Source organism: Cetorhinus maximus, chromosome 13, assembly GCF_964194155.1.
Source record: "Cetorhinus maximus chromosome 13, sCetMax3.hap1.1, whole genome shotgun sequence".
NCBI lineage: Eukaryota > Metazoa > Chordata > Chondrichthyes > Lamniformes > Cetorhinidae > Cetorhinus > Cetorhinus maximus.
The window spans coordinates 95,591,086-95,663,174 of NC_135891.1; the positions used below are offsets into that span (position 1 = coordinate 95,591,086).

The 72,089-nt window shown below is 41.1% G+C and overlaps 2 protein-coding genes and 1 long non-coding RNA gene across 3 annotated transcripts; 2 read left to right on the forward strand and 1 right to left on the reverse strand.

The window, feature by feature from the left end:
* Positions 1-6,357: 6,357 nt before the first annotated feature.
* Positions 6,358-12,122, forward strand: LOC144688848 (uncharacterized). The gene is made up of 2 exons (XM_078555842.1): positions 6,358-6,442; positions 9,115-12,122. Exon 2 carries the CDS (start codon positions 9,248-9,250, stop codon positions 10,295-10,297), a length of 1,050 nt encoding a protein of 349 aa, XP_078411968.1. The 5' UTR covers positions 6,358-6,442; positions 9,115-9,247; the 3' UTR covers positions 10,298-12,122.
* On the reverse strand, positions 6,496-9,669 carry LOC144688849 (uncharacterized). The gene is made up of 2 exons (XR_013578493.1): positions 9,549-9,669; positions 6,496-6,772 (listed from the first exon to the last, which is right to left on the reverse strand). It is a non-coding gene; the product is annotated as an uncharacterized LOC144688849 (long non-coding RNA).
* A 38,085-nt stretch (positions 12,123-50,207) lies between the features above and the next one.
* On the forward strand, positions 50,208-58,810 carry LOC144689230 (nuclear factor interleukin-3-regulated protein-like). The gene is made up of 2 exons (XM_078556334.1): positions 50,208-50,351; positions 56,587-58,810. The coding sequence occupies exon 2, from the start codon at positions 56,910-56,912 to the stop codon at positions 57,969-57,971; it is 1,062 nt and encodes a 353-aa protein (XP_078412460.1). The 5' UTR covers positions 50,208-50,351; positions 56,587-56,909; the 3' UTR covers positions 57,972-58,810.
* The last annotated feature ends 13,279 nt before the right edge of the window (positions 58,811-72,089 follow it).

Below are 72,089 nucleotides of genomic sequence, written 5' to 3' on the forward strand. Positions count from 1 at the left end.
AAGGCTAGGCTGACAAGACTGTAATTTCCTGCCTTATCCTTTGCTCCTTTCTTGAATAGTGGTATAACATTAGAACCACTCCGGTCGTCCAGCATTACTCCTGTATTCAATGAGTATTGAAAAATTGTGAACAATGCCTCTGTTATTTTTACCTTTGCTTCTTTCCACAACCTAGGATACATTCTATCTGGATCAGGTAACTTACCAACTTTCAATAATGCTAATCTTTTTAGCATGTCTTCTCTATCTATTCCTATCCTGTTCATAACTTCCCTCTCCTTTTTTAGTGTAATTTTGCTACCATATTTTGCTTTTTGTGGAAGAGAATTCCACACTTCTGTGGTACTTTGTGTGAAGAAGTGCTTCCAAACTTCTCTCCTCAATGACATGACTTGGATTTTATGTCCCCAAGCTTCCTTCATTGGCAGAAAAGGTTTTCTGTATCTTCTCTGTCAAATTCTTTCAAAATCCTAAACATCTCAATCAGATCACCACTTAACCTTCTACATTTGAAGGAATACAAATTTATGTAATCTCTGCTCATAATCTAACCCCAGGAGACATGGCAACATTCTGGTGATTCTGCACAGCATTCCTTCCAAGGCCAATCTATCCTTTCTATGGTGCATTAACTTGGACTGTTGGACAATGCTCCCAATGTGGCCTAACTAGGGTTTTGTTTTGTATAGCTGTCGCAAAACTTCCACCCTTTTATATTCAAGCCCTCTAGTAATAAAGGCTAACATTCACTTGATTTTTTGATTATGTTTTGCACCTAACTACTATATTTTAGTGATCTGTGTACACAGGCCCTTAAACCTCTTTGAGCTTCCGCTGTTCCTATTTTTCACCATTTAAATAATACTCAGGCCTATTCTTTTTTGGTCTAAAATGCATGACCTCACATTTACCTGTGTTGAAATCCATCTGCCACTGATTCACCCACACAAACTATCAATGTTTCTTTGTAATTTTATGCTCCTGTTTACACAATTTACTATAACACCAATTTTTGTGTTATTGACAAATCCTTGTAGGACATCACTCATCACTTACTTCCAATTAGAGTGCATATCCATTATCCCTATTCTTTGTCTCCTAACCAGGTCAATAATTTGCCTTCAATTCCATGAGTATTAATTTTAGCTTACAGTCTGTTATGTGTCACCTTAATGAATGCTTTCTGGAAGTCCGTAGTAAATACATCCATAGACATTCCCCTGTATACTACTTTGTTACTTCCTCAAAAATTCAATTAGCTTTATTCGACATGATCTATCCTTCACAAATTCATATTGGCTCCCTCCGATCCTCAATATCCTTAGGTGCAGAGATTTCTATTGGTGGCACTTCTGAGTCTCACATGGAGCTGAAGACTATGGAAACACAGCCTCATACCTCTCCTTATGATGGAGAAAAGACCATCAATGAAGCAGCTGAAGATCATTAGCTGTGAACACTACTCTGTGGAACTCCTGTGGTGACTTCATGGAGTTGTGCAGATTGGCGTTCAATAGCCACAACAACTATTTTGTGTGACATAGATAATTCCATCAACATTGACCTCCATTGATTTCAGTTTTGCTAGGTTTCCTTGTTGCTAGGGATCCTTGTTGCCATGATCAGTGGAGTGTTGCCTTGCTGGTAAGGGCAGATACTGTCACCTCTACTTTGGCGTTTAGTTCTTTCATCAGTGTTTGGATTGAGACTGTGCTGAAGTCTGGAGCCAAGTGTTACTGGGAAAAATAAAAATGAGAGCCAACAATCAGGTTATTGATGAGTGTTTGTCATTTGATGACATTATTGATGACTCTGATCACTTTACTGAAGACTGGGTGGTAATTCTCCTTTTTTTCGTAAATAGGGTGGGTAGGTGGCTAGATCTGTCACGCTGCTTTTCAGAATTTTGTCAGGGACTATAGCCTTCATTCACCTCTTTATCAATGCCCTAGGGAGCAAATTAAATTGGCTGGACACTGGTATCTACAATAGTGGGGATCTTGGGAGGTGGCCAATTAGGATCATCAACTTAGCACTATTAGCTGAAGATGGCTGTAAACACTTCAACCATGGAGGTAGCTTTGTGTTGTAACTTCACAATTTTAATATCCTATTCTAAGATATGCCTGGAGTGGCTCCTGGCACATTCTTTTATACTATCCTTTGAGCAGAGTCAGTCTCCCAGTTTGAAGGTGATAAAGCAGTCAGGGAAGGACCAAGTCATGAGGTGTTTGGAAAGTGGTAGCAACACCTCTGCTGATGGCTCACAGCTCCTCATGGAGGATGAATTTTGTGCTGCTTAATCTGTCTTTACTTTGTCCAATTTGTGCAGTGGTAATGCACGTTGCATAATACGTGTCTACACTGTGGAAACAAGGTTTTTGCAAGAATCTGTGAACTATGGAGACCATCACAGATAGCTGTGTCTGTGATCGAGAGATTGTTGAGAGCGTAGTCAAGCAAGTTAAGCGCTCATGTTATTTCCCTCACCATCTGATGCATGGTTGCCACCTTCCTTTTATTCAGTTGCTTTCTTCCTATTTTTCAGGGCAGGAATGGCTGTCCCCATGTTTCCATTCTTGTGCCTGCCATCAATTCATTAGCATAGATAAATAGGAAAGAATTTTATTTGCTGAATGTACAATTAATTTGTGATGTCATTTGAAATGCATAATAGTTTGGATGTCTGGCTTCTTGGTTTTATGTCATTCTTGAGTTGGTTTTATATGTACACAGTTCATGGAAGGTAGAATATCTAATGAGGTACATGGCAGTACAAATATTACCCCTAGATCAGGATTGGGAAACAATAGTTCAGATGCCTGGGCCAGACTGAGAGGAGGATCTTGCAGTAGGTCCAAGAAACAATGAGCAAACTTATTGCTTTGTGCTTGGTTTTGCATAATATTAGAGTCCAAAGAGTCAATCCCATAAACTGAAGATGAAAAGCAGTTCCTCATGCTTGAAGAGTAATGGGGTGAAGCACAGATTGAGACAGGCAAGTGGCCAGTTAAACGCAACCTTCTGTTCATGATATTGTGAATTGTTACTCTTTCTGAATAGGATACTATTTTAGTTTGACTATACATAATACATACTGGAAGTGACCTTTCTTTATTTTCTTATTCAGGCAATTGCAAAACAAATGACACAGCTCATACATTTGAATAAATACCAAAATGTTAATGAATTATTTATTCCACCAATGTGAATGTACTTTAAGATCAGCTTACCTTTGTACACCTGGTGAAATGTGAATCTCTATGGAGAACTGTCTGTTCCTATGTACCTGCTAATGCTCTTCTAGTGAAAGAAAGGCAAGTGCTGGGGTATTGAAAAACCACATATACAACAGCAGAGAAGGCAGGAAGCTTTGCACACCTATGGCTGATAACACCTGAAGGGCAATTATCAGTGGTAGTAGCTGTGGGCTTAATGTTTTATGATGCAGTCCTGTCAGTTTGACAAGTTGTGAGGTGGGTTCAGACTTGTATACCTGTGCATCACCCATTAAGTCTTCCTTAACCAATGGCATTTGTGGGAAGCCACAACTTCCCACTATTTGAAGCAGGCACTGAGTTTGGGCAATCACTGAGATCTGCTGGCAAGCTTTTTTCAATTGCTGCTTGAATCTGACATTGCAAAATAGACACTACATCAGTGATAACTGCCCTGAGAAATGATTTTACTGTTTTAATGGCCTACATGATAAAGGAGGCCACAGGATATGCTGTTACCACTTAGCTAATGGGAAAATGATGTGTTGTCAACCACTCCCTTTTTCCTATCTTTCAATGTCAGAACCCAACAGCTTGGGCACTGGTTCAATAATGACATACGCCTCTTGAGATTTCAAATCGGTGGTTCAGAAGATATATATATATACATACACACACATATATTGTATGTGTGGTGAGAGCATGGTTATTATGAGTATCAGTTTAGATCATTTAATAGCATTTTGCCTCTAGGTCAGGTGGTAATGATACAAAACAAATTTAGGATTTCAGCACATCATCTAAGGTGACAATTCAATGTGTTACTGAAGGAGTGCTACATTGGTAGAAGTGCTGTTCTTTGAACGAGACATTGCACATAGAATTAAATAGAAATTACAATGCAGAAACAGGCCATTTGCCCCATCCAGTCTATGTTGGTGCTTATCCTCCAAATGGTCATTATTATCCTCTAAATTATCCTCTAAATAATCCTAATCCCATTTTTCCATACATACATCAGTCTGGAGTTCAACAATTTTAGATCATGAACTCTCTCCTCCATCCTCACCCTCTTTCCGATCCCCCTTTTTTCCAATAATTTATATAGATTTTTCTTTTCCCACCTATTTCCATTATTTTAAAATGTATTTCCATCCATTGTTTTATCTCTACCTTTTAGTCTATTTCGATCCCTTCCCCCCAACCCACCCCCACTAGGGCTATCTGTACCTTGCTCGTCCTGCTTTCTACCCTTAATGTCACCTATTAGCACATTCCTTAGATAATATCATCACCTTCAACACCCCTTTGCCCTTTTGTCTATGACATCTTTTGGCTATCTCCACCTATCACTGGCCCTCCAACCAGCTCTACCTGTCCCACTCCCCCCTTAAACCAGCTTATATTTCACCTCTTTTCTATTTTTCCTTAGTTCTGTTGAAGAGTCACACAGACTCGAAACATTAACTGTGTTCCTCTCCGCAGATGCTGTCAGACCTGCTAAGTTTTTCCAGATATTTTTATTTTTGTTTTGGATTTCCAGCATCCACAGTTTTTTGCTTTTAACTTAACAACTTTGCCTGATTTATCTTGCCAGTTGTAAAATATCTTATCATGTCCATTTGAAAATCAAACAACCTCTCAACTTATCTACAAAATGCAAATTCTATTCACGTTTTATCTGCTGAGACTTCATCTTAGCTCATCCATCTCCACTTCAAAATGCCTGTTTTATACTTAACCCCTATGATGATTCAAAGTTTGCAGTCTGACTCTCTATAGTTTAATTAAATTAGTCACACACACACACAAACATACCCACACAAGCCTGCTTCAGTATCCCACAGTAATACTAGGAAAAATGTATTTCCTTTACATGATAGAAATACAAGTCATTGTTTCCTTAGTGCATCTTATCCCTCTGACACAAGATGTCTTCCTATTATTTTTCTTTCAAACCAGCATTGTATTTTTGTCCCCAACTGGACTAATTTGTGGCTGGAAATTTACTGATATTCAGACAATTCTGAACCCAAACTATATGCATAATTGGACTTCCCTGAAGAACTTTTGTAGTATTTTATCACATTTATTAAGATGTTCCAAATAAATTACTTTGAAATAGAGTTATTTAGGCAAATTCAGCAGTGTTTTACCTGCTGCAAGGTGTGGCACATAGAAACAACATGGAATTAATATTTGGTGGTGTTAATTGAGGAGGAATGTTGCCAGGCCAAATACTTTCTCTTGTCAATGGATTTTTAACATCCACAAAGGCCTTAGAACAACATGTTGGTCTATAAGATTGTATCTCCAATTGTACAATGCTGAAGTGTCAACTGTTCAAGCCCTGGCCTGATGTTTGAAGCACAGCTTTGTAGCTCAGAAGTAAAAGTGCAAACAATTGAACTGAACTCAGAAATTCTTCTCCACCGATGCTGCCAGACCTGCTGAGTTTTTCCAGGTAATTCTGTTTTTGTTTTGGATTTCCAGCATCCGCAGTAGCTTTTAGCTTTTTGTTTTTATCTCAGAATAACTGCCCTGTTTGAATTGGTCACCAGGCGTAAACAAGGAAATTGTAACAACTTAAAGGCAAAGAACTCCATGCTTAGAAATATTTTAAATAATAGCATACGAGGGACGAAAAGTAATCAAAGCTTCAACAAATTAGAATATTCTAAAATTATAGTCTATATGCAATGACTTGAACCAAAACGAAACATAAAGGATTGCTTTACGTATATCATACTTTTTTTAAAAACCGGAAAACGTATTGTTTCATCCAGCAGATGCATTGAAGAAGTTATAAAGTTTTGCTTGATAGATCATTGATATTTGGGACAGGGCTGTAGTACTGAGCGCTTTTGCATTCGGCATTTTATAAAAAAAAGAATCAGATATATATTTGATTAAACTGTAAAAAAGTGTGCCGGTTTAATTGAGGGAATGTACCGATAAAACAGGAAACTATCTGCCGCAAGAGTCGTAAGATAAGTAAGTCGATAGGTGCATAGGTGAGATGAACTCTAATGGCGTGGAGCAAAAATAGACTAGGGTGGAGATCCATAATCCTCGCTGAGCATATTAAATTCTCAGACCTTTCTATCTCCTGGTTATTTCCGGATTTTTTTTTTCTTCATCAAAAGCAGACAACGCCCTCGCCTCAAGCCGACAGTCGTTTACTGAATTATTCTTTACCACTTCCCCACTTCATTGCCGTGCAGGTAAGGATACATTTAATCAAAGAAAGTCAAGAGCGCATATTTTTTTCATGTGCTTATTGTGTTTCGCTCCCTTTTATTTTCAGAGTGTTCAATACAAGAGAGTAGAAACCATTTAGATAGTCTATTTGAGTTCATGTTGCTTGTGGATAATCCTTACAACTGATCATTGATCCGGTTTTCTTCTAAAAACATTTCGCTCTAAAACATAGCAAACGTCTCATGGAACAAGACGTATACGAGAAGACAACTCGTCACTTTTCTATTCTGAGTTAAAGGGTAGCATTTTTTCGCATATTTTGTAATATGCTACAAATGTGTTGATATAAGAACCTGCAATGTATTTCCAAATTAATTAATTTTGGGAATGCCCTGTAATATACTACAAAACATAATAAACCGAATATCCCATATTTAGCTTACTATACCCAAATGAATGAGCTTAGCCATTTTCCTGTAATGTACTACAATACCAAACAGAATTGTAGCCTGTAATGCATTAACCAAAGGAATTACTTTATCCAATATATTTTAATGCATTAATCAGACAAATTATTTTACCCAATATTATGTAATACATTAACCAAAGGAATTACTTTACTCAATATCCTATAATACAGTAACCGGAGGAATTACTTTAACCAATATCCTTTAATGCAGTAACCAGAGGAATTACTTTACCCAATATCCTGTAATGCAGTAACCAGAGGAATTACTTTAACCAATATCCTGTAATGCAGTAACCAGAGGAATTACTTTAACCAATATCCTGTAATGCAGTAATCAGAGGAATTACTTTAACCAATATCCTTTAATGCAGTAACCAGAGGAATTACTTTAACCAATATCCTGTAATGCAGTAACCAGAGGAATTACTTTACCCAATATCCTGTAATGCAGTAACCAGAGGAATTACTTTAACCAATATCCTGTAATGCAGTAACCAGATGAATTACTTTAATCAATATTCTTTAATGCAGTAACCAGAGGAATTACTTTACCCAATATCCTGTAATGCAGTAACCAGAGGAATTACTTTACCCAATATCCTGTAATGCAGTAACCAGAGGAATTACTTTAACCAATATCCTGTAATGTAGTAACCAGAGGAATTACTTTACCCAATATCCTATAATGCAGTAACCAGAGGAATTACTTTAACCAATATCCTTTAATGCAGTAACCAGAGGAATTACTTTACCCAATATCCTGTAATGCAGTAACCAGAGGAATTACTTTACCCAATATCCTGTAATGCAGTAACCAGAGGAATTACTTTAACCAATATCCTGTAATGTAGTAACCAGAGGAATTACTTTACCCAATATCCTATAATGCAGTAACCAGAGGAATTACTTTAACCAATATCCTTTAATGCAGTAACCAGAGGAATTACTTTACCCAATATCCTGTAATGCAGTAACCAGAGGAATTACTTTAACCAATATCCTGTAATGCAGTAACCAGAGGAATTACTTTAACCAATATCCTGTAATGCAGTAACCAGAGGAATTACTTTACCCAATATCCTATAATGCAGTAACCAGAGGAATTACTTTACCCAATATCCTGTAATGCAGTAACCAGAGGAATTACTTTACCCAATATCCTGTAATGCAGTAACCAGAGGAATTACTTTAACCAATATCCTGTAATGCAGTAACCAGAGGAATTACTTTAACCAATATCCTGTAATGTAGTAACCAGAGGAATTACTTTACCCAATATCCTATAATGCAGTAACCAGAGGAATTACTTTACCCAATATCCTGTAATGCAGTAACCAGAGGAATTACTTTAGCCAATATCCTGTAATGCAGTAACCAGAGGAATTACTTTAACCAATATCCTTTAATGCAGTAACCAGAGGAATTACTTTACCCAATATCCTGTAATGCAGTAACCAGAGGAATTACTTTACCCAATATCCTGTAATGCAGTAACCAGAGGAATTACTTTAACCAATATCCTGCAATGCAGTAACCAGAGGAATTACTTTAACCAATATCCTGTAATGCAGTAACCAGAGGAATTACTTTAACCAATATCCTGTAATGCGTTAACCAAAGGCACTGCAGTATCAAATGGTATCGATGCAAGCAATATCCTGCTACCTAAATAAATTGACTTACACAATGGAATGCACTTGTAATGCACAACTCACATGAATTACTCCATTTCAAATTCTACAAGAAGTATTTTCACCAGAATAACGAAAATGAATTGCCAAGTAGGTTTTTCAGTGTTTTAATATTTTCAACGTCTCGGCATTCGGAGATGGTAACAAACAGCCCACCATCAATAGCTATTGTACACTGTTGCTGTTGTAAATTAATGTCCTATGGAAATATGTGTGTTAAAAACGGACGTTTCTTAAACAGGCTTGACTCAAACAAATCAGAAACACAAGTATTTAATTGTTCATTTAAACGACTACAGAACTTTGGAAACCGTTTGAGACGGTTTATTTTATAAAGGCTATGCTTTGTTCTGAGTTATTATGGTTTTGATAGTCTTGGAAACTAATCGTGTCATATCTTAAATATAAGCGACCGCTAATTTAACATGACAACTTCCTTATTGTTTTCTTTTACCATGTCTTTGTTACACTGCAACCAATCGGTTTGTAATTGATGTAATTTGGCCGATTTACATCAATATATTTTTTCTTGTAGATATCAAAGAACTGCGAAGACTAGAGGATTTCACAACGAGAAAAAGTGTCCCCCTCTTTATTTTGTACATCAGAAAGCAAACCCTCAAAAGTTAAAAATCAATGTTCGTTAAAACGGGATTTTCCTCAACACGATGAGGAAAATGCCTTATTTAAAAGCCAGTGTCGGTCCTGGTGCCTCCTCCCACTCTGGGCCAGAAATCAGTCCTGCTGAAGTGAGGTCTCTGTGTGTTGATAATACGAGAGCTCCAGGTACTCCTAATGGTGATTCAGCACAAAATAAGAGGAGCATTCGATTGCAGAAGCGAAATCTGTCTCCAACTCTCCGGCGAAAAAGGGAATTCGTGCCAGAAGAAAGTAAGGATGCCAATTACTGGAATAAGCGGGAGAAAAATAACGAGGCGGCTAAAAAGTCGCGAGAGAGACGGCGCTTACTTGACATGGAGCTGGAGACTAGAGTTATAGCCCTGATGGGGGAAAATGAACGTCTAAAGGCAGAACTTCTGACACTCAAGTACCAGTTAGGACTCACTGGCGTTCCTCGGCAGTCACAAACATTGTGTAGGGGTGTTCTAGCTAATTTGCTGCCTGATTTAAGGTCGTTAAAAAGTGCACCGGCTTTGGATTCATCCAGTCACGTAGCGCCACCATTTGGGCTGGGTTACAGAGAGCGCGTAGAGTCAGCTTTCGCGGCTTCCCAGCTGTCTCCTGGGCCTTATAGGGAAGATGCTCTGTGTTTAGCTGGTGTCTTCCGACAGCCCTCATTCAGAGATGGAACAATATACTCTAAAGAAAAATTGCACTGTGTGAAGTGTAATGTCGAAAGCTTTGGTTCATCACACCTATCCAAACCACAAGCTCACCAGTTGCTGGTGAGAGGTTTAGAGTCGGGTTCAGCAATCGCCTTCAAGGACTTTCAAATGTCAGGAACACAAAGAAACTTTCCTCACAAACTGAGGTTTAAAACGAATGAGGACTGCCTGCAGCAGAAGCAAAATTGTTTGAGTGTATCCTCCAGTAAAGGTCGATTTGTTGAAATTTACGTTGATCCCCATAAGACCCACTTTGCAGCTTTTAGTGACGAAGCTCATTCTAATTCCAACGTCGATCGGCGGCTGCAGAGAAGACTACTGTTTCCATGGGGGCTTTCAAATGATGCACAGCCCCCAGGCGAAACTGGGTAGCTTACAAATAAACAAAAGCAACGCCTGATGTGCACCCCATCTGTGATCGCGGCAGTAACTATAGTGGGAAAGAAATTGTCGAACGCAAACCTAAGACTTTATCCGTCGAAACTGACCAACTTAAAGGGTTGCTTATACCAGGCTGTGTTTAGATAGCTGTGCTCTTTGAAAGGGCATGCAGAAGTTCCCACTGAAAATTTGCAGTGGAGCCAATGTTAACTGTTCAGTTCCTGATGTTAACAGTTAACTGTTCCTGATGTGCCAAGTTCTGGTTGTCATCTCATGATTTGGTGGCGCAACTATAAGAAATAGCTTACCTCATTACTATAGTGCAAATGCAAAAAAAAACTAAAATAACTGGATCAGGTCATTTTATCAATAAAACAATAAATATAGTGCATGATTTATAAAGAAACAGAGTGGAAAGCTATTGAAAAGTTACAATGTGTTATATACGCAGTAATTGGTGAAAAAAACAGAAGTGTAGCTGGCTGCACGTGTCATTATGCACTGCACACACACCGCAATTTGTATGTACCGGTGCCAATTTTCTATAAAATCTTTTAGTTGCTACCTGTCATTATTCATTTCTGGAAACAGATCGCTTTAGTTAAAATAAACATGGCCGACCTTGATACTTACATCGTCACCACTTGTTAAAAATATTGATATTAAAAACTATTTAAAAAGGCACGCATCAAATGCTTTGATGGGAAATTAGCACCCTGATGTCAAGTCACAAGTTTGCAAATAAAGGGTTAATATTTGCTGTCGCCTTTAAAATTGAAACAACTTTGTTTTGTTTTGATTTGTAGCGCCGCTTGAACTGATTGTATCTTGACAAAAGCGTTAATGTAATGGGATATTATCGGTTTCATTACTAAAATGCATTACTGGTGTCCAAGTGCGTAGATATCTGCGCAAATGTTTTTTATTTTTGTGTTTGTATAAATTCAATCTGTTTGCATGTCATCCGTACTTAATAATTGACTGTCAAAATATTTATTTGAGTAATTGCAAAAGCATTTAATAAGGAATACGGTGTTACAGTTTAAAAGTTGTTCTTGGTGAAAAACTTGGGGAGAAAATGGAAACAAGTTATTTTATGTTACCGTTAATTTGAGAAATCTGCGGTTCACAGCACAACTGGCCAAGAATGTATAGGTATAGATATAGAATCCACTACTAATATATTTCACCTTTTTGATTGGAGTGGTGTATTCTTAATTTGTATGTTGACGAAGTTGCATTTGATACATGAAGTAGCCCCCCTCCCCTTAACTAATCTATATGCAGATTATACTTCCCAAACTTTAAGAATTGGATATGTAGATATTGACTTAAGAGTATGCCAGTAGGGGAAATTGTTCTTACAGGAAACTTACAGGGGATCAAAGGTCATTCCTGTAAACTAAGGGTTAGTAATTTTACAGTCAAGGCTCTGGCTAGTATTCATTACATTGTATTGCTTCTCTGAGATACTTCAATCATAAAATGTTATATAAAACCTTATTACATGGTCATCGTCCAGATTTTTTTATTCATTTGTGCAATATGGCTGTGAGGTTTATTATAGGCAAAATAAATATGTTACAGAGACTGACCACTACTATTCATGGGGCAGAGGGAGGGTTGAGCCTCATGGTACAGCTTAGTCACAGCAGTTTCTACTTTCAAAAATGAAAGGCATCATTTATTTGTTGATGAACAGTGCTGAATCCATGAATGCAGATCCAATCTAAGGTTTAGTCTATATTATTTTGTGAAGATTTTTTTTGTTTCTTAAACATGTCTATTGCATAAATTAGCAAACTCACTAATGGTGCATTGAAAGGTATATATTCTACTTCTGCAGCTAGGCTGTGACACCAGTGTACATTAGGAAATTGCACAACCCCAGTCCCTGATTTTCCATCCATATGATTGGGAAATCACCGACTTGGAATAAGCAATGTCTCAGATAAAAGCAAAATACTGCGGATGCTGGAAATCTGAAACAAAAACAGAAAATGCTGGAAAATCTCAGCAGGTCTAACAGCATCTGTGGAGAGAAAAACAGAGTTAACGTTTCGAGTCCGTATGACTCAAACTCAAGACTTTATCCGTTGAAATTGACCAACTTAAACAGCTGTTTATACCAGGATCTGTTTAGATAGCTGTGCTTCTTGAAAGGACATGCAGAAGTTCCCACTGAAGAAGAGTCATACGGACTCAAAACGTTAACTCTGTTTTTCTCTCCATAGATTTTCCAGCATCCTCGTTTTTTGTTAGGCAATGTCTCAGTGTGTGTTTGAAGCATGTATTGGTAACATAAAAACAGAAAAATACATTTGAAAGTTTTACAGCAGGAAAATAAAGGTGAAGACTACTAATTAAAAGAAAAATTAGGGGAAAGGATGGCATAGTGGTAATGTCACTAGATTAGTAATCCAAAGGCACTGGTTAATCCTCTGGGGACATGGGTTCAAATCCTACCAAGGCAGGTAGTGGAATTTAAATTCAGTTCATAAAATCTGGAACTGAAAGCCAGTTTTAGTAATGGCAACCATGAAACTATTGTCATAAAAAACCCATCTGGTTCACTAATGTCCTTTAGGGAAGGAAATCTGCCACGTGATGGCTAGCTGGCCTACGTGTGACTCTTCACGGCACCTTCGCAATGGCCCAGCAAGCCACTCCATTCTATGGCAATTAGGGATGAGTAACACATGCTGCCCTTTTCAGCAATGCCCACATCCCATGAAAGAATTAAAAAAAAGTGGTTAGAAAATACTAAGGGGTGTGAAAGGGACCATGGAGAGGAAATTAGCTGATAACTGAGAATGTAAATTAAAAAGAATTGTGAAACAATGCAAAGTGTCATAACCACAACAAGCAAATAAAAATATACAAATCCTCAGTTTTGCTCACTCAGACACAAGGAAGACAATCAAGCTTCAAAAACATCGCTGGGTATAGCCATATGGTTGACCTTGAGCTTTAGGGGCTGAGTTTTGAGGACAGATTGTAGAAACTTCGGCTTTTAGCAATGAAAAGTGCAACTGAGGGATAAATGAACAGTATTAAAAAAAATCTTGGAACTCTACTTCATAGTAAAGCGCAGTAGAAGAGGGGATACATGTTCAAATTAGCAATAGCCAATTTAGGACATAGGAGAGTGTCAGGAAATTCTTCGCATGAAATGATCAACTGTTCCATAAAACACTTCCAAGTCATGTACAGGAGAGGTTAGGTACAGAGTAAAGCTCCATCCTCAATGTACCCATCAAGCAATTTTGAGGCAAATTTAGGGTGACATGTGTTTGTGCCAACAATATAGTTACAGTATAAATGAAGTTTGAATCCAGCATCAGAATTGACATGAAAATAAAAAAGGCCCTCCTTAGAGGAGAAAGTCTTACCATCAGTCAATTCAGGCCTTGATAGCAGGTTTAGTAATGGCATAGAGCGTGAATGTTATGTGCATGTAATCAATGCTATGTTTGACTTCGAATACTGGCTTTAGCCAGAGTTTTGTGGAGAAATTGTGCTGCAAGTAGCCTCAAGTGATAATGTGGAACTCACTACTACAGGGAGTCATTGAGGCGATTGGTATATATGTATTTAAGGGGAATCTAGATAAGCATATAAGGGGGGAAGGGATTTTAGTATTATCCTGGTAGAGTTCAATGAGGAAGGATGGGAGGATGCTTGAATGGAGCATAAACTGGTTGGGTCGAATGGCCAGTTTCTGTGGTTTTCATTTCCATTAATCTACCTAATGGAAATGAAACCTGGAGTGCTTTGTAAAAAGTAGAAAGCCGTGATGTATGGAACTATTAGACTTTTTACATTGATGAGCTAATACAGGCTTAATGTACTCCATATGTGTATGTATTTGTGATCTTATCAGGTATAAAAGACTTCAGTGCAAGCATCAGTTATCCATATATTTGGCATTTGTTGTTCGTGCATAAATAAAATAAGTTAATCAAATCAGAATCAATATTGAATAATGTAAAAATGCTCACTTTTGCACAATTTTAATTTTACTTTTTTTTCATAATTGTTTTGTTTTTGATAATTAAGAAAATGAATTAAACCAACTGCAAAGATAAAACAGATGAGGGAACAAGCATTCATTCTATATTGCTGGCAACAAAGCTAGTCCTCAGAGCACCTAATTGGCCATTGTTTTTATTGATTGCTGCTGTGTGATGACTGGACATGCCAAATAGAATCTAATGTTAGTCCCACCCAGTTTGGTGGTGTAGTGGTGATGTCACTGGACTAGTAATCCAGAGGTAATGTTTGGGGAACATGGGTTCAAATCAATGTTAGCCTAGTCAGCAATGCCCACATCCCATGAAAGAATACATTTTTTAAAAACTCATTTTGTACCCCTTATTCTTTATTCCAATGTATAATACTCTGCAGTTATCCATGTGGCATTTTATCTACTATTGTTCAGCACACTTACAAATTCTATTTCAGTCCATCTCTTAATTTCTTAGTTAACTCATCAGACTGTCAATATCAATGAGGCTGATGTGCAGGTGGAAATGAAAGATTCCCTTATATTATTCAAGATGGATCCTTGATTTAATATTGCACCTGAAAGATGGCATCTTTGGCAATGCAGCGTTCTGATGCTACTGCACTAATTGTCATCTAATTTATGTGTCTGAGTTCTGAAGCAAGGTTTGAGCCCACAAGGCAGGACTTTCGTTTTGGCACCAGGATCTGGATTTCGAGACAATTTCCAGGTATGCATCACGCCAGCGCCTGAGGCCCAATGCAATTTTTGATCAGCTGGCCAATTTGGCCATGCTGTGTGTTTGCCATTCAATTAAGGATGGCAGGCAGGTTTCCAAGGCTGGAAAGCCAATAGGAGGGCCTTCAGCCCTGAAAGATCAGACACCCCAGTCAGGTGGGTAAGAGAGAGTGGATGCCTCAACTGGAGGCTCCCCTCTGAAGTCTTTTTAATAAAAGTGGAATTTATACTGGCCACAGCTGCCAGACTGTTACTTTGATGGGGGAACCCCTCCACAATGCAGCTTACAGCTGCAACTATGGCCACCTCATAGAAGGTGGGGTTTCCAACAACAATTTTCCAACCCACCTGCCTCTTTATCTTACCTCCAATGCAAATCTAAAATTCTAACCCCATCGCTCTGACTCAGAAGTGAGATTAATACCAGCTGAGCTATGACAACATTGCAATTTTGAAACAGTCAGGGCTCCAGCCCCAATACTTGGGAGCCCTATTCAGTCCATCTATCCAGTCTGACATTACTTGCCTGTTTATTCTCTGTTGGCCTATTCCTTATTCACCTTCAGGTTTGAGAAAGGATATCCAAAATAAGTTTATGCTGTAGCATTTGATGCAGAACTTTATCAATGACTTTCTGGAAGCCTAGATGTATGATATCATAGGCCTTCCCATTATAAATTTGGCACGACACCTTTTGAAATAAGTTAAGATTAGTCCCAGAACATCTTGAGGATCACTAGATTATCTTCATACAGGCACTTCACTAGTTTGTTATTGATTGATTCCATTATTTTGTCAGCTTGCATGGAAGAATGCAGGTTTATAGTTTGCTTTGCTTCATGAAGCCAGGTCATGAAAGATAGAATTGGAGCCTAAGCTTTACATTCTTTCATAAGTTTTCATTAACAGAAATATACCAGACAAACATGCATCCCCTAACTCCAAGCAACAGTTTCAATCTGTTCTTTTCTTGGAGCACAAGTGAATTCCCTAGTTAACCCCATGCCTGCTGACAATTAAACACACAATTAATATACAACTAACGGATTTCCTTCTCTCTTTTTAAATTAAAATTAGACCATTATATATACAAGCTATGGCCTCTGCTTCCATTTATATCTCTGTCAGGACTCCTAACTGTGAGATCTCCCTCTTTCACTATCAGGGCTTCTTTCTCTGGCCGTGATTGTTTTCTGACATGAGCCACTTCTGGACTATCAGTACTTGCAATACACTTTCTTACTCTCCACTCTTTCACACCATTCTGCCAGTCCATGGACCTTATTGGGTGGGGCGGGGGGGAGCGGATGGTGGTGTAATTGTAATGTCACTGTCACTGGACTAGTAATCCAGAGGCCCAGGCTAATGCTGTGGAGACAAATGTTCAAATCCCACCATAGCAGTTGAGGAAGTTAAATTCAAATAATAAAATTTGGAATTGAAACTTAGTCTCAGTAATGATGACTATGAAGCTATCATCAATTATTGCAAAAAAAACCCATCTAGTTCACTATTTCCTTTAGAGAAGGAAATCTGCCATCCTTATCTGGTCTTGCCTACATGTGACTCAAGACTCTCACAATGTGGTTGACTCTTAGCTGTCCTCTGAAATGGCCTAGTAAGCCACTCAGTTCAGAGGCAATGATGGATAGAGAACAAATGCTGGCCTTGCCAGTGATGCATAAATCCTGAATAAGAAATTTTAAAAATTCAACCGTCATTTAAACTTTCTAGTAGCTTTTCTTGCTTGTCTCACAATTGTCATGCCCCTCCATTCACTGGACCCTTCTGAAACATATGTCCCTTCTGGAAAATATGCCACGCAGGTACCCACTCTGGGCAATTGACCTGTGTACATGATAGCTCTGTTAAGAGTGTCATGGTCACTCACATTACCACTACCTAGCCTTTAATCTACCATATTCTGTTCCTCAGGACCTTCATCATAAAACACATGAACATTTGAGGTACATGGTGCCCCAGTTACTTCTACTGGCTGCTCAGAGTCTGTGATTTTGCAATTTCATTTTATTCATTCATAAGATGTGGGCATCACTGGCTAGGCCAGCATTTATTGCCCATCCTTAATTGCCCTTGAGAAGGTGGTGGTGAACTACCTTCTTGACCTGCTGCAGTCCATGTGGTGTAGGTACCCCCACTGTGCTGTTAGGGAGGGAGTTCCTGGATTTTGACCCATATATTTCCAAGTCAGGATGGTGAGTGACTTGGAGGGGAACTTCCAGGTGGTGGTGATGTTCCTATGCATCTGCTGCCCTTGTCCTTTTAGATGGTAGCGGTCGTGGATTTAGAAGGTGCTATCTAAGGAGCCTTGGTGAGTTCCTACAGTGCATCTTGTTGATGGCACACAGTGTTGCCACTCTGCTTCAGTGGCAATTAGTTCCAATTAATCCTTAAGAATAAACTGTAACAGTTTGATTGCCATGTTTGATAAGTGCTTTCTTACCACCATGATCTATTACCTTACCAAAGCCTTTCTGTGCTGTAATGCATCTCCTGAATTGAACTTTGTCACTGATAGTCTTATGGATGCCTCTGTGCTCTACGAATTTTCTGTCTTGATGAAAGCTTGCCTCCCTGCATTCAAAGCATTCAAATGTGTAGAAAATTTGAACAAATTGTTGTATCTTCTAGAACAGGAGGACTTTCACAAAGAGCAGAAGACAATTTAGGATTTTGTCTGTATCTAATTGATGATGATCTCCAACAATCAAAACTTCTTTGTATGAACCATCCATGTCATGGGTGATCAGCTAAACATTTTTGCGGCATTTCCTCGATTACAGCATTATTCCTTTCACAAATACCTTTGCCACAGGACTCTCAGCTGCAATATTTATGATCATGGTTTCACACATGTCTCTGAACTCGTCACTGGCAAATTTCCCTTCATTAGAAGGGAAGTCCCACCAGTCTGAGTCACGTCCCGCCCCTTTCCCCTGCCCAGTAAAAATTGGATCTCATGGAATTGGTGGTGGGGCTTCTGCATCCAGGTTCCGCCCAGTATTTTCATAGGTCCAGGCACCATGTAAAGTCGGCCCTAGGAATTGGCGGCATACTTTGTTGCTTTTTACAGATTTCACAATTCTCACTGATCTCTTCTTTTAGCCTCAGATACTCTTCATCGACTACACCTGTATTTCTTAGCAGAATTTTTAGCCATTGACAAGTCAGATGATCAAGTTGTCTATGTAACTAAGACAATTCACATTTTTTCTCCTTATTCTTATAACTTATTGCCATTAAAATTTGTCTAACATTGTTGAAAAATATTAGGTTTAGTTAAGGGGATGCTACAATGTTATGACAGGGTAAACTGCAGATCAACATTAAAACAACAAAAATAATTGCCTTACTATGTTCCATGTCAAGCTTCATTTGTCCTTTTTTTCATAGATGGTTTACTTGACAGCCTAGGTAATTCACTAGAAATGACATCTGTATTTATAAAATGGTTTACTCTAGCTATTTTGTATGAAATTACAACTCTCTTTAATGACCTCAGGTTTTGTTATTGCAAAAACTAAAACAAATAACATTTCTATATTTCTTAATCTTGTGTTGATCCTCACTACTTAGTGAATCATGATAACATTTCAATCAATCTTTCCTACTTAGATTGAAATACAAGAATGGTCTAATAATGCACAATTAAAGGAGTCTCCAATTAACACATTGGGCAGAATTTAATGGTCGTGGTGGTGGGCCCATCTAAGGGCCTTTTAAGAGCCTCAATTGGCCTCCATGCAGGAAGGCCTTTCTCAACTCTTCCCAGCCTAAACTTAATTGGGGGGAGTTGAGAAGGCAATGGGCGCTCCACCCTGAGCCTTCCCACCCGATTATACGCACTCCTGCCTCCCAGCTCACTCCCGAGGAAGCATTAAATTCTGTCCATTCATCACAGGACTTGTGACCAGTATAATTTGTACGCATTCAACATTACCTCATCCTCTTCCTCAGAATTTTGTCATATGTCATTTTGAGGACCTTCCCTCTTCGCTTTGGGCAGTTTACCATATCAACGATACTTTGGGTATGAAGCAGCTGTTAACCATTCCATGGGCAGTCCTGGGATCATTCACCCATTATTGTTTTCCTAAGGTGCTTTCATCCTTATTCTGCCTGTCTTTCATCCTTCCATTGTATCGATGCATTCAGTAAATGGACTATATTAAAACCTGGCAATTATTGAGTCCGCTTTTCTTTGTGTCACTGCTCAATGACTGCTCAATCCAACAGAGTCTCCTTCTCCAATAACAGAACATTAGTTTGAACCAGTTGCCTACCCATATGAGACACCTTAGCATAATCCCATCATTTAAACACCAGTACCAATTCAGGGATCTCCAAATTGAAATTTTTCAACTTTATATACAATCTGTTAAAGTCCATGATATTTTCTCCCATGGGATAACCATCTGTTACTGAAATGTATCCTATTCTGACCATGCCTCTGAAGCAATTAACAGATCATCTTTCTTCTAGATTTCTTGTAGATTTCATCCTGGAGGTCTAATGGATTGTGATGAAGGTACGGACTTTCAAACTAATGGGCATCCATCTCATAAAATACTCCTGATTTTATGTCTTGTAGGAAGCATAAATGGGAAATTTATACGTTGTTTTCTCTTTGGTAGGGACATGACCTGTGTCCACAAATCCACTTAATTCTTCCACTGGACATATAGTTTGAATTCTGAGAATAACGGAGCATATCCTGACAATTTGAACTACTTTCATTCCATTTGCCATAATCATCACTAGGATTTTAGTTTCACGTATGAAAAATAATTTTCTAATTTTTTTCAACTTTAACCTTCAGGCAACCATCCTCTGTTATCATGTTTCACTCCATGAAGCCATGTGATGAAGGACAGAACTGACGACTAATTTTTATATGCTTTTATAAGCTTTTATTTAGTGATACACGTTATAAACATGCACTTCCTAACTACAACCCCCACAGTCTCAGTCAATCCCTGTTCATCACAGCACAAGTGAAAACCCACACCCACATACAATTAAACAATTATTATACAACTAACATAGCTTTGCATTTTTTTTAAAGGTAGGCACTGTGCTGGTTTGATACCCAGCTTTAAGTAGGAACATTAGGAAATGGAACAGTCTAGTAAGTACTCAGGTCTAATTTTTTATTCAGTTAGATCAGCGGTTCTTAAATTAGGTTCTTCAGCCCTCTGGGGATCCACAGAGATTCCAAAATGTTCGGGGTGGGGGACCTGGCATTGCAGATGAGTAATGGCAGCATTGTCAAAAGTAAGTAAGTGAGGGATGGTTGGAGGCAGCTTTCTCCTTACTTGCTCTTACTTCCCAGTACTATACTCCTGCTTCCCCATGTTCCAGTTCTGCAATTCTCCTACACCCTTCTGCTCCTCTAGTAGTCTAAGCACTGCTCTCCCTGTGCTCTTGCTCTCCCTGTGCTCTGCTCCCCCATGCTCCTGTTCTCTCCCCAACTCCTACATTGTTCTTGCTCTCCCACTGTTCCCCTGGTATTTTCTCTGTACTCCCTACTCTCTCCAGAATCTTGCTCCCTGAGCTCCTTCCTGCTCTCATTTTTCATCTCCCCATGCTCCTGTTTGCCCCCTGCTCCCACAATGCTTTCTAGGTGCTCTGCTTTTCCTGGGTTTCTGCTCTCTCCGGACTCCTGTCCTCTCCATGCTTCTGCAAAGGATATATAGATTCTGGAATGAGAAGCATATGCACCTGTCTCACTGATATTTGTAAATAAATACCTGTTTTCTTGGAAGCATTATTAAAATATGCTATACATTCATTACTTTCATATATGTGTATTATGTAGTGTTATAACTTAGAGGAGGCGCCCAGGATCACTAATCCGATTGAAAAGAGACCATCAACCAGAAAAGGTTTGAGAAACATTTTATTGATTCAGATAATGGCTGACCTATACATCTGTTGAATTTTCCTGACTTTTCTCTATATCCCTGAACTTTTACCTAACAAAAATATCTCTCAGTTTTGAAAAGTATAGTTGTCCAATTGAAAAAGAATTCCAAATTTCTACTACCCTTCCTGAAATGCTTCCTGATTTTGTTCTTTGAATGGCTTAACCCAATTTTTAAAATTATGTCCTCTTGTTCTTGATTTCCCTGATCACGTCTTTTGACATTTTAAACACCTTGATTAGATCGTTCCTCAATCTTCTATACTCAAGGGAATACAAGCTTCTGCAACCTATTCTCATAATTAAACCACCTAAGCCAGCTATAATTCTCGTGAATCTGTGCTACAATCCCCCCAAGGCCAATAGACATTTTCTGAGGTGCACTGCTTAAAAACTGTATGTAGCGTTCTAGATGACCCTTTGTATTCTAGACCCTTTGAAATTAAGGCTACCGTTCCATTAGCCTTCTGGATTGTATTTTGCACCATTATACAAATTTTTAATGATTGTGTACCTGGACTCACAAGTAAGGTGATAAATGTTTATGCATTCAAAAAGACTCAAATATTGCATATATTTATACATTAGGCTTACTTGGATTTATAAACATGTAAATGTATGTCTTAAACTGAAAAAGATTCTATTGCCTAAACCTTTTATTTCAAACACCTCAAAGACTGAAATATTTATGGTGCAATTTGTGTAGGACAGACATATTTAGGTTTATAATATAGAGTTCTGCAAATATCTGCATGAAACTTCACACAGCTTTGAAGAAAATCAGCCCTTATCAATAGAACCATCTAAGTATCAACAGGATATGTGCGATGTGACTTGATCATTTTGCTGAACCACAGGCTTGCTGTACATTACAGAATGCAACCTGTGTGTAACTAACACCTTTCTTAACATGTCTTAAAGTGAGATCAGTTCTTTTTTCACTTTAAGGGGACACACAGCATATTCAACCAAAGAACATTTTAGATGAAGATCATTTAAGCATTTCTCACCATTTAGCAATTCCTTTATTGCTAACATTTATTCTGGGCACAAATTGAATATTAAAATCGAGTAATTTGTGTTCTTACAATTCCATTGCTCCTGCTAAAGTCCATTCCTTTTGTGGCTCAGTCTATCAAATATTTATTGGATGGTCTCAAGGTGAAAAAAAGGACTTGGATTTATATAGCACCTTTGTAATCTTAAAGCACTTTACAGCCAATGAAGTGGGTCACTGTTGTAATGTGGGAAACGCAGCAGTCAACTTAAGCACAATCAACCCCCATAAAGACCAATGCGATAATGACTAGATAAATTGTGTTTTGTCTACTTATACTTTATTAAATACTAATTAAAAATAGCTTCTGCAAAATTAATACAGCTTTGCACCTCCTACGAATATTGCATATAAATGTACAATAAAATATGATATTATGTATGACGAGGTTGTTAGCGAACAAACTACCACATAACACATGGAACATTATTTTTACATGTCTGCTGCACTTCATGCAATTACATGTTGGAGGCGAAGAAGCAGAAGGGACAGTTTGGAAGTTTGGAAGAACTAAGGGCCAGACAAACCAGACCCAGTTTTAACCCATCCAGCTGATGTATCATAACAGAATTGAACTACCAGGTCTTAGAGCAGATAGGTGATATTGACTCAGCAGGTCATTTGTTTCTGCCATTCATTAAGCCAAGAACTAAAGAACATTTCACATCACACTATCAGTGGCAAAGAAAGTTTACCATGGCCCTAAACAGCAGCGCAGCGTTCCATGTGAAAAAAAACCTGAGATCATGCCATGTATTAAAGGAGGTTTCAAGAGTGCGTACATTAGCTTGTATCTCTCTCAACTGCTCTACTGTGTTTGATTTGTTATGCTATTTGTCCACCATCAAGTATTGGCCCAGCAGAAATTTACTCCAAATAAATTTCAGAAGGCCAGGATCATTTTCTTTGTACCCCACTGCAAACTCTATTCCCTAGCCACTGAGGACATCCATCTCCCTGATCAATGTCTGAGCCTGAACTGGACCAATCGTAATCTTGTCATCTTATTTAATGCATAGCTGAGATTCTGATCCCAAATCCTCCCCATTATCAAGTCCAACTGTTTCAAGTTCCACAAAATTTCCTATCTCTACCCGTGCCTTAGGCTTATCTTATCTGCTGCTGATATTCTTATCCTTGCCTTTGTTATCTCGAGATGCAAGTATTTTAATACTTTCCTGGCTGACCTTCCACTTGACCTCATCCAAAACTCTGCTGTCTATATTTTTCAAAAAAACATGTCTTATTTATTCATTACCCAAGTGCTTCCTGGCCTACATTGGCTTCAGGAAGAGTCTGGCCATGCCTCAATTTGAAAACTCTTATCTTTGTCTTCAAATTCCTTCATGGCCTACACCGCATTCCTTCTGGAACCTTCTCCAGCCCAACAACCCTCCAAGATGCTTGCACTCCTCCAATTCTGGCCTCTTATGCATCCCTTCTTTCATCGCTCCTCCACTAGTGGCCATAGCTACCTAGGCCCCATCAATGTCTGATCCCCTAATAAATGAAACATAAGCAGATCAGGAAAGACCAAAATAGCCATAATATAAGCTGTATAGAAATTGATTTCAAACTAGTTTTGAACAAATGAGGTTGGTGCTTCAACATAAAAAAGATATCCCACATGATCAGCAGAGCTGCATTGCACTGGGATCGCTGGCTGCCCTTCAGATTCACTTCTGAACCTGACCCATTTCTTTGGGTTGGGATTCACTCTGTAAGGGATGGGTTCCTGCCATCATGAGGGAACCTGTTGATGCAAGAGTTGATAATCCTGGTGTTTCTGCAGAGAAGAAGCTGCTGCAGCACCAGGAGAGGTGGTAAAGGAGCTCAAAAGGAGAAGTGACCCAAAGATGAAATCAAGACTCCCACTGAAAGATTTACCCAGCTGTGATTTTCAGGAAGCCAGTGCTGAGCCTAACTTGAAGTCCTTGAGGACTCAGATCCATTGACACCACTTTCTAAAGTCTATCACCAACTTTGTTGTGGCAGATCTAGGAAGAAGCAGTAAATGGGCAGATGGCAGAAAAATTTACCAGAATTCTGTATTCCCCCACTGCTATTTGCATGCTGGAGGCAAACCAGAATTTGCCAGTGGTGGACTGGACAGTGGCAGGGAAGGGAAATACTGGTTCAGGCCAGAGTAAGCTCCATCAATTACTTTCTCCATCATTCTTCACCACAATCTCATCTAAACTTAGGAAGGATCAAATAATTTTTTTTCCTATGGATTTCTACTTTGTAAAACACCATTGCAAATACTTTTGCAATTTGCACTATTAATCCTATTAGTGCTTACTTTATACAACTGATTGGTTGGCCACCAACTCTGAGCTTTCATGTGATATTTGATGATGGTAAAGAAAGGGTAATGGAATCCTGTTTCTGCTCATTACCCAGGTGTCTGAGAAGGGATCAACAGAATAACCTTTGATGCTACTTTTACATGTTTTCAATCACTCATATGCTCGGAGGAACTTAAGGAAATGCATATAGAAACCTTTTTGACTCACTGGATGCTCCCCACCTACCACATTGGGATCCCCCTGCAGAAATTTGCAACTTTTGCAGGCAGCTTGAATACAATGTGGGTGGGAAGTGTTCAGTGAGTCAATATAGTGGAGTCTTTTGAGGGTTAGGCTTGGGATGAAGGCAAGAACTTCTTTGCATGGATTTTGCATTGGCGGGCTTCTCCAGGGTATAGGTACTGGAAAATCCAGGAGGATGGTTGCTCTAATGGGCTTAGTTGTGTATATCAGTTGACTACTCCTAAAATGCTGCCTTTCATTGTTTACCACAAGTCCTGCTACCTCTTCTTAAAAAGTTTTCAGTAGCTTCTCGACCTGTCGACCAAATACACTCCTGTCAATAAAGTTCCAGTTGTAATTCCTACAGGAGTGATGTAACCATACTATTCTGTGAAGCAAAATACCTAAAGTCATGGATCACATCTCTGAGTCCAAGTTGTGATCTGTTGTCTTCTGCTCTAGCATGTTTGCCTGCATTTAGTCCAAGGTGTGAGCTGTTGCTTGCAGCTGTAGCATGATTGCCTGCATCTAGATTTTAATGAAGGGCAGCAAATAACTACAAAAGATACTGGTTTAGCAACTGCCTGTAATTGCATGGCCATGATGAGAAAACATTTGCTAACATGCCATCCAAACTGTACTTAGATTCTTGTACATTTCATTGATTCAGTTAGTCAATAACTATGCAGGCAGTTGCACTCTGTTTCCAATTATTTCATAATGGGATAGGTGGTACTTAAAACAAATAAATGGGTAACAATTTTTAACTACTTATTAATGAAACTACTCCATTTGAAGCTTTTTAAATATGAGTATAGCTGTAAATGATTTGGAGGTGGGAGAACAAGTAATGCTATCTAAGCTTGTAAAAGGCACCAAATGTAGTGGTGTTCAAACAATAAAGTACTCAAACAACAAAGAAAAAGTAAATCTAATACAAGGATCGGTTGGCAAGGTGGGCTAATGAGTGACAAATTGCATTCAATTCGGAGTAATGCCAAATAAAGAGATTAGAAAGGGGAAAAAAAACAGCTGGAGTGTTGCACAAATACGGATCTCTCCTATAGGGTAGAGTACAGGAGAGGAAAGAGCAAGAAGCAGAAATGTTGAGGAGTTTGATTGCCTTCACTGCCTATGGCAGTGTTATACATATGTTCCAGATTGGCTGCAAGTGGCCTTCAAGCAAGTAGCAAAGTTTTAGAATGATTTCATGCAGACACTGGGCCTGTATTCCTCTCATCATTGTATAATATGTGCCAAAGCCTACAAATATATTTAGTAACATATATAATATTTGGTACAGTCAGGGATCCATTGATCTTCCTAGTCTACGCCTTTCATTTCACAAACTTGAAATGCTGTATTTGTACATCCAAACTGTTCCTTCACTTGATGCTACTTCCTTCACTACTTCCATAGGATTCTGTAACTAGCACAAAATATCTCTGGCTTCCTGAGGTCCCATGTAAGTTGGTATTTTACATAACCTCCTCATTGATCTCTCATTCTGCTGAGTGCTTACACTTACAATACATTTTCTGGTACTTAGGGAGCAATAATGGAAGTTGCAAAAAAAAATTCCAGAACGCAAAAATAAAAATTGTCCTAAGAAATGTTATAAATAATGAAAAAGTCTATAATAAGAACCTCAGCCCCATCATTCTGATGGATTGGTCGAGCATCAACTAAATGTATCTATCATTGCGCAGGGATAGAGGGTTAGAGTTTGGGACTTAAGAGAGAATATGCAATTTTAACACACCCATTTATGTTCTGCCCTAAATTATCCTGTGAATGAGATAGGTCTAAAATGCGCCCACTAAAATGCAGCTATGCAAATGATAGCCTTACATTAGAATAACATTAGGGCCAGACTTTTCCTCTAAATTGCTGTCTATTTTAGGGCGGACTTTGAGTGATAAATATACTAGTGGTTTCTTAGAAGCTACTAAATCAAATCTGCTCAAAATATCTGAACCCGAATTAACATCTCAAAGAAAGCATCAGCCCACTTTAAGGCTTGCCAGAAGCCAGATTTATTTCACATAAACATGGTGAAGGGGCTGTAGGTCACTTCCCTGACACATTTCTCCCAGTTCCTACACAAACCCATATTTCACATGAACATCTTTTTGAAGGTTCAGTCAAGAATTTGTTGCAAGCTTCTTGTAACTCTGCTCAAAGTGCTCCTTTGCAGCGGGGACATGGATTTCCCAATGAGAGTACCAATTGTTTTATGCTATGAAGATGAGAGCATTGAAAAGGCTAATTTGGATGGTCTTTGTTAGGGGGAATACAGTAAGAATTTATTGAAAGGGAAGTACTAAGAATCTCCAGGCAGACAGTGCTATCAAGTACATTAACAGTTAAGGATTACCAGATGAACGTTGCACACCCTTAGGGCCTGCAATTACCAGAAAGACCGTGGGAACTAAACTGGAGACGGAGGATGAAAACAATATAGACTAAATTTGCTCTTCAATAGATAAGGAAAGGACAGATGGTCCCAGCTTAAATAGGGGGAGAAGGCTCTGCCTGGATGAAGGAGGATGTATGTCCCTGGAACTAGATATATCTGTTTAATGTAAACCTATATGCTGACAAGATTGGAATCTGAACAATGTTCTTGTAAGTGATCAGTGATGTATAAATAAGCTGTAAGTGATCAGTGATGTATAAATAAGCTGTATATTTGTAATTTGGCAGAGTGCTACCTCAAGCTGCTTTGAGATGGTTCTCTCTTTGCAATTGCTCAAATAAACAATTGTAACTTGTACCTGAGACTCCTGTGGTTCATTTGTCAAAGATACCACAACAGTTTTAGGTTCAGGTTTCTCTCTTCAATGAACACTCAGACCGACTCAACATGTTCTATGGCAAGGTAGGTCTTACTGATGCCATTCTGACTTCCAGTATCTCAGCAAACTATGCTTCAATAGGCCAACAATGCAATGCAACAAACAGTCTGGCAGACATCAAAACAGTAATCAGGATTTTGACACAACAGCTTTACTATTGACATTTTAGAATAGCAAGGATACTTTGTCGCTTCAAAGGTTTCCTAGACAATATGTTGGCTTTGAGATGAATGAATAACTTCCAACATGAGAGCAACATTTAAAAATAACTTCTATTAGACTAAGAAGCACAATAAAGAAGAAAGAGGAAACTCTGGTGATAAACAAAATATTTTATGAATGCCCAATTTTGCACATTGTTTTAGATTCAATCTCCATTTCCCTGCATTGGTCAATTAAAATGATCTTGCACATTAAGTCTGTGTTCTTGGCTGGTTGGTGATACGAAGATAGTCAGTGGAAGGTTTCAGCTAGACACTGACTGAAGCAATAGATTTTGTGGTGTAAGGCAGTTGGCTCAAACTTAAAAGAATTAAATATGATTGAAATCAACATTTTACTGGAGAATGATTAAAATGTTAATTGCGGTGAATAAAAATCATAGTTGTAATGTGAATGACATTAACAACATAACTAATTGTAATCCACCAAAGTGTGATTCATGAGTATGATAAAACAAAAATCATTCAAAGGAAAGTTTACCACACAAAAGCTTCACTAATGTCTCTAATCACTTGTCTCCACAGACTAGTAATGTGCCTTATCAAGTACATGAACCATGTAATGCAGCAGCATATATGCAGAAAAACTAAGCAATGGTGGCTCATGGAGTGATCTGGGAAGAACATGGGAAGCAAAAACCATTGTGATTTTTAACTGAGAACTAGATATTGGGATCAGTTGACTAAAATTGTCTTTGCCACACGTGGGTAAAGTTCTCAAATGGGAGTACTGGATCCTGTGAATTGTATTGAAGTCTTACTTAATTTTCATATCTCAAATGTACCTGTAACCCATATTATTTTTTATTTGCAAGCCACGACTTTGAAATGCTAGAAAATACACCAGATTGTCAAGAATTCAATTTGTCGGAGGAGGTTGCATCAGGAGGAGATCATATATTCTTAGACCGTCCCAGAAAATAAATCCAATCGCCTCAAGGTTCATATCTTTTCTAAATGTTTCAAAAATGAATAACTTCCAACATGAGAGCAGCATTTAAAAATAACCTCTATTAGACTAAGAAGCACAATAAAGAAGAAAGAGGAAACTCTGGTGATAAACAAAATATTTTATGAATGCCCAATTTTGCACATTGTTTTAGATTCAATCTCCATTTCCCTGCATTGGTCAATTAAAATGATCTTGCACATTAAGTCTGTGTTCTTGGCTGGTTGGTGATGTGAAGATAGTCAGTGGAAGGTTTCAGCTAGACATTGACTGAAGCAACAGATTTTGTGGTGTAAGGCAGTTGGCTCAAACTTAAAAGAATTAAATATGATTGAAATCAACATTTTACTGGAGAATGATTAAAATGTTAATTGCGGTGAATAAAAATCATAGTTGTAATGTGAATGACATTAACGAATTGTAATCCACCAAAGTGAGATTCATGAGTATGATAAAACAAAAATCATTCAAAGGAAAGTTTACCACACAAAAGCTTCACTAATGTCTCTAATCACTTGTCTCCACAGACTAGTAATGTGCCTTAACAAGTACATGAACCATGTAATGCAGCAGCATATATGCAGAAAAACTAAGCAATGGTGGCTCATGGAGTGATCTGGGAAGAACATGGGAAGCAAAAACCATTGTGATTTTTAACTGAGAACTAGATATTGGGATCAGTTGACTAAAATTGTCTTTGACACACGTGGGTAAAATTCTCAAATGGGAGTACTGGATCCAGTGAATTGTATTGAAGTCTTACTTAATTTTCATATTTCAAATGTACCTGTAACCCATATTATTTTTTATTTGCAAGCCACAACTTTGAAATGCTAGAAAATACACCAGATTGTCAAGAATTCAATTTGTCGGAGGAGGTTGCATCAGGAGATCATCATGTATTCTTAGACCGTCCTAGAAAATAAATCCAATCGCCTCAAGGTTCATATCTTTTCTAAATGTTTCAAAAATGAATAACTTCCAACGTGAGAGCAGCATTTAAAAATAACCTCTATTGGACTAAGAAGCACAATAAAGAAGAAAGAGGAAACTCTGGTGATAAACAAAATATTTTATGAATGCCCAATTTTGCACCGCTGCCAAAATGTATTTTCTTGCACTTTACTTTTGTCCTTCTGCAAAATAGCATAGTGTTGGAATATTGGGAAAACTGCAACTTGATTTACAAATAGCCAATATACACTGCAGTTCCAGCACAACTACTTCTTTTCACATCTCATTAATCAATAATCAAGGCTAATTTAGAAATGCCAGTTTTTTCCAAGTGTTGCTATAGTGGTGATCAGGTTGGACAAGTACACCGTGCCATTGCTGGTTGGCTGCATGGTTTTCACTAGTTGATGCTAGCAGTTACCTTGTGCATTTTTTACAGCTTGGTGCTTGTCAAGTTCTCTGGGTTGACTTGTTTCAGCTGGGTGAAGGTGCATTGGTTTTGGTTGGTTTACCAAACTGATGGGTCCTGCGTTCTCTCAGTTCTCTCCCAAAAGTGATGGTCGGCGTTAGATATTGGGCTATCTTACTTTCCTTTCCACTATTGCTGGCAGAAATTTGAGCCTTTCCATGGAGTTTCTGAACTAGAATCATAAAATCATAGAATTATACAGCACAGTAAGGGCCATTCGGCCAGTCTTGCCTCTGCTGGCACTTTGAAATGACTGAGAAAATGAATAGCTGCTGAAGGCTATACCAAGCTTTTCATCAACTTAACATGTCCTTCTTCAAATGCAGCCAGAAAACTATGGTAAAAACAAAAAACTGCGGATGCTGGAAATCCAAAACAAAAACAGAAATACCTGGAAAAACCCAGCAGGTCTGGCAGCATCGGCGGAGAGGAAAAGAGTTGACGTTTCGAGTCCTCATGACCCTTCTGTTGAAGGGTCATGAGGACTCGAAACGTCAACTCTTTTCTTCTCCGCCGATGCTGCCAGAAAACTATGGTGTTCATTTAAATTGAGAACTGCAACAGTGATGTGACATGGGTAAATTCACATATTACTGTAGCCCTGAATCTTTGTCTCACCATCCACCCCCGTCAAGCATATGCCTTCCAGCCCCTTCCTTTGCCTCTGTCTGATCTTGCCTGAGCAGCCTTGGCATGAAATCAGAGCAGCCGCAAACACAGCACAGTGAAAGGTAGGCAAACACTGCACTACCATTCAAGCATTGATCTGATGATCCAAGGTAGAAAGGCAAAGCTGCTGAATGCTGCTTGCAGCAATGATATATTTTTAAAATCATGCAGGATTACAGTTTAGTCTGTTATATATGAGTACGTGCTTTTATTTATATTTATAATAAATAATGTTTATATGTATATACATTAAAACATATATACAGGCCTGAACTATATATATTTTCTCCGCTGGTTGAGATCCACATAATGGGTGGAATTTTCCACATCATGGCAGGTGGGACTGGAAAATTTGGAGTGTAGCCAAAAGTCAGTTTCCCGCTGGTGTGAAAATGGATTGCAATTTTCCGCTCCTGAGCTTCATGGCGGCTCGGGTTGCTCACCACGCCATGTCAGGAATTGCATTTTCATGCCTTTTTATCTCATGAATGCTCATTAAAAAGCCCTAGTCCAAATCAAATGGCCTCGCCGGCAGCTAATTGGACCATCATGAATCACGACCAAATATAACAGACATGCACCTGCTGAACTTCACTCACGATTTCGCGCAGCGTTTGCCTATCTTTCACTGCGCTGCATTCACGGTTGCACTGATTCCATGCCAAGGCTGCTCAGGTAAGACCAGACAGAGGCAAGGGATGGGGCTGAAAGGCACACGCTTGACTGGGGTGGATGGTGAAACTAAACAGAGGCAAGGGAAGGGGTGGACAGAGACACATGACTCGGTGGTGGGGGTAAGGAAGAGGGGGCATAAGTCTGAGGTAGTCCTACAGCTGTGCACAGACATAGTTGGGGCCAGAAAGCAGACAGTCCTGGGGCTGTGCACATTGTGTAGTTGGGGCCAGAAAGCAGAGACAGTCCTGGGGCTGTGCGCACCATGCTACAAGGCTGGGCTTGGCTTGCCTGTCCTAGTCCCAGTCCAGGGAGGGGGAGGACCTTCCGTCCTGTGTCGGTTGTACACAGCCTGGTGTGCAAGGAGTGGTCAGTCCCTCACACGTCTCGGTCCTGCGATTGGTGGCTTGGTATTGGGCCTCAGATGGCACAGTCACAGTCAGGGGGGACATCTGCAGCCTGTAAATAGGGAACTGGTAACTAAGATGGGGACACTCAATGGTCTTATAGTGGAGGGGGTCTCATTAGGTCACTGTGTGTAGGGCATCAAGATCGGGGGGGGGTCAGGTTGACAGGGGGCATTGGGACATCAACTGAAAATAGTTTGGGGGGTGACAGGGATATCCACAAGAATCATAATGGGCTCCAGGGTTGGAGGGGGAGTTAGGAGAGTGAGGTTGGGAAACTTGCCATGGTGCCCTTCCAGGATGCTAGGAGGGACTTGGATGGTCATGGAGGGACAGGGGTGTTGGAAGTGGTCTCATAGTAGAAGCGGTGCAGCACCATTTCGCCAGCCGACGGAATGAAGCAATCGAAAAATAGCGCCGGAAAAAAAATAGTCAGGGGAGGGGTTTGAGGGCTTGTGGGAGGAGTCAACAATTGCACTTTTGGGCCAGCTGAAGGGGCACCCTAATAATTTCCACTTCAGGACATGGAGAGCAAGGCTCAGCTGAGGCATGTTAGTAAGACTCAAATGCCAATTGAAGGATTTGGGCACCTTAACTCATGGAGCGCATTCTTGCAAGAACCCATAGCGGCTTGCCGCCAAATGTTGATTGGGCTTGAATGACCAGACATTTCAGGAGTCACCAAGTGCTAGCTAGGTCCATGGCTCTGCATTACACAGGTGGAGAATGGGAACTACTATAGGGGTAATGTCTATCTGTACACGTGGTCACGACGTCACATTACAGGCTGCCATGAGTGCCTAAAATCCCCGATTACTTGAAATGTAACCCACACTCAAGCCTGACAGACATTACATGGAGGCTACTGAAAGATACACCAAGTTACATACAAACATACGAACATACATACAGACTTCAGTGCAGCAGCATCAGGAGAAGAAATCAAACTGCAAAATCTATGCCCATGAGGCCACATGATATGATCTTCTGATGCAAGCCTAAGATATGCATTGCCCAGCCACCTTGTTGACAGAGCAACAGGCTTCGTTCATGTCGTTGCTGTGCACAGAAAGGCGACTCACTGTACTGAGATTGGACGAGACACCATAGACCTGAGGCACACGATGGGAGGTAAGTGAGGATAGGGGGACACCTGTTACATTTGTATGACCTCAGAGCATTGCAGCAGATAGAAGAGCCGTTCACGAGATGAGAATTTCCGATAAACAAAATATATTTACAGAAGTGCAAAGTATACACAATGTGTGAACACATTTGTGCTCTCAACATTTCTTAATTTTTCTTACCTTACTGCTATGTCCAGGTGCTTCCCTGACATCCATACCAGAGGTGGAGGCAGCCTGCTGACTGCTTTGCCCTGTTGTCTGTGATGACCTTGGTAGGCATCTTCTGGAGGGCCCCGACCTGCTTTGAGCCTCCTGCTGTGGGGCAGGTGCACCCTCCACAGCCTGATCAGCTAGACTTTCTGGGGTGTCCGGCTGATGCTCCTCCTCCCTGTAGGTGCTCAAGGGCCCTTCCATGACTCCTTGGGAATGGGTTCCTGAAGGGAGGTTCAGGTGCCTTGTCCCCCTCTCGCCTAGCCGCTGATGGAACCCACACGTGGCTATAGTGATAGCGTGCAGGTCTGCGCACATATCCTGCACAAAGTGCTGGACCAAGGTCTCCATGGCAACTGCCACCTTTCCAATGGTAACCTTGGTGTCCTGGCATGTCAGTGCCACGACATCAGGCTGAACATGGGTGGGCTCCTCCATCCTCTGTTCTAACCTGGTGACAGCCTCTGACAACTCTACCTGCTGTGCTCCTGTCTGTCTATGGAGCTCCAACATCTCTCTGAGGGATGATTGAGAAGAAGGAGGTTTTTGACAGGCTATCTTTATTTAAAAACTGATAACGTACCAGGACTGGATGGGATGCATCCAAGGGTACTGAGGGAAGTGAGAGTGGAAGTTGCAGAGGCGCTAGTGATAACCTTCCAGTCTTCCTTAGACACAGGGGAGGTGCCAGATGACTGGAGAATTGTAAATGTGACACCTTTGTTCAAAAAGGGGTGCAAGGATAAAGCCAGCAACTACAGACCAGTCAGTTTGTCTTATGTGGTAGGGAAATTTCTGGAAACCATACTTCGGGAAAAAATCAATAGTTACTTAGACAAGTGTAGGATAATTAAGGAAAACCAGCATGAATTCACTAAGGGAAAATCAAATTTAACTAACTTACTGGAGTTTTTTTGGGAGGTAACAGCAAAGGTTGATAAGGGCAATGCTGTTGATGTAATGTTTATGGATTTTCAAAAGGCATTTGATACAGTGCCACACAACAGACTTATGAGCAAAATTTTAGCTAATGGAATGAAAGGGAAAGTAGATACTTGGATAAGAAATTGGCTGAGTGACAGGAAACAAAGAGTAGTGGTTAATAGATGTTTTTCAGATTGGAGGAAGGTTTGTAGTGGCGTCCCCCAAGGGTCAATGTTGGGACCTTTGCTCTTTCTGACATATATTAATGACCTAGACTGTGGTGTTCAGGGCATGATTCAATAATTTGCAGATGGTATGAAGATTGGAAATATCAATTGTGAAGATAGTCTTGAACTTCAAAAGAACATAGACATGTTAGTGGATTGGGCAGACAAGTGGCAGATGAAGTTCAATATAGAGATGTGTGAGGTGATTCATTTTAGCAGGAAGAATATGGAGAGACAATATAAAATAAAGGGAGAAACTCTAAAGGAGGTGCAGGAACAGAGGGACCTTGATGTATATGTAATAAGTCATTGAACATGGCAGGGCATGTTGAGAGAGCAGTTAATAAAGCATATAGTATCTTAGGCTTTATTAATAGGGGCATTGAGTACAAGAATAAGGAGGTCATGTTGAACTTGTATAAGACACTAGTTTGGTCTCATCTGGAGTACTGCATCCAGTTTTGGGTGCCATATTTGAGGAGGGATGTGAAGGCATTGGAGATCAGTACAGAGAAGATTCACAAGAATGATTCCCGGAATGAAGAACTGTAGCTATGAGGATAGTTTGGAGAGGTTGGGACTGTTTTCCTTGGAGAAAAGAAGGCTGAGAGGAGACTTGATAGAGGTATTCAAGATCCTGAGGGGTATGGATAGGGTAAATAGTGAGAAACTGTTCCCATTCAAGTGGGCATCAGGAACTAGAGGGCATTCAAATTAATTGGCAAACAGAGTAAATGTGATGTGAGGAAAAATTTTTCACCCAGAGGGTGGTTAGAGTCTGGAATGAACTTCCTGAGAGGGTGGTGAGGCAGGTTCAATCGAGGTATTCAAAAGGGAATTGGGTTGCTATCTGAAAAGAATGGATAAGGCAGGGGAGGGGGACTAGGTAGAATGCTCTTTCAGAGTGCCAGTGGTGTCTCAATGGGCCGAATGGCCTCCATATGCGCTGTAAAGCTTCTGTGATTCTTCTGTGATTCCAGAGGCATGTCAGCGTACTCACACTCAGCAGGACCCTGGCCCCCAGCAGTGCTCTGAGTGTCGGTGACCTTGGCTGTCACTGCCTTCGCCTGCTGTGGACCTGAATCTGTGCTATGCTCACCAGGTGCTGACCCCGAGCCTGTTCTAAAACTTGGTCCCACCGAGGTGTGCAGCTCTGCTCTAGTGGAGGGTGGAGGTGAATGCAGTAACAGCTCTACGTCAAGTGGGCCCTCAGGATCCTCATCCAAGGTGGGCTGGGGGCTGGGGGCTGGGGCTGATAGGTTGGCTGGCAGTGTGTCTCCTCCTTTTCTTGCTAGTGGCTGTAATGGAGAGAAGAGATAATTTGTGGTTGGCTGGATAGTCACTGACATTAAATAGCACTCTCAGTTTCAGCAGGTGGGTGAAGACTAGCGGACAGGGCCTCACTGGCTTATTGTGATACACTGATCTTGCCTTTGGCACAGGAATGGTCCTGATCCTCACCAGCCAGCTCTGCTGCCTGCTCTCCAAAGTGGTTGAGTGTCCTGAGCTCTGACATCTCCCCCTACGTCTGGATCTCTCCCTGTTATTGTGGGTGACCTTTTCCTGCATAAAGACAGATAGACAGACTGTGAGCAGGACGGATGCCAGAGCAGATGATAAGCATGCCTGCCTTCTATGTGTGCTGGGTTGACCTATGTATGGGCTGAAGACACAACTTGTGCAGTATGTGACAAGAGATGAAGGTGTGAAAATGTGTGCGAGAGAATCAACAATGGTGTCCCTTGTGCTGATAGTGTGTGAGATCCCTGTGGACTGTAACCCTGCTTATGAGAGTGTGAGTTGAGATTGAGGACTTACCCTGGTGGAGTGGATGAGATCATTCATCCTCTTCCTGTACTGGATAGCGCCCTCTTCTGAGAAACGCAAGTCCTGACCACCCTGGCGATCTGCTCACAAGCCTTGGTGGTGAGGTTGGTGGACCTCTGGCTCCCATCACAGAGGTAAAGGATCTCTCACCAGTCCTCGACTGCCTGGAGAAGTGTCACCAGTGCCTTGTTGCTGTACGTAGGTGCACAGCTCTTGTCTCTTCTTGGGACCATTCCAGCGCTTGCCACAATAGGTCCTGGGCTGTAGAGAGTGAATATGTGTACGGGTGTCATTCAAATATGACGCCCAGAAATATGAGCCGATGAGGTAATGGCAGGGTGGATGAATCCCAGCCTGCCCGCCACGAGACACAACGTACTGCTCATCCATCTCCCACACTGGCACTGACCACCTGAGGTCATTGCCTGTGTGAGCGCTCAAAGGTCCGAGCGCAACCCAAGGAACCCCTGATTCTGTCCCTGGAGCTGCCTCTCCTTAGAGTCACTATTCTTTCAATGGAGGTGGCAGTGCACTCAACCATGAGGGTCAACGCAGCGCTTATGCTCCATATGGGCTCCCCTGCAATGGAGGCCAGGGCACAGAGACTCTCATGGATCTCCACCGGATCCTCCCACATACCCATCTGGAAATACAGCATCTGCTGCCTAATGGATGACTTCAAAGGCTTATCATCTGCCTTCAACTCAGTATGGTCCTGGTCTCCAGCAGTCCTCCAACTGCCACTGCCCTTGGCACTCTCTGCCTCCGCTGGCTCCTCAAGCAAGTATGAAGTGCCCTCACCGCTGAGCTCCAACATTCTAGCCAAAGATCTAACGCCCACTGAGGTGCTGGTATCTCCACTGGTGCCTGATTCAGGGAATGGGTGTGACGCAGGTGCAGCTGAAGACCGGCAATCCTCTGACGTCAGGTGTGGCTCTTCAGGGTCCTGCAAACGAGTGCCTGCTGTTGAATCTAAGGGAGAACAATGACATGTCATCACTTTAAGTCATCACGCTGGCACTGTGCATGCCAGGCACCCTGGTGAGACAATGGAGATCTGCATCATGGTGCCATCGTCTTTCAATGATCAATGGGGGCTCCAGTTTTGAGATTCCCATCAATTATGAGACTACAAAAGAATGTTTGCACCATCCAAAACTCTCACCTCTGTGCACTGCACTCTTACCTTCGTCTGACACCCCAACCACAACCGGCTGAACAAGGTGCGTGGTGCCTCTTCAGCCCCCAGGCACCTTGCTCAAATCTTGTCAGGATTAGAAGGTTTGGGGGGGCCTCTGCCCGTCCGCGACCTCTCAATGTTGTTATGGGTCGTCTTCTCCTGAAAGGACAGAGGAGCATTGATTAGTCCACTCTCTACCTGCAACGCCATTGCAGCCTGGCCAACCCCACCTAAGAAACACCTTGCAGGGCACATCTGAGTCGTGGCCCTTGAGTCACAAGGCCCTCAGTCCAAGCAGCCAGGGCTCACCCCCTTGGTCAGCTCCTCATTGACAGTTGGCACTCAGACTCCAACACCCCTGAGCTCCACAGTGGGACGGCCAGCCCTTAACACTTCACCATACTGATCCATGGCAATACAGTACTCACCTTTCCCGAGCACAGTAGGCTGTTAAATCTTCTGCAGCACTGTACCCATGTGCGCCACACAATGTCGTGGCTGCTAACCTGCACTGCCACCTCCTCCCAAATTTTTTTTTGTCAGGTGTGGTGGCCTCCTCCTGCCATCTCTGGAGATGAGGGTGTCCTTCCTGGCAGCCACCTCCTCCAATAGCACCACGAGGCACTCGTCCAAAAACCGGGGGGCCGAGTGCCCACCTGACCTGCCCCCCCCACCTGGTGTCTCCAGCCACAGTTGAGGCCATAACTTCGGTCTCCAACACACAGAAATATGTTCTTCCCTGGCAGCCTTCAAGGAGCTGCCTGTGCCATTTTTAAACTGCCCACTGGGTCACCATTGGACCCACATCCGACAGGTCCCCGGCCCTTCCTGACCATTGGGAATGTTACTCACAATAAGAGGTTGTGGTGGAAGAATTAATTCAGGCTGGTCTTTTGGTTCAAGTTGGTTTATGTTCAAGACAACTCCTCAGTGCTATTGACTTCCAAGTAGCTTTGACGCAAAGTGTTCCAGCTGTATCTATTAGTTATATTTAGATGGGATAATCAATGCCCATCACCTGTTTAAATAGCAATTGGTTTTAACAAGGTGGTTGCCATATTAACAGAGTTCCCTCTATTAAAACTAAAAACAACTTAAAAGAACATTTTTTTAATGTCACGAATTTCCACATCTATATTTCCCAAATTTCTTTTACCACACATATAAACAATAATAAAACAAAAAAAATGTTTTTCATTGCATCATTATAAGACACCCCTCTTCCAATACATTTAATAATTTCTTACAGCAGGCACTTCTTTTCGTAAAACAATCTGATATTTGGTGACTTGTGTCAACCCATTTTATCTTAGAGATCTCTCTTCTCTCTAACATCTATTTTATGCTGGCTAGGTCTATTCTTAGCCTTTTTCCGTGACACTGTTCATGGAATGAATGTTGTCCCAAAGAGACCAGTTATCAACATAACATTCTATGGGCAAACTTTTCCCACATTGCCCCTTATATAATATTTCTGTAAGTATATTGGATAAGTAAACCCCCATATCTAATGCTTCTACCAAGGCCAGCATTTCGGCAGCTAAGGTGCTTTTCACTACCCTTATTATTTTCTTGGCCTCCCAAGCCAGTGGGCAACATTTATCATTCTTTCCCACCAAGAATATGATAAACCCTGCTGTGTTAGAGGACCCATCTGGAAGATTGGCATGTGAAGCATCGCTAAAAATGACCAACCTCATATCTTCTGGATCACCCAAGGCTGGAAACATGAGCGCACATCTCTCAGAATTTAATTTTTTAAGTGCTTTATTTGCTCTCAGAACGTGCTCAACTGTAGCATGTTTCATCATGGTACTCAGCTCCAACACATCATAACTAGTGTCAGGGCTAATCTGAGTGCACAACCAGTTCAATTGCCCAATCAAGCTTCTCTACTGTTCCATTTCTTCCTTGGTAGCAGGATCCTCTTTTTTGTGAGGATCTACCACGAGTTATTGGGATATGATTAACATGTTCTAGATAAGATTGTTGATTCAATGTCATTCCTAACTTGCACCACTTAATGTCTTAACCTATGTATTTAAAGGCCCCTGAAGCCTGACTTCCGACCTGGAACTCCTTCTTTATCTTCTCGATTACCCATTGTTCAAATTCTACAGAACTTTGCCATAAGAAATCATCAACATGCATGATAAAGATTCCAGCTAGTTTCTCCTTTTGGCACCAGTAAAACATCGCGGGGTCTGCCTTTAATAGATTGCAACCTGTTTGCAACAGGACATACCTCACAGAAAAATACCAAACTCTTGATGCATCATTCAATCCATAAACACTCTTGTCCAATTTCCATAGCTTTCCTTCTACATCCCCAGCTTCTTTGGGTGGTTTCAAAAGAACTTCCCTTTGAAACTTCTCCCCCTGTAAAAACAAAGCCTTTATATCAATTGGTTTGCACTCTCAGGAATAGGATGCCAAACTAGCTAAAAATATCTTCAAACTCACTTTCCCCGCAGCAGGCAAGTCCACTCTGACATCCTGATCTCCTAGACCCTCTTCAAAGCCTCGGGCTACTAATCTCGCTTTGGCCTTATATATGCAGTCTGGGAGTACCTTTTCTGTACAAATCCATCTGTGAGATAAAGCTGGCTGTCCTCGGTCAGGTATTGCAGAATATACCCCAAATTTCTTCCAACTTTCTAACTCTTTCCGTTTGGCTTCCTTTATCAGCTTACTTTCCAATTTATTAGCAGCTATTAGAATCTCTCAGTCATAAGGACTTCTACTCCTACTGAGATTGCTAGCTTGCCCTCTAGTCCTCCTTGTTAAGCTATGGCCTCTACTCACATTCCTCTCCCTTTTTGGACTTCTACTATATGATCACTCTCCCATGCGAACAGAACTCCGTTCGCAAGTCCGTGATTTTTTTCCAAGGGGCACAACCACTTTCTGGTCCACTGTCAGAACTCATACTGAGCTTAAAAGCAAAAAAACTTCAGATGCTGGTAATCCAAACCAAAAACAAAAATACCTGGAAAAACTCAGCAGGTCTGACAGCATCTGCGGAGAGGAATACAGTTAACGTTTCGAGTCTGTATGACTCTTCACCAGAACTAAGGAAAAGTAGAAAAGAGGTGAAATATAAGCTGGTTTAAGGGGCGTAGGGGGGGGGACAAGTAGAGCTGGATAGAGGGCCAGTGATAGGTGGAGATTGGCATAAGATGTCATAGACAAAAGGACAAAGATATGTTGACGGTGGTGATATTATCTAAGAAATGTGCTAAGGGTAGAAAGCAGGACGAGCTAGGTACAGATAGCCCTAGTGGGGGTGGAGTGGGGGGAAGTGGTTGAAATAGGCTAAAAGGTAGAGATAAAACAATGGATGGAAATGCATTTAAAAATAATGGAAATAGGTGGGAAAAGAAAAATCTATATAAATTATTGGAAAAAGAGGGATCAGAAAGCGGGTGGGGATGGAGGAGAGAGTTCATGATCTAAAGTTGTTGAACTCAATATTCAGTCTGGAAGGCTGTAAAGTGCCTAGTTGGAAGATGAGGTGCTGTTCCTCCAATTTGCGTTGAGCTTCACTGGTACATTGCAGCAGGCCAAGGACGGACATGTGGGCATGAGAGCAGGATGGTCTGTTGAAATGGCAAGCGACAGGGAGGTCTGGGTCATGCTTGCGGACAGACTGAAGGTGTTCTGCAAAGCGGTCACCCAGTCTGCGTTTGGTCTCTCCAAAGTAGAGGAAACCGCATTGGGAGCAGCGAATGCAGTAGACTAAATTGAGGGAAGTGCAAGTGAAATGCTGCTTCACTTGAAAGGAATGTTTGGGCCCTTGGACGGTGAGGAGGGGGGAAGTAAAGGGGCAGGTGTTGCACCTTCTGCGGTTGCATGGGAAGGTGCCGTGGGAGGGGGTTGAGATGTAGGGGGCGACGGAGGAGTGGACCAGGGTGTCCCGGAGAGAACAATCCCTGTGGAATGCCGCTGGGGGGGTGAAAGGAAGATGTGTTTGGTGGTGGCACCATGCTGGAGTTGGCAGAAATGGCGGAGGATGATCCCTTGAATGCGGAGGCTGGTGGGGTGATAAGTGAGGACAAGGGGTCCCTATCATGGTTCTGGGAGGGAGAAGAAGGTGTGAGGGCGGATGCGTGGGAGATGGGCCGGACACGGTTGAGGGCCCTGTCAACCACTGTAGGTGGAAAAGCTCGGTTAAAGAAGAAGGAAGACATGTCAGAGGAACTGTTTTTGAAAGTGGCATCATCAGAACAGATGCGACGGAGGCGAAGGAACTGAGAGAATGGGATGAAGTCCTCACAGGAAGCGGGGTGTGAGGAGCTGTAGTCAAGGTAGCTGTGGGAGTCGGTAGGCTTGTAATGAATATTGGTGGACAGTCTGTCACCAGAAATTGAGTCAGAGAGGTCAAGGAAGGGAAGGGAAGTGTCAGAGATGAACCATGTGAAAATGATGGAGGGGTGGAAATTGGAAGCAAAATTAATAAATTTTTCCAGGTCCAAACGAGAGCATGAAGCAGCACCGAAACAGTCATCGATGTACTGGAGAAAGAGTTGTGGGAGGGGACAGGAGTAGGACTGAAACAAGGAATGTTCCACATACTGAGCCTTCTGGGTTTCAACATCTTTACCTCGATTTGCCGATCGATAGGTCTTAGCTCCTGTCCTTCATTCTGCACATTTAGCCAATGTTTCTATTCACCAGTGGCCTTTCCTGCACTCCCTGTGACAGTGGCATCCCTCCACACACTGGTCCCTTCTGGCATGTATGTTAGCTTTGTTCCTACTTTGGGTAGTTGCCCTTTTGGATGAATAGCATTGTTCTGTACCTCAGTATTACTTTGTTCACAGTCTGTCAACCCTGTATCTGCCATCATCTGCTCCTCATAGCTGCCCAGTGTATGTGTATGTGAAATGCCTGGTACCTCCTCACGTTCTACGTCCTGTTCAGAACCTGTAAAGGTATAGTCAGTACCAATTAACCATGAAGAATGTATCCTAACAGTTTGATTGCCATGATGCACAATTACTACTTACCCATCACTCCCTATTACCATGCCAGGTCCTTTCCACTCTTTCTGGCTTTCCCTTTTATAATATACATGTCTCCTTGTCTAAACTGTATTCCTGATGGTCTTATGTGGTGCCATAGGGCCTGCCAAATTTTCTCTGAAACTTCAGCTTTAATGAAAGCTTTTCTGCCCACGTGCAAAGCGTTCAGATGAGCAGAAAAGGTGGAGCTAATGCTCGTCCTTTCTAGAGCAGGGGGGTGTATCTGACAACACTGAAGGTAACTTTGGATTTCTTCCATACACGAACTGGTAGGGACTGTACCCCCTAACCACTTACAGAGTTATTTGCATGCACCGCCCATGCTAGCGCGGTTTGCAATTTACAATCTGGTTGATCAGCTAATATTTTATGTAACATGTTATCTATTACCACATGGTTTCTTTCACAAAGACCATTACTAAATGGGCTCTCAGCTGCCATGTGCATAACTCTGATGTGTAAATTTTTGCACATATCTCGAAATTCCTCATTGGCCAATTCCCCACCATTATCTGTGAGAAACTTTATTGGTGTTCCTAATCCTGTTCCTACCCATTTCTCCATGACCTTATCAACAATATTCCTTTTGTCTTTACTACATATCACAGTGGTTAGGCTAAATCTGGTTGCCATACCTATGAAGTACAGTAAAAAATACTCCTACCCTTGTCCCCAACTTTCAAGTCCATTGCCACTGAATCGTTAAACTCCCTGCCTAGTGGCAAGCTCACAATAGGACGTGGTGGTGTCTTGTGATGTTTAAGGCAAATTTCACACCGAGCAGTGACTTGTTCAATAAGGCTATCATATCCTTTATGGACCATTCCCGCATCTCGAAGTAGAGTTTTCAGTTTCTGTGGCACCGGATGTGCAAACTGTCTATGTAATTTCCAAATGATCTTCTTTTTGTCCACCAAATTCTTATTCTCAGCAGTTAACAAAACTTCATGAACTTTTTGATGAGAAATCTCCGGCTTCCTTAGTCGCAAGCAGTAATGGCCCGACCGAGTAAAATGTAGATCCACGTTTTTCCCAAACACAAAAATTTTTTCACAAACTGCTCTATCATTCTTCATATCTAGCATCATCTGAGCCTTCTTCATCACAGATCAACTCAACAAAAGTGGTATCTCGCTAGAAAGCACATTAGTACTGATAAACAGATTGATTCCTGCTATCTTACAAGGGAGGACCACCCGTTTGGAGGATGTAAATGTATTGTCATCTTTGAACCTGAAGCAGGTAGAGCTTTCATCCTCTTTTACCTTCCGCCGGTCTGTCTCATTGAGAGACTTCCAGATAGCATTCAAGCCAGTCCATGCTGCATACTGTAGAAGTGCAACCACTGTCCAGAACTGCACAGTTGAAGGAATCTACCATCCAGATACTCATCACCGGATTCAAACTCTCAGTGATCAATACAATTCCATCATGGCAGTCACCATCATCATTTTCAGTTTCAGATGAATCCGTCTCGTGGGTCACTTCAAAAACATGATTCCTTCACTGTGGGCAGTTCATCACGTAATGATACTGGGAACCACACCGAAAACATCGATTAACCATTCCCCGTGCATTTTTTGGGTTTAAACGCCTACGTTCACCGTCCCAGACACGTTTTTTGTCCCAACTCTCAAATTGGCTAGGATTACGACAATTTTCAGGCCTACTTTTCATTAACCCCATCTTTGTATTGGAATCTTAGTCTAATATTTGGTCGACCTCGAAATTCAGCCACCATTGAATCCTCTATCCTTTGTTTCACAGTATAGTTGTTTGCACTTGCTAAGTAAGTGGCTGGGAATGACTGTTTCCCCAGAAATCCTTTCAGGGCAGCAGCCGTTTGATCTAGGAGAGGTTTTTTCCCCCGGAATTGAACCCCTGTTAGCACTAAAAGACTATCGGCGTGAGAAATGCGAGCACAGTCCAGTAATTTAAATGTCAATACCAATTCTGGAGTTTCAAGTTCAAATCTCTGTAGCCTTCTGTACCATTTATCAAAATCCATCATATATTCTTCCATGGACTGATCGTCTGATTTCCTAAACCTATCAAAGATCATCCAAGCTTCATACACACCGAATAACTCATCCTTTTTGTAAAGCTTATCCAAAAATTGTAACAGAAGATTCAATCCCTCTTCATGATCGAAATCATCCACTTTCCACTCTGAAAATACCTTACTCCTTATCTTACTTTTGGCTGGTAATGATAACGCCAAAGCCACACTTTGCTTCTTCCGGGGCATGGAAGTAACCTGGGTCCACATTTCAACTTCAGCCTTCCATTACTGATAAGGTTCAGAGTCAGAAAAAATTGGTGGATAGTCAAAGCTTGCGATTTTGCACTGTCCTTCCGCCATTCCATAACTTAAATTGTCAGCAACAGTGCACTTCTTTTCCCTCAGAGGATTGAGACAGAAATCTTCATATACAGCAATCAATCAGCAAAGCTTAAAGTTCATCCTCTGCTACCTTGTTACTCACAATAAGAGGCTGTGGTGGAAGAATTAATCCAGGCTGGTCTTTTGGTTCAAGCTGGTTTATTTTCAAGACAACTCCTCAGTGCTACTGACTTCCAAGTAGCTTCCACACAAAGTGTTCCAGCTGTATCTTTTTATTCTATTTAGATGGGATAAGCAATGCTCATCACCTGTTTAACTAGCAATTGGTTTTAACAACGTGATTCCATATTAACAGGGAAGACGTGTTTCATGCTGGACAGGCCTTTCAAGCCAGCATGAAATCACAGTGGGGGCCTGTTTCCCGACTGCTCCCAGGACCGCAGATCGCGCACCCCTGCCAAGGGTAAAATTCAGGCCCAGGATATTGTTACACAGAGAAGGTCTTATCAGCAACTGTTTGCAGAAAAGCAGAGCCCATAACAGCTTTAAAAAGAGAAGTGGATAAACATTTTTTTAAAAAATGAATAGGCCACAGGAATCACATTGATGGCACAGGCATGATGGATCAAATTGTTTCCTTTTATTCTATGACACTCTATGGTTCTAGCTGTTACTTTGCAGGCTCTACTTAACATATAATCAGAAGCCTAACAAAAGGCACCCAAAACTATTCACAATGCTATAACTATGGCCTAACAATACCACTAAAACAAATTATCTGGTTATCTATCTCATTGGTGTTTGTGAGACTTTGCACTGCACAAATTGGCTGCTGTATTTTTCTACATTTCCTGCATTACAACAGTTGTTACACGTTTAAAAATGTAGTAACTTGACTGTGGTGCACATGGGATGTTCTCAGGGCATATATGTTTTTCTTCTCCTTTATCAACCTTTTGTATTATTGTATTATCTAAGGGTCGCTGTCTAAGACCTTTCTGCCACAGCGCACCGAGAGACTGGGAACTGTTTAGAGCCCCTCGGGCTGTACAGCTCAAAATGAAAGGCTGTAAATGATTGTAATATTGTTTGTACTGATGCACCTGGTGATACATTTTGTAAAAGTTTAACCTGGATTGTACCCTTGTAATGGTGTTTTTGAAATGGTTTGGAATGTGATTGAAGATATTTTATGAATAAAGTATATTTTTGCAAAAAAAAAAAAAAATTATCTCTGTTTTTGATTCAACTACCCTATTTATAAAACCTAGCCATAGATGTGAAATGTCTCTTTTTAAGTCAGGTTTTAATTTTGAATTGCTCATCATCCAAAGAACTCCAGCTTTTGCTGTATCATTTTTGAGCAATTGTCTAGTTTGTCCCCTAATCTGTTTTTATTTTCATTATATTATTGACAATTTTTCTTTCCAATTTATCTGAGCAGTTTTAAATGATTGAAATTGATCTCTTTTTCCAGTCAATTAATTTTTCAGTTAATCTTAATCACTAACCCTGACACTTTCCTTATCAATGTATTATATTGAATCGAGTTATCCAAAGCTCTTTTCTAAATGTTCTCCTGCCATTACATTACCTACCAGTATCAGGCTTGGAAGGGTGAAAAATTAATTTATAGCTCTTGTTCCTGCTTGTTGTTCAGTGATCCCCATGAATAGCGTGCGTGCTATTGTGCAAAATAGGAATGTATGGAACTATGCTGTTTCACTTGGTGACTGGGCCTATCAGCCTACTGTTTTTGGAAAAAGCTTGCAATTACTTTGTGCTTGTTCAAGTAACCCAAACCTTGTTTTATCACTCTTTTCCTATTTGGTCATCAACATCCAGGCCTTCTTCAAATGGAAAAGTGCCATGACCTTATAGGCTGGTTGTTTTGATTTTGAATTTACATTGCTCTGCATTCAATGGGAAAACATACTGTTACTATTCTTCCAGACAAACATAACCTTGTAATGTGAATTGACTCAGAATGACCTCCAAAGAGAAATGTGACTTCTTATACAGGAAATTGACCCCACTAATCTCATAGTTCAAGATGCTTTACTCAAGATTCTTTGCGACACCTATGAGAATATGTTTTGCTTATATCAATCAGTTCTTGGTGGGTGCCAACCCATATCACAAACCCTCCATTTTGGCACTAAAGTAGCAATCTTAATCCGAAAAATAATGGGCTGGCTGCGGTGAAATGTAAAAGATACAATGATGGGTGCCTTTCTGAATTGGGGGTAACGACGAGTATGGAGGGGGCTGTGAGTGTTCGGGCTATCACTGAAAGCCTGAAATTGACAACATTCCATTTCCCAGAAATAGCATCCTTCAGTTTATTGAGGACAAATACCACACAATAAAGAGTCCACAATAAATCAAACTGAAGTGCAAGCACAAAATACTGAAAAATATACTCAAGCTCCACACAGTATGTTGTCTAAAGATGAAATTGGTCCAGAATATGGATTGAAACAATGCTCTGCCCTATACTTTCACTGAAATATTTCTGTAGTGATCAAGACATGCTACCAACTTCAAACAGGGAAGACAGGTGTCAGTTTCCTTGGGGTACACCTTTAGAAGAGAAAGTCATAAGAAAATATTTCACCCCTCATTACTGAACCTCTTACTTATTTTACATGATTATATTTCCCATTTTACTTGTATTACATAGAAAAACTGATCTATAAACATTTTCACAGGAATCAACAATATATATTTCTAAATGGAGCCAAAATAAAATGTTTCGCTTTTACTCAAGAGATTCCCTGAACTGAAGAGAGACAATGTGAATTTGTTGCATTCTGCATCCATAGTTCAAACTTGGTACAGTTTCAATTGGAATTTTCTAGGTCACCTGAACATTAAGGAAACGGAATCTATTACAGTTAGTGTGCAACACTGAATGATTGATAGCACCCATATTTCCATCAACCAATGTGCCTATCAGGCTTTCCCTTGGCATAGCCAATTATTTCTCTGAAATAGTTATCTGGAACATTAATGAAGCTAAATCATTCCAGAAAGAGTCCCTCAGTTGTTTCCTAAATTCAGGTGAACATGGTATCTTGACCATTCCTACTGTTTCTATCTCTTTGCAAATGTAAAACCATATCCACTCAACCAATAAATATTTATAAATTAATCATTCAATAATTAATTCCACTTGAATTGGAATAAACAGCTAGCATCAGTAATGGTGACCATGAAACTATTGGATTGTTGTAAATGTGACTCTTGACCCACAGCATTGTGGTTGACTTTAATCTCCCTGTGAAATGGCCTAGCGAGCCAGTTGTATTGAAGAAGGTCGCTCATCACCACCTTCTCCAGGGCAGTTAGTGATGGAAAATTAATACTGGCCTTGCCAGTGACACCCAAATCCCATGAATGAGTACAAAAAAAGTATGCTCCAGACCTCCTTGAATCAGTGTGGAAGCACCATGCTGATAGATCTTGAGTTCTAAGCTAAAACTACTAAATCAAGTTCATTGTAAGAAGAAAATGATAAATCAGCAGATTAAGGAACTTAACTTTTGCTGGTCTGTTGAACTATCTTCAACATTCAACATCACAAATTGTTTCAAAATCATGCTCCTTTTTTTCTTTTTTCCTCCTTTGTTGAGCTTAAGTATCTCATATTAGCTTTTAAGCAGCATGCAGTTCCAAGTTACCACAGTGATGTGGAACTAAATGAATGAATCATATGAATTAGAGCAATAGCATCTTTCATTTCACAATGGGGCTCACAAGCAAACTACAGTGCTTTAAGACTGTAAAATGCTTTTTTTAAGGGTCTAAACAAATATGAATTATTCCACAATTCTGAGTTTCACAAAAACCATTATTACAGAGTGATTTGGGGGTTAAACAATGGAGTTAAGATATAGATCACCTTTGGTCTCATTAGATGACAGAACAGTCACAAAGGGCTAAAAGGCCTACTCCCGCTTCTATGTTCCAATGTTCCTAACAGACAAGCTTGGTGCAATACTAACACACGCCAATAATCTATGACTTCAGCAGCGAGCTGTTGAACTTTGAGTGCAGAATAATTAACATTGAGATGTGGTTGAAAGTTTTAAGCACAATGCTTCATAAATACATTGCAGCTTGTAATAAAAGAAAAATTCAATAAGAACCACTTTAATGACAGTTTCTAATAAGCTCATTCAAGTCGATAGGTTTACAAGCAGAAATTTTTATTTACGGTGTAATATTACGCAAAACTCTAGGTGGTGTTGTCGTCAAGAAATGACAAGTCCAATACTGGCACAGGATGATAATGAAGTGCATTATATAATAAATACATCAAATTCATCCGAGGATTCCTCGTGACTGTAAGGAATTGCCCGTCAAGAAATATATATGTTAATTTCTGTCAAATGTTATTTCTACCACTTCTACATTTAATTTTTAAAAATATTCATTCACAGGATATGGGGGTCACTGGCAAGGCCAGCATTTATTGCCCCTCCCTAATTCCCTTGAAATACAACTAAATAGCTTTCTTGGCCATTTCAGAGGATATTTAAGAGGCAATTACATTGCTATGGTTCTGGAGTCACATGTAGTCCAAATCAGTTAACAACAGATTTCTGTCCCTAAAGAACATTAGTGAACCAGGTGGGTTTTTACGACAACCTGGTTCTTTCTTAATCACCATTACTGAGGCTAGCTGTTTATTCCAGATTTATTTAATGAACTGAATATAAATTCCTCAGCTGCTTTTTTTGGGATGTGGGCTTCGCTGGCTAGGCCAGCATTTATTGCCCGTCCCTAGTTGCCCTTGAGAAAGTGGTGGTGAGCTGCCTTCTTGAACTGCTGCAGTCCAAGTGGTGTAGGTACACCCACAGTGCTGTTAGGAAGGGAGTTCCAGGATTTTGACTCAGCAACAGTGAAGGAACGGCGATATATTTCCAAGTCAGGATGGTGAGTGGCTTCGAGGGAACTTTCAGGTGATGGCATTTCCATGTATCTGCTGCCCTTGCTCTTTTAGGGGGTAGCGATTGTGGGTTTGGAAGGTGCTGCCTGAGGATCTTTGGTGAGTTTCTGTAATGTGCCTTGTAGATGGTACACACTGCTGCTACTGTGCGTCAGTGGTGGAAGGAGAGAATGTTTGTGGAAGGGCCAATCAAGCGGGTTGCTTTGTCTTGGATTGTGTCAAACTCTTGAGTTGTGGTAGGATTATAAACTGTAACTGGTATAGACTTGTCAGACAAGTCTAGAAAAGTCATTCCAAAATTCATTATGGACCGGAATAGCAGCCGTTAATTACGTTCATATATTTGAATTCTGAGAATATCGAAGACTAGTTTCATTTGTTGCTTTGCTCTTCCTGTGCTGGCATTCAAACCATAACAAGAATCAGCGGATCGTTAAAACATTCTGAATTAAAACTGAATTCACTTTGCCCTCTTGTGGCCAGTATTAATTGTATTACTGATTCATTCCCCGATGTTAAGTCTGTATGGTAACTGCACTATAAGCCGCTGTTACGTAAAGACGGCATGCCCTTTCCTTTTTACACATTTGTTATGCAAAAACGGGTTGACCCATTAACACGCATATCTACACAGACTTGTCCTCCAGATTCCCCTCTGTTCTCGGGAGACCGGGCATGAATACATTCAAATACTCCTACTAAGACTACTGAGTCTTACATACTGAAAAGACGCTCAGCAGTAAGATATTTGCGGTAAGTTTGGGTTATTTATTTACTGTGCATTACAGTCTGAAACAAAACCTAACCACTTTTCTGTATTTTTCTTTAGCATTTTTCACATTAAACAGCGTTGCCAGTCTTGTACAGTATACTGGTGAAATATAGGGTACTATATTAATGAATGCTCCATTTTGTGTTATAGTAATGAGAGCTCTTTTGTCAATAGTTTGACAGCATTTTTAACTTCTTTCGTACTTATGCACGTCAGTGCCGGAACAGTTTATAAATGTATGTGTAAATCGCAACAGAGTGCGCAGGGGTCTGCATACAATTCCATCACCAGTCCGAAATGGATGCAAGAAAAGGTAACCAATGACAGGAATTCGATATTAACCTGCAGATTTACATGATGAAAATAAAATCACGTAAGTCATCTTTGCCCAACACCTGGTGTACAGTCTGGAATGCCCTGCCTGATAGGGCGGTGGAACTAGATTCAATAGTAACTTTCAAAGGAAACAGGATATATACTTAAAAATGAAAAAAAAAATGCAGGCTCGTGGAGAATAGAGGGGAATTTGACGAATTGAATAGGGCTTTCAAAGAGCTAGCATAGGCATGCTGGGCCGACTGGCCTCTTTTTGCGCTATTTGATCTCATGAATGCTAGATACAGTTGCAAACAGTGTTGAGAAAACAGACCAAGAATGCCACTGAGGATAGCACAGAGGTCAAACTACAACCAAGATATGGAATCACACAAATCTGGGGAACACACGCAGGTATGATTGGCGTAGGAATGTCTGGTTTTCCTAAATGTCTTGATAAAGTTGTGTTGATTTCTTTGGCACCTGCTCAACTCATACAACAGGCTCAATTAAAAGGCGCCGCTCTTTATGTCATCAGAAAATAAGGCCTTTATAAACGCCATGCCTATAAATTACACTGAGATATTAAATCCAGGACGCAGCTATTTGGGCCCTAGTAGGTCGTATAGGGGTTCTGCGAGCCCCTATATGGCCAAATGTACTCTCCAGATATGCTTTCTGCTTAATCTTGGTTGTTGGTATGTTCCAAATGCTCAAAAAAAATCTAAAATTACTACTGTGTGAGGATTATTTCCAGGCTTTTTATCATGTGCCAACAGTTCAAAACAGCCTATAGACCAGCTTTTAAAACACCGATGTGAAGTTGACGAGACTGTTTACCTCTAAGTGCCAGAGAATATATGTGGAACCACATGTCTATATATTTTAAGCTTTTATTCACTGACAAAAAGTATTACTTACTGAAACAGAAACCTCATGCATGACTCTTTGCTACCACAATGTACACATTTAAGATAAGCATTGCCTAACGTTGGTGTAATTGGGTTTTTATCTGGTGTAATGCTCCCAACCTCAAGAAAATACCCCTCAGGGCAAAAATTGGAACTACTCTGTTCCATCTATAAACCATTAAATTGCAACAAGGGGTTCAGATATATAATCTGTTTTTAAAACTGTTAATTATCCTAATCAAAAATAATGTAATCCCAATTCTCTTGAAATGCTCATATTAGGGTTATGGTAATACTGTAATTAGTGTTCCATAATTTAAAAGGAAAAACTTGTGATTTAAATTTTGTTGCAGAACGAGAAACTCATAGTAAAGGCAATACTTCACGTACTCTTCGAAAGTGTTGGTAGTTCTGATAGTACATTAAGTTTAAATAAAACCAGTTTAAATACAATTTGTTCCTAACCCTATACCCTAAATGCCTGTATTTTAATGCTCCATTTCCCCCACGTCTTCTCTCCTTAAAAGAATAATTGATGCTGTCACATGAAGCAGTAAATATTTCCTACATGCACAGATGCCAGTTGTTAGTGCATCAGCCTAAACATATGTGGCACACCATATTGTACCTGACCACCGCCCCCACCCCACGCCCAGGTTCTCAGTGTGCGTCCAGATAAATTTCCGGTGGAGATCTCTGGCTAGTCATGAGAAATGATTGCTATTATAATCAGCAATGGTCAACTATAGGATTCTCCTCATCTGAGTTATGTAAAAATCAAAGATCAAATTTAGCACTTTGTCGATCTGTCTGACTGTGCAACGCCAAAAGCTGCACAACGGTATTCAAATCCCGGCTTGTTTAAACCATCTTGTGATAACGTGGAATTCAGAAGCAATTAAACTGTTAAATTACAGTGTAATTCCCTAGCAAGCAATGGAACACAATTTATTTATCTATTTGGTAAATGGTAAAATTTGTTTATCAAACGACAAATTTGCCAAAAACAATCGCTTCTCAATTCGAGCTAGGACACCTGACAAGCACTTGCCCTGCTATCTTTTAAGCTTAGATAATACGATTTTATAGATGATGAATCATCAGGGATTCTTATCATGGAAGAACTGATGCGTACATTGTAGTTGAAGTTTCGTGGAAAATAAGACACTCGTAGGCTAGATTTTCCGCTACTGTACGCTGTACACTTGTGAAAGTGTCATGCAAATTTTAACAGCGTAGGATGATGGCCCGCCCACTAAAGTTAGTTCGTGTCTTCTATAGCAAATGTTGCTTGAGCATATATATGTTTGCTTTTGGAAGAATGGCACTGCATCACAAAACTGAAAATACCCTCAGATTAACATATAAGTAATGTAAACACTTATCTGATTTATTGCACTCCTACTCTTCTGATCCCTAAAGCCCTAAACAATTACAAGATGAAGATGTTTATATGTTTACTGTAAGTATTGGTATTTTGCATATTTATTATTTATTGTTGATCAGATTAACATTAACAAATGTATAGCTTTGAATGTTGTAAAGTAGGAAGGACAAATGAATATGTTTAAAGATGGCAAAAGGTCCATTACATTTAACATGTTGAAGTCACAGTATATGCACATTTAACCAATATCTTGAAATAGAACAAAATTGTTGTAATTATCAAAATATAATTGGTATGTAAACATAAAAGAAAGGACTTAATTTTGTTTCCTTTTATTTTAGCACTGACCTGTTTTTATTATTCAACTTAAATTGTACATAATAGCATCCTTCTATGTCATAATATAGTGTGCAATTTAAGATCCACATTGTATTATATGTTGTACACTTACCACAATTGGATAACACACATAATTGAAACACAGTACAAATCAAGCTATCAACATGAAAAAGTTGTTACTTAAGCAACAATCATCAACTTTATCATAATGGCACCAGTTTAATCAAAAATCTGTGTGCTTGTTTTGGGGGCTTACTTCCAACAGATCATTTCAGCCAGTTTGCATATCAAGGATCTAGGATTAATTTTACAATTAACAGTTTTGAGATTACTTACCATGTCCTTACACTATGGTTTGAGATCAGTACTCTGCCTGCTTCATGTTATTCACTGGCCAAGGCAAACGGAGTAAGCATACAGGAAAAGAGGCCTGCTCACTAGCATCCCAAAGTTAGATTAAGTTAAATGTCTGAGAATAATAAAAATTTGAAAATTTACTTTCAGAAGGTTCATAGATTTTACATTTGATCATGCGGAAACCTTTGAATTTTCACGCCGCACCAATTGCTCTTGCGTTTCACTGCCATAATGAGGAAATTGCTGCTGAACGTGATATTAGCCTGCTTGTCTACATTATTGATTGAAGCGTCTTCATATCCAAATTATACTAAATGGTTTATGTCATAGGAAATCAGTAACACGGTATAAGAGACAAAGTAGATAAAAGGCTAAAGAGTTGTGGGATAAAATCTGGATATAATTATAAAAATGAAAGAGAGTTTAGAAAAGAAAACGGAAGTTGAGTGGAATTCTTTTTGGAATAAAATGGTTGCTTGACAAAAAAAAACTAATTCAAGTTTAGAGGCACCAGTAGGAGAGTGGGAGAAAGTCAGCACACAGATTTACCAGTCACATGGCCTATTTTGTGCTGTGATACAAAATGCAATTTTATTTTGTCTTAGTCCACACAGATGCAACCTCAATTAATTTTAAAGCTTATTCCATCACCCCACCCCCACAAAGTATAATGGTGTAAATGACCACCCTTCTCTGTGAAAACCAACTTTCCCTGCAGTATTTTCACAACTGCTTTCTTAAATTTGTATATAATTGCAGTTGTTCAAAAACATCTCACTGTACCCCAGGACAAATAAAATCTGCTTCAAGTGTTATTTTAGAAAACAGTGATGTTCTTGGTAATATTGCCATTATATGTAAAATTCCAAATAAAATATTACATTTTAAATTATCCTAAAAGTTCACTGCATGGAGACACTCAATCCTTCTACACACATACAGTATTCTTTCTTCCTTGATGTTTGTACAGCTTTGGAGGTACAGGAAACCCTAAAATAATACATTTGAGGAAAAGATTATTCAATATATTTTGAGAAAACATTATCTAGGTAAAATGCAATTGAAATTGTTTCAGTTTTGAGGTAATATGATAAAGTTATGCTGCAAGATTCAACACAACTTTAAAGTTTTTTTTTAAAGTAGTACTATTTACCCATTACGATACCAGTCCAAACTGTTTAAATTCCAAAGCTGTCAGAACAATGTTTAGGTTGCATGTGGTAATAGACAGTATTATCTACCCTCTTTTCCAGGAAGATAACGTTAGCTAGGTTCTGTATTATTAAAGTGCATCATCCTTTTTAGTTACATTTGATGCACAAGTGACGCACACAAAATAGCTTAATATGTAAAGTGTGTGGTTTTGTGACTATAAGTTTTCAGGTTTGAGAAACTAGATTTCTGAAAAGCCTGAAAATGGAGAAAAAGTACATATGGGAAACAGTTTCAGCAACACATCTAAGATTCATTTTTCCTGAACTGTCTTCAAACTGATAATGGTATAAGTACTGCAGCGCCCAAGGACCGTTAAAAATAGCCTTGGATTCTTATTTTAGACATAAAAAAGGGTCTAGAACATCAAACAACCAAAATTCGGAAGTGGATAGCGTAGACTTCCCTACAATCAACACTCAGTGAGAAATTATCTTTACTAAAATCGGAAAGAAACCAATCTCCATCAGTGCACACCATTGAATTTAAGACCTTAATTTTGTTCTTAGAAATGCAATCTCACTTTTGTTATCAGAACCTATTTTGTGTAGAAATGGCACGTGGGTGTTTGTTTGAGTGTTTCAGTTTCTTTGAAAAATGTCTAGACATGGAGGTGGTACGAAAAGTGTTGGGCTCATCGTGGTTAATGTAAAATTCTTGAACATTTTCATTTGATTCTTCCAAGTCGAGCAATCTGTCTCACTTGTCGCAAAAAATGTTGGTTCTTTTACGTACATGCGGGAGCAATAGAGAAAGAGTTTAAGTAATTCAGGTAAATAAAACACGACTGAAGGTACTCGAATCTATTGATGTATTTGATACGCTGGTCGCAAACTCTGGAACAGACATCTTTCGCTTTTGCATATTGTGCTTTAGCCTCCCCTTTGAACTTGCCATATGTGTGAGCACTGCGTGATCTGCAGATCTCGTCCATTATAAAAAATATGGTTGTCGATGAAGGAATGAGATAAACAAAGGTGAGGAGAGAAAGTGGCAAAAAAGAGAGGAATGTGAAATAGAAGTAAAACAGTCCAAGGGAGAAAAAGGTGTCAGTGAAATGAGAGGAGGGGAAAGACTGAAAGCGGAAAACCAGAGAACAGAAAACAAAAATGGAATACAATGTTAGAAATGGGGGCAAGAAAAGTTGAGAAAAGAGCCAGTACTGATGAAAGGGAAGTCCTCTAATTTTTCAGACCTTTTAATTCTGCTTTAGTCAGTACTTTAACAGTTATAGTATTCAAAAAGCAAGACTAATCTCTCATCAGAGATTATTAGGTAACAAACAGCCAAAAAATGCTTCCGCGGAGGGCACCTACAGCCCACATCTGATACTTACCTGTGAAATTCTGCTGCAGCATTACGGGTTTGAGAGATCTCTGCAACCAAAGTGGGAGCTTTTCGACACTGCTAGTCATTAGACACGTTTTAGATAACAGTTCAGTTATTATAACCAGAACGATCATTTGATTATAAAGTGTTGCAACTAATACAGTGAAAACAAAGATTCCAATCTTCCTTGTTTGGAACTACAGCATAAAACCCCGCTAAAGCTCACCTCCTAAAGTCCAAATTTCCAATTTGAGCTTTTTCTTGGTTTCAAAATTGTATCTTCTACCAAATTACTGACAGAAGTGACCTCCTGCTTTTGTTAACTCCAGTGCAGCGACTATAACAATGTTTATTTGTTTTTTGCAGATGTTATAAACTATAATTCGGTACCAAATTGGAAGCAAGTCCTAAGGCTCTCGTTGTAACTTTGAAGCAGAGACTGGGAGCCGCCACACCCACTCCCTGTGAGCAGTGCGCATGTGCAGCAGTAGTTGGGTGGGAGGTGTCGCCATGTTGGGTGGGTGCATGGATTCGCTTGGTGGTGTAAATCCTGCTGTAAACTGATGGGGTATGAATCGCTGTCGGCTCCCTGACAATCAATAGAGTTACGTGTGGTTAATAAAGAGAGGGCGATTTAAAAAAAAACAGAACAATCCCTAAGCAAAGGCCCCATCGTTCCCGCCCATACCATGTTGTCCACTTTCGACGCCATTGTGGACCTGGAGCCGCGGCCTTTGAAAAGTGGCAGCTTCAGGGGCAAGCTGAGTTCCCGCAGGAAGAGGGAGTTTATGCCCGAGGAGAAAAAGGACGCTTCTTACTGGGAAAAAAGACGGAAAAACAACGAGGCCGCCAAACGGTCACGCGAGAAGCGACGCTTCAACGACTTGGTGCTGGAAAGCAAAATGTTGGCGCTCAACGAGGAGAACGCCTGCCTCAGGGCCGAGCTCCTCACCTTAAAGATGAGGTACGGCCTCATCAGCTCCACAGCCTATGCCCAGGAAGCCCAGGTCCTGCAAGGCTGCATGCAGAAGTACTTTGCAAGGCAAAGAGCGATAGAGATGGACCCTCACTTCTTGGAACTAGACACCCCATTTCTGAGGGATGGCTGCTGCCATAATCACATGAGATACACCTCAGGACGGATGCCTGTCGATTCCATTGACTCCACTTCCCAACATATCCGCGACAGCCCACTTCACATAAAATGCACTAGCCCTGCATCGGTTAAAATGCAGAAACAACACCCTATAGAAATTTCGACGGATGAGTCTACAATACATAAAACTTCGTTGAATCAGATAATATATTCCAGACACCCCCATCCATTTAATGAAAGCTATCCCTATTACAGGCCTTCAAGTGCTTCTCCAAGTGCAACAGAGGCGGACAATAAAATCAATAAAAGAGAGTCAGAAGATGATGCAGAAGATGAACAACAGGTACCTAAAATGCATCCTTTTTCTCCTGTTAATAGCTGTAGATTTGAATGCTCTACAACGTCCAAGTCAAGTAGTTCTGCCCTTCCCCACAAACTGAGAATTAAGGCAAAATCAATGATTGCAAAAGAAGAAAAGGATGATGCAGAATTTGATCTTGAGATGTCATGGAAGGATGAACCCCGCCTTGCAAAGACTAGAAGTGCTTCACTGACTGAGATTAGAGGCATGGATGTGAGTTTCTGTGGAGGTATTTGCAATTACAAAGCAGCATTTAAACCTGTTATCCCATTATCTATTTGTCATTCAGTTTAATTGAAGGCTTTGACCATCCATTGAACTGAGTTTATTCAGTGTTTATTAATTCTACTTTCCTAAATAATATGCTTTTGAAACATGCAATTTGGAAAAAGTGTCATTTTAAGTTGTACAGTAAGCTAAAGCAATTTTTAAGGATCAAAGGGCTGAATGGCTCACTCCTATTTTTATTTCTTAAATTCTTAAACTTTTGATAGTGCCGTGGACAAAAATGAATGTGATATTGGTATGAACTGTTCAGGAAGTATTCTTATAGTGAGAGAGAATAATTAATTAAATTGTAGCTATTGTGCGTTTATTATATGTTCCTATTAATAAATTTACTTCATTTATACCACTGGAATTTTTTTCTCTGATCACTTTCTTAGCAATATCATAAACAAGTGAATTTTTAGTGGAAATATAAAAACACTTTGTAAATTGCATTTACAGATTTGATAAAAATGGTGAGCAATGAAATGGAGAATTATGAAATAGATTCTCATGGTGTTATAATAATGCTATTAAAGTTGCTGCCAATAGCTTTTTAGTGACTTGCCTGTTTTGTGCCACATCCAATCTGATATGTTTAAATTTATATGCACCGCATAAACAAAAACAAACTGTATTGGGGGAAAAAAAGCGCTATTGGAAAGACAGGCATAAGTCTGTTTGGCTTGTGAGGGTTTATGATATAAATCATTTCTTCTGAAGGTGTTAAATTTTGCTCTAATACAGTTCAATTTTTGCTAATAGTCCTCTGTACCTCACCTGTTTGGTACCTCTTCATTAATGACCCTATTTAGTAAGTGACAGGCTATTTGAATCTGAGAACAAGCAAAACTAGACTTGATGCTGCTGCCCCAAGCCTAGAAATGACTATCATTAATATTAAAAATGACTTGCTAGTACCTGTGTTTAAAAAAAAAACTGACAGGTTTGTTTATCACAAATATTGTCAACAGTAATTTCTTGGCTTTGAATTTAGTGAGTGCTTTGACTGACCTATATTGCTCTTTGGCCTGAAAATGCTGAGTGACGTTCCATTCCTTTTCTCCATTTTAAGTTGCGATGCTTAGTAACAAAGCCTGGCATATGGCTATTTTCTTTAAACTCATTTTTTCTTGTTGCAACCTGTATCCATCCATAATGCTTTAGATGTGAGTGAATTAGTTATCTTAAATACGTAAAATAAATCTTTACAGAAATAGCTATTTTATGTATTAGCTTCTGATTGCTGCTTTGACGTTTTCATTGTATTGATGTTTAATTACAAAAAATGCAACAATCTACACAAAGTGGGAAAAGGTATCCAGATTGTGTAAAAGATTTAGATAAACAGCAATTATATGAATTTATAAAGCAGTTATTCAGTGATCATTGCCCCTAGACAGTTCATTGATTAAACGGAAATGTTGCTAAGTCAGATTTCTTCATTTTTGAGAAAAGATCTCTTATTGATATGGAGTGAGATGAGAAGAGACTTCCTTGAACTCTTTAATAGTTACTTTGCTGTTATTTTAATACTTTAGCTATTCAGTCATTTTGCAACTGTGTAGCAATTAGTTATGGCATGCAGAGATAGAAATAGTTCAGAAAAGTATCTTAGACATGGCTGAGACATATAGCAGAGAGTCTGACCCTGGTGCAGTACACTTCAGTAACTGAAATTATTTCAGGTGAATAGAGAGCAAATTAAGAATGAATTAAATTGATGCCTTCTTATAGCCAGTCACCAGGTTCCACAGCTATTTTCATTGTTTCTACATTTTTCCCTTTTCTGGAAGGCAGGGGCTGATGCTGTGACGTGATCCATGGGAAGCAGGATCACGCCTCATCAAAGTGACTGTGACTCATTTTTGAGCTCGGACATTGATGGCTGAATTTTTGATGGGATTTGGGGGCAGGACTAGCGGCAGGAGCCTGCAATTTTCAGCTATTGCCATGGTCCCACCTTTGAGAAATATTCTTTGAGACTGGACCAGGGTTGCTCACCAGCAACATGTAGCCAATTAATTTCCCCACTGAGGGCATTTGTCAGAAGCTGTGTGCCCAGGCAGGCCCCTTGCTGAGGCTGACGCCATGCCAATGAATTGAGGCAGCCTCCCAGTGGAATATTGGAGTGGACCTTATTGAATTTAACCCCAACCCCAGATGTGATTACCAGGGAGCTGTGGTCATCCTGTGCAGGCACTTCTCCACAATGACAGTCTGACAAATGTGGCTGTTTTTTATTTTTAATCCTTGAAAAGTTCTTCAGAGGGCATCTCTATCTTGAAATGCGTTCATGTTCCCCTACCTACATTGGCAATTCCCATCCACAGTGGGGCTGTCAGTCTTTCAGTGCTGGAGAGCCTCCTATTGGCTCTCCAATCTCAGGAGCCTGCCTTCTATCCCTAATCGGGCGGAGGTTCTGGAGGCTGCCACTTAATTGGTTGCCTCCTCAAAAATTGCTCTCTGGGTCCTAGCACTGACATTTGAGAGTTCCCAACCCACATTTCCTCTCAGTGGCAGGGTTGGGAACTGAGAATGGAAACCCAACCCTGACTGTTAGCAAGTTATTTGACTGGTGCAGGCATCTCGGCCTAGCCGGTTTGATTCTTAACCTGACACATGCAAGCAGAAGGCACTGGAGAACCACCAGAAGCAGCTGATTCTTTTTTCACTCCTTTGATCAGAATTGTTGAAATCAACTATAACCACCCCTGCCACCCTCCACACTCCCCACCCCACCCCCACTTGTCACCCACCCCACCCCCACCACCCCGGCCTCCCCATCATTGCCTAACTTAAGACCAGAGATCTAATGAGTAACTTTTCTGACTTCTGTGAAACAGATGATGCACTTCCCCACTAATCACAAATGTCTCCTCAATGAGTGTCATTATGCATATTTGAGATTGAATAATATTGGTCTTAATGTGCTTGCTCAAGAAACAGCTAAAATATGTTTCTTATTCTTCCAACATCACTTGTCTTTCCAGGACCAGAGTTATTTTGATTCTGTGTGTCATTGATAGTGCCACTGTTGTTTGTTATAATTGATCAAGTGCACAGTGAGTAATTGAAGTGAATACAAAAGATGTATTTAAGGCAAACCTAGATAAGCAAATGAAGGAGAAGGGAATAGAGTGTTATGATGATAAATTTAGATGGGGGAAAGCTCATAAAAGGATTGAAAACGGGAGGGCACAGATTTAAAGTGATTTGGAAAAGAAGCAAGTGTGATGTGAGAAAAACTTTTTCACACAGTGGGTAGTTTGAGTCTGGAATGCACTGCCTGGAAGTGCAGTGGAGGCAGATTCAATCAAGGCATTCAAGAGGGCACTGGATGATTAATTGAATAGAAACAATGTGCAAAGGTACGGAGAAAAAGCAGGAGAATGACACTAAGTCATAATGCTCAGTTGGAGAGCTAGTGCAGACACGATGGGCCGAATGGCCTGCTGCGCTGTAACAATTCTGAGATTCTGTGGGAGGAGGCTTGAGTGGAGCATAACTGTCAGCATGGACTAGTGGGCTGAATGGACTTTCTGTGCTATATATCCTGCCTTATGTAATTGGGAGATGAAAATTAACATGTTAGTTTCTACAGGTTAATGAGCAGTTTTTTGATTATGGTTAAAGCCAGCATGACTGGTCAGCACTGCCATTTATAGGGACATATAGGCTTGGATTTTCTGATCAGCAGCAAAGGGATGGCAGTCACCGCTGACCTATTTTTTAAAAAAAAGTTGTCCACTAAGATTTAATAGGCTCCAGAGCCTTGATTTCCTCCATTAGAGTGTGATTGAATTTTGCTCCATCCATGCCATCTAGCATCAGACAGGCTAATTAGCCAAAACACATTTAAGAATTCTCAGACAACAAAGCATCTCAAAATCTGAAGGACTCGAAAATCGGGTCCGGCCCGCAAAATAAAGATTGGGACATAGACATGGGATCAAGGTAAAAGCTGAAATATAAACTTTCAAAATATTACTTTTAAATTAATGGAATTTTTACATGTTCTTCTGAATGCCACTCCATACTTTAAAATTAGTTTTCCAGAGGCATTGAGCTCAGCAGTAGTTATTTCTTCATCTGCTGTTAAAACCTGTTATGACTCTTTCAACAAAGTTTAACATTTTCATCAATTTTTATAGCAAGAAAAGTGTGTATAAACTGAGTTGGTGTCATTTAACTTATGCTGTATTTATGGCATCCGCAAAGGCTACAACAGTGTACCACATGGAGGAGCAGGACATCATCGACAGCTTCTGCATTTTTGTGCTTAATTGAGTATGTGCAGATGCCAGAAGTGGTCAATTTTACACGTTAATGGTGGCAAGCTCTTGAGAATTTTGCTGTCATTACATCTAAAATTCTGGGGCATTAAGGAAAAGTCAAGATGAGAAAAAGCCATTCTGCAAATCAAGTTCTTCATTTTAGTACATCAGCTCACTCAGCTTGCCATCAAACTAGTTTGTATCTAGTGCCTTTTGACTTGCATCACTTTCACACCTAGATTATTCTAAAACTTTATTGAAAGATATTGAAGATTTTTTTTAAAGACCTGTTTTAAGTTTGCTTTCAACTGATATAAATGTGTATCCTTTTTGATCCAAGGGTGTGATGTGTCTTAAAATAATACTGTGCTCTTTATGTTTCAATTATTTGCTCTTGAATGTGAACAACACTGGAAAGACAGTATTGCCCATCTCTGATGGCCCTAAGGGCATTTAGAGTCCTCCATGTCGTGTTTAACTGGAGTCACTTGCCAAACTAATTTGGAGGTGTTCTCCTTCCCTGAAGGACATTAATGAACCAGTTGGGTGCTTATGACAATCTGGGAACTTTATTGGTCACTTAACCAATGGTTGTGGTGTGTTACAGTTCATTCAGAGAGCCTGAGTTACTGTGGCAAGATGCACTTTTACATGCATGTTGGAGTCTGGAGCAAAGGATAGTGATGGTAGAGACTCCAATGTTTTTTCCATCACATGGATGACCAGGAATCTCTTCCACTCTTATTACCTGCTATTGATGCGTGTTGGAAGGATTTGCAGGTTAATACTTAACCTATTTGGCCACATTATGAATCTTCTTGGCCATCAAGTGCTGGGGAGGGGACTCAAGCGTGGAACTCCTGGCCCAGAGACAGGGACGCGACCCATTGCGCCACAAGACCTCCACTTAACTGGTGCTAGCCCACAATTTACCAGATTTATTGAATGCAATCCAATTTGGCATGATGTGGTTTAAACTCAACCGCTGAGCATCTAGTTCAGTACCATAACTACTAATTTCCATTACCCTGTATATGCCTTGATGCATAATCATGTTTATAACCACAATCACAGATGCATATAAAATTTGAAGCCCATAGCATTTGGACTTTGATACTCATTAAACAGATGGTGTTGGATTGCTGCCTGTGAAATATCTCCTATATAATCTTATTCCTTCTGATTAAGGTTCAGGTAACAATGTGTGTTGCATGATTGATTTAAGTGCATTTAAGTCCAATTGGCTGATAGGCAAATCAATGATTTTTTTTGTGAACATTACAGCATATTAAGTTACAATTTGAAACAAATACTTTAAAGAATGAATATAAAGAAAATGTGAATTGTGTATGTTGCGAAAATGAAAGTCGGATAACCCCAGCAACAAAGTGATATCAGTTTACTATTTTAAAAAGTCATGAATAAAATGCTACATGTGCATTTTCCATTTAGGTCAATGATGAAAGGAACTTATCATGACAAATGTTTAAAATATACCAAGTTAAAAAGCAGCTAACAACAATTTTTGTCATACTATAGTTGTACCTAGTGTTGAAGTCACACGATCAATGTTAAGAGAAATTTTGGGTCCTGCTGGTATGCCATGAAAAACAATTATCAATTTTTCTTAATGTTATTCCCACCTCGTGTTTCTGATCTTTCTACATTATTATCTAGCAAAGCGGTTGTCCAGGTTATGACAATATTCTGTCATTGTCACTTTTAAGGTTGCTAAATTATATATAAAATCAGGTCAATTTGATGCATCTTTTAATCTTTGTACATGTAACTGGCACTGCATGCCAGAGCATCAGGACCATGTGCCTTTTCAAAATATAAGAAAAATGCTAACATGTTTGTTTCTTTTTTTAACTTGCATCGAGTGAGTTGCAACTTAACAATTTAATTGCTGTAGGAGGTCTTGCATAAACAAAACTTCAGTTTATCTGTGTACAATAAATACATTTTGATGCAGAGGACATGGAAATAGTTCACCATATTTTTATAATCCTCAGCTTGTTTCAGAGAAGCATTAGATCAGTTTTTACAAGGCTTACATATTTGAGATTTTCAGAAAATCTTTAACCCTATAATCAGGTTACATTCAGATGTAAGCTTTTTAACAATAGTTTTCTTTCTATCTACCTTTTGTTCCACCAATTCTGCCCCTCACTATAACCTCATGACTTGTTGCAGTATTTTTTACAGGAGGAAAGGAACTCACTTTAATACCTCACCAAATTGTTAGTCTTGGCTCAGGTGTACCACTTTTGCATCTGAGTCGAAAAATTTGGGTTTAAACCCCACTCTGAAGACTTCACATAATTTAGGCTAATACTACAGTGCAGTATTAAGTGGGTGCAGCACTACCAAAAGTGCTGTTTTTTCCATGAGACATTGTACTGAGGCCTTGTTTGTTCTCTTGGGTGGATGTGAAAAATCCCATTTCACATTTCAAAAAAGTTCTCAGAAAATTCTGAAAAATATACTTTCCAATATTTCTTACAATGGCCCTTCTCTGGCTCAGTTTACCAGCATTAGAAACAAACCATTTTTGTCTTACAATTTCATACCTTTAAAGTTAAACAATTTTTTTTTAAGAGCCTGTTATTTTAATCAGTGCTCCTATAATAAGTTATGCTATAACAAAGGTTTAACTGGAGGTCATGGTGGAGGAGCAGGAGGAAAGGTGGAGCATGTCCTGTATCCACAAGGGAGGTAAGGAGATCCTCCTTATATGGTCAGAAGTCAGTTGGGCACAAAACCCTACATGCCAAAACCAGGAGTCAAACCCTGGATGCAGTGACACTGTTGTCTCTTCATTGATGGGAGCCTCAAAACTGGATTTCCCATTGATCATTCAAAGACGATGGCACTATGATGCAGATCTCAATTGTCTCATCAGGGTGCCTAGCATGCACAGTGACAGTGTGATGACTTAAACTAATGACGTTGTTGTTCTCCCTTAGATTCGCCAGTATGCACTCAGTCACAAGACCCTAAAGATCCACGCCTGGCACCAGAGGACCACCAGGCTTCACATGCAACTGCGTCACACCCACTCTCTGAAACAGGCATCAGTGCAGATACGAGCACCTCGGTGGGCATTAGATCCTTGGCTAGAATGTTGGAGCACAGGGGTGAGGGAACGACACACTCGTTTGAGGAGCAGGTGGAGGCAGAGCGCCCAGGGCGCCAGCAGTTGGAGGACTGCTGGAGACCAGGACAATGCTGAGTTGAAGGCAGATGATGAGTCTCTGGAGTTGTCCATTAGGTGGCAGATGTTGGATATCCAGCGGGATGTGCAGGAGGATCTGGCGGAGACACATGAAGGTATGCGTGCAGTGGTCTCTGTTGTGGAGACGTCCATGCAGAGTATGAGCACTGTGTTCACCCTCATGGCCGAGCGCACTGCCTCTTCCATTAGAGAGTGGCAACTCTCATGGAGAGGCAGCTCCAGGAACAGAATCTGGGGTTCTTGGGGTTGCTCTTGGACCTTTGAGCCCTCACACAGGCAATGACCTCAGGAGGTCAGTGCCAGTGTGGGAGATCGATGAGGCACCCAGTATCCCAGCTAGATGCCTGTCCATCAATAGCGAGCTGGGAGGCCCACACGACCTGCTTATCTCTGCGGCTTCTCTCAGGGCACTCTGGATGATGGCAGCAGCTTCTCCACCCCTCTGCCAGTGACCATGGCATTTGATGAGGCTGCGATGACTAGGGAGATGCCAGCTGTGGCACTGGATGCTCTCTCCCAGGTGGGGCCAGCACAGGCTCCAGTGGCCAGAGGATGACCACCAAGGTCATCCAGGCCAGAAAGTCACCAGAGTCAGCAGGCTACCTCCAATGCTGCTGCCAGCGAAGTGGGTGGGGGGGCGGGGGGGAGTATCAAGACTAAGCACTCGTAAAAGTAAGTTTAAGGCACAAAAGAGGGACTGTTCATGGGTGAACTGTGTATGGTGTTTTGCTTATATTTACTGATCTGGGAATGAAGGCCAGAGAAGGTGATGTTAATTTTTTTGGATTGTCAAAATGAGATCAATTTTGTTTTTGTCGTAATGGCCTGAGTATGCTTCACCTTTTTATTTTTTTTGTGCAGGGTACGCCAGTATGTAATGCTGGACGTGAGTGGCTCTAAATTTTATTGCATGGGCACTGAGTAGACATTGGGTTCAAATGAAGGTGTTATTTCAGACATCTGGGATGGAGGTGGCAGCCCTGGAATGAGGTGGAAGAAAATCTTTGGCAGCCAGCTGAAGGAACGTTGGATCAAGGCGTCCTTGGTAACCCTGGCTCCCAGAAGGATACAGAGGACTGCTTTCATGCCCTCAGCATTCTCCCCACCGTGCTCCTCTTCTGACTCATTACTGGATTCATCTTCTGTGGCCTGTGGAGCTGCGTCAACAGCCTCTTACTCCAGTGTGTGCCCCCTTGCCAGTGCCAGATTGTGGAGAGCGCAGCATGCAACCACTAACAGTGACACCCGCTCTGGGGGTAGTGTAGTGCTCCCCCTGAACGATTCAGGCTTCGGAAGCGCATCTTCAGAAGACCTATGGTCCTCTCTATTACCGTCCTTGTGGAGGCTGGCCTGCCTCTGTTCTTGGGTGGCGGAGAGGCATCATAAGCCACCTTTTCAACGGATAGTCCTTTTCACCCAACAGCAATTCATCCAGTCAGGCTGGAGCACTGAATAGCCTTGGCACCTGTGCGTGTCTGAGAATATAAGCATCATGGGAGCTGCCAGGGTACCGTGCACAGACTTGCAGGCACGAAGGGTGCCGAGCCAGCAGGTAGTCCAAAGCGGAAGAGGTTGCAGAAGATGCCACTATCCTGCTGCCAGGTTTTACAGGCAGCAGTGCAACTACCTCAATGGAGGTGCAATGCTGAAGGAGGTCCAGGGAGACAGTGACCTCCATTTATTAGATGATTTGCCCTGAGATCACCTCCAACTGTGTGGATGGAAACCCCATGCCAGTGGCTCTGAAGGTCACAGTGGCTCTTAACATTTATGCCTCCAGCTCTTTCCAGGGGTCTGTGGGAGATCTTTGTTGAGCATCCCAATCAGCTGTCCACAGTTCTGTCAAGTGGTGACAGAAACTCTGTTCAGGTTGGTAATGACATTTATTCATTGCGCTCTCCGCAATCTGGCTCTGGCAAGTGGGGGGCCCACTAGAGGAAGAGGATCTTGAGACTAGCTCCACAAGTCACAGATGATGAATCCAGCGTTGAGGCAGAAGAGGAGCTCGGTGAGGACGTGGTGGCAGACCTTTGGAACCTTCAGGTAGGCAGGGACACCAGGGACGCCTTGATCCAACGCTTCCTCATCTAGGCTGCCAAAGATCGGTTTTCACCTCATGCCAGGGGTGCTGCCTCCATCCCGGAAGTTGGAAATTACCCTTTCCTTTGAACCCAAAGTCCGCGCAGTGCTGTGCAAAAAGTTTAGAGCCATTCATGTCCAGCATGAGATACTGGTGTGCCCTGCACCTAGAAAACAAGTGAAGCATACTCAGACCAAAAACAAAATTTATATCTTGTTGGCACTCACATCAAATGAACCTAACAATATATGGCGTTAATGGTCACACCAGTAAACATATTAACAAAACGCGACAGAACAGAAGATCACCCGTGAACAGTCCCTGTTGTGCTCACAGTGCCTTAAACTTATGTTTGCGAGTGCTGCGCCTTGTTGCTCACCCCTCGCTTTCAGCAGCTTTGGAGACAGCCTGCTGACTGTGCTGTCCTGTTGTCCCTGATGTCCTTGGTGGTCGTCCTCTGGCTAGTGGAGCCTGTGATGGCCTCGCCTGGAGGGAGCGGCCAGTGCTATGGCTGGCATCTCCCCAATCATCGCAGCCTCATCAGATGCCACGGTTGCTGGCAGAGTGGTGGAGGAGCTGCTGCTGTCATCCAGAGTGGCCTGAGAGGAGCCTGCAGAGATGACAAGCAGTATGTGTGCCAATGTGATGTCGCTCTGGATCTCCCTGTTCGCCATTGATGCACGTGCACCTAGCTGAGATACTGGGTGCCTCATCCATCTCCCACACCGGCACTGACCTGCGGCCATTGCCTGTGTGAGGGCTTGCAGATCTGAGCGCAGCCCCAGGACCCATGATTCTGTCCCTGGGGTTGCCTCTCTCTGAGACTTGCCACTCTCTTAATGGAGGAGGCAGTGTATTCGGTGATGAGGGTCAATGCAGTGCTCATGCTTCACTTGGATGCCTCCACAACGGAGACCAAGGCACGCATACCCTCATGTATCTCCGCCAGATACTCCTGAACATCCAGCTGGACATCCAGCATCTGCCGCCTAACGGATGACTCCAGGGGCTCATCATCTGCCTTCAAATCATCATCTTTCTGGTCTCCAACAGTCCTCCGACTGCTGACGCCCTGGGCGCATTCTGCCTCCACCTGCTCCTCAAGCGAGTGTGAAGTGCCCTCACTGCTATGCACTGACATTCTAGCTGAGGATCTAAGGCCCACCAAGGTGCTAGTATTTGCACTGGTGCTTGGTGCAGAGGGTGGGGGTGTGACGCAGATGCATTTAAAGCCTTGTGGTCCTCTGGCGTCAAGGGTAGCTCTTCGGGGTCCTGCGTTCGTGGGCGAGCTGACAATTCTAGGGGAGAACAACGACATGTTATTAGTTAAAGTTATCACACTGTGGCTGTGCATGCCAGGCGCCCTGGTGAGACAGTGGGGATCTGCATCATGGTGCCATTGCCTTTCAGTGATCAATGGGAATTCTCGGTTTGAGGCTCCCATTAATCATGAGACTACACAGGAATGTTTGCGCTGTCCAACACTCTCACCTCTGTGCACTACATCTTTACCTTCATCAGAGACCCCTGCATCTCCACGACCGGCTGACCAAGGTGAGTGGTTGGACTCCAGCACCAAAGCATCCATCTCGTACCTCGTCAGAATGAGGAGGTTTGGGGTCCTCCGCCTGTTTTAGTTCTTTCATTGATGTTATGGCTTCTCTTCTGAAATGACAGAGGAGCATTTATTTGTCCACTCTCTACCTGCAGCGCCATTGCAGCTTGAAAAACTGCCCCCTCTAGGACCTTGCAGCTCATATCCAAGTTATGGCCCTCAATCCGCACGTCACTCAGGTCAAGCTCAATCCGCACGTCACTCAGGTCAAGCAGCCAGGGCTCACCCCCTTGGCCGGCGCCGGTGTCAATGTCAGTTGGCACTCAGACTCTAACATCCCTCAGCTTCATAGTGGGACGGCCAGCCCTTAACAATTCGCCACACTGATCCATGCCAACTTGGTACTCTCTGCTGCACTTAGCAAGGGCTAGTTGAGTGTCTTGCGGCATTGCACCCACGTTGTGGCCGCTGACCTCGGCTGCCACCTCCTCCCAGGCTTTTTTGGTCAGGTGCAGTTGTCTCCTTTTGCCATCCCTGGGTACTAGAGTGTCCTGCCTAACACCAACCTGCTCCACAAGGACCATGAGGCACTCGTCCAAGAAACGGGTGCTGAATGCCCACCCGACTTGCCCAGCCTCCAGCCGCTGATGATGCCATTGTTCAAATGAAATGGTTTCCTGGACAGGCTCCAAAGATTCTGAAGAAGGGTCATACGGACTCGAAATGTCAACTCTGTTTTTCTGTCCTCAGATGCTGTCGAACCTGCTGAGTTTTTCCAGCATTTTCTGTTTTTGTTCCAAAGATTCTCCCCTGGCAGCTTTCAGGAAGCTGCCTCTGCCAGTTTTAAAGCGCCTGCTGGGTCGCCGTAGGACCCGGCGCCCGACTGGCTCCCGCCCCGCCTGGCCCTTCCTGACCATTGAGAAGACACGTTTCACGCTGGGTGGACCTTAATTGGCCACCCAGTGTGAAAGCTCGTTTGCATCGCAACCGTGGCTGGGAGCGGGTTCCATATCAGCTTCAGCTCCTGCCGACTTGGCACGCAGACCAAGCGTGAAATTCTGGCCCAGGACTGATTTGTTGTCTAGATCCCACACCCTGGAATAGAATAGTCACTGACCTAGAATTTTGATTGAGACAATTGGCATGGAGACAGGGTCCCTGTCCAATCAAGGGTAGTGAGTGGGCCAACTCTCAAAGCTGGAGAGCCAATCAGAGGCCTTCTAGCTTCAGCGATGCACCAGGCTGTAGTTCAAGGTAAGGAACTGGGTGGGTGCTTCAACAAGAAGACGTCTTCTCAGCCACTTTTTAAAAAATTGACTTAAAAATGTGAAAAATAGGGAGGTGTTAGATGTTTGGAACTCTTTTCTGCAAATGTCAATTGATGCTTGATCAACTGTTAATTGTAAAACTAAGGTTGATAGATATAAAAACAAAAAGCTAAAAGCTACTGCGGATGCTGGAAATCCAAAACAAAAACAGAATTACCTGGAAAAACTCAGCAGGTCTGGCAGCATCGGTGGAGAAGAAAACAGTTGACGTTTCGAGTCCTCACGACCCTTCGGCAGAACTGAAGTAATATTAGGAGAGAGGTGAAATATAAGCTGGTCTAAGGTGGGGGGCGGGGGGAGAGAGAAGTTGAGGGTAGGGTGGTTGTGGGGATAAGCAAGCAGTGATAGGAGCAGATAATCAAAAGATGTCACAGACAAAAGGATCAAAGAGGTGTTGAAGGTGGTGATATTATCTAAGAAAAGTGCTAATTAAGAATGGATGGCAGGACACTCAAGGTACAGCTCTAGTGGGGATGGGGTGGACAGACTAACAAAGTATTAGTTGTAGATTTAAAAATAATGGAAAAAGGTGGGAAAAGAAGAATCTATATAAATTATTGAAAAGAAAAGGGGGGAAGAAATGGGGTGGGGATGGGGGGAGGGGGAGTTTAAGATCTAAAGTTGTTGAATTCAATATTCAGCCCGGAAGGCTGTAAAGTGCCTAGTCAGAAGATGAGGTGCTGTTCCTCCAGTTTGCGTTGGGCTTCACTGGAACAATGCAGCAAGCCAAGGACAGACATGTGGGCAAGAGAACAGGGTGGAGTGTTAAAATGGCAAGCGACAGGGAGGTTTGGGTCTTTCTTGCGGACAGACCGCAGGTGTTCTGCAAAGTGGTCGCCCAGTTTGCGTTTGGTCTCTCCAATGTAGAGGAGACCGCATTGGGAGCAATGAATGCAGTAGACTAAGGGGAAATGCAAGTGAAATGCTGCTTCACTTGAAAGGAGTGTTTGAGCCCTTGGACGGTGAGGAGAGAGGAAGTGAAGGGGCAGGTGTTGCATCTTCTGTGTGGGCATGGGGAGATGCCATAGGTGGGAGTTGAGGAGTAGGGGGTGATGGAGGAGTGGACCAGGGTGTCCCGGAGGGAACGATCCCTACGGAATGCCGCCAGGGGGGGTGAAGGGAAGATGTGTTTGGTGGTGGCATCATGCTGGAGTTGGCGGAAATGGCGGAGGATGATCCTTTGAAAGATTTTTGTTAACCAACTGTATAAAAAAATATTGGGCAATGGCAGGAATAAAGTTTTAGGTTGCGCATCAGCCACAGTCTTACTGAATGGTGGAACAGACTCGAGGGGCAAAATGATCTATTACTTGTTCCAATGTTCTTTGCTCTAATTCTCATTCACACAATACCCTTCTTGTAGCACCTTCCCGTCTTTCATCTTGAGTCTTTAACTGGTCTATTGAAGATACTAAAGTCACATATATTTGAGAGAAAAATGTATGTTAATTAAATGATGCTTTTTGCTGAAATTTTTTTCAACACAAGCTGATGAAAGTGGTAGCTTTGTTATCTCTTTGTTCTAAAAGTTTGTGTAAACACGTGCCACTCTGAAAAGGACTGTGCTTAGTGTGCATGGATTGTGAAAGTTGCATGTTTGACATCTGAATAGCTTTTTCTTATTATTTTCTATTTCATACTGCTGTGTTGTAGCTTCAGCAAGAATA

Excerpts from the sequence above, each read along its gene's own strand:
- LOC144688848 (XM_078555842.1), top strand. The coding sequence starts at position 9,248 with ATGAGGAAAATGCCTTATTTAAAAGCCAGTGTCGGTCCTGGTGCCTCC.
- LOC144689230 (XM_078556334.1), top strand. The coding sequence starts at position 56,910 with ATGTTGTCCACTTTCGACGCCATTGTGGACCTGGAGCCGCGGCCTTTG.